The sequence below is a fragment of the Bacillus rossius genome, assembly GCF_032445375.1.
Source record: "Bacillus rossius redtenbacheri isolate Brsri chromosome 4 unlocalized genomic scaffold, Brsri_v3 Brsri_v3_scf4_2, whole genome shotgun sequence".
Lineage (NCBI taxonomy): Eukaryota > Metazoa > Arthropoda > Insecta > Phasmatodea > Bacillidae > Bacillus > Bacillus rossius.
Genome location: NW_026962011.1, coordinates 15552858 through 15624946, shown reverse-complemented (window position 1 = coordinate 15624946; position 72089 = coordinate 15552858). Strand labels below are relative to the sequence as shown.

Below are 72089 nucleotides of genomic sequence, written 5' to 3'. Positions count from 1 at the left end.
AAAGAGACTATGTATCTACAAAAACTCATATGCATATTGACAGACTGTCTTTAAATGTACAGATGCTTATGGTTTATATAACATTTATTGAACACATTGTTATTATAGCGATATTTCCATTAATTCGTAACTTGTTATTGTGCAGGATGTACAAGAAATAAATATGTTATACTAACTATCAATACCTAAGTCATAGTAACGATATTCTGATACTCCTTCCGTTCACTTAGTTTAATTTTTAATAGTTATAAAATAAGGGAAAAAAACAAACAAATATCTTAATCTAAAAAAATGTAATTTAATAGCCATTAGTTACAAAAAAATTGTATAACTTATGAAAGAAATGCAAATTCATGAAGACCTATTCATAGTGGGTTTAAATATGGCTACTAAAATTTTTAGTAACATTATTGTCATTATCTGGTAACTTTACATACCACGTTGTAAAAATGCGTTAATAAATGTAGAACATCTACTAAAACATACAGAATATATTTCCTGAGCCAGTGAGAATAAATACACAAAAAATGTAGATGTACAATTAAAGTAATATCGGTGGAGACATACTGCTACATTAATGTTGTGTAAAATCAAACAAACTTATTTACAATGGCTTTAAAAATTGGATTTGGTTTGACGCCTTTAAGAATGTAGTATGTTAATTTATTCATGTTATGTGTTCGTTGTGTAGCGGGGCAGCCGACTAATATTTAGTCAGCCAGAGAATTGAATCTACGGCCTGAGCAAGCTTAGGAAGTCTGCCGTGCGATCACAGCCTCCATCCTCCCTCCGTCACTCTTGTTTGGCTCAGAACACAACGTTCGTCCTGATTGGCGTGTCAACAGCAAACTCGCCTTCAGCGCTCTACCTGCTACGGCGAGCAGAGCAAGGTAGTCCAGGCGAGCAAATGCATGCACATTTTGATCTCAATTTTACGTCATTAAGTGTCGAGACTTGCAATTTTTATGGAAATAGGTGAAACGTTGTACAGGCACAGATATCGCTTAGTTAATTTTATTTATTTAAATCCATTTTTTACGTATAATCATGTCCAAATTATTCTTTGTTCTGAAATTCTCAGATTAATACTATGTTGCTGTTTATAATATGAGAAAGTTTACCGAAATTTTGTATATGTTAAATGAATTATGGAATTTGTTTTATGAAGTTGCTGTTTGGTACACTAGTAATCATATTAAAAAGAACATAAAAGAATATTCGTAGAGCTTGGAAGAAGTACGATACGTTTATTTAAGTCTCCTTATAATTTGATAAATTTTTATGCTGACGAAGTGTAGCCGTATTTAATAAATAACAAATATTTATAATGAGAGGAATATACATCGATCGAAAAAAGTAGTGTCCAAAATTATTTATTTGAAGATTATCTGGCTTAACAGATTTTTACGTTTAGAATAAACTTCTAGAATTTGTGTTATTTTGTTTGATGAATTAATTAATTCAAGACTTTATGAACTGTTTTAACACCAAGTTATCGGTGTCACAGAAATGTGCATGTATGGTCGGGACTCATTTAAGCGTTGCGTGTAGAAACTTGACACGAAGATACGAAACGGGCACTATCTGTTATCTCTCGGTCTTTCGCCGTCACATCAGAGGAAGTTACGGCTCGGCGAAAGAACAAGTGTAGACGAGTGGCGTGTCCATCCTCCATTTTTCGGCCCAGTTGAACGCAGCAAAAATTCGAATTCCGTCTGGGTGTATTCTTGTAAAGTTCTGGTACAGTCCACTCACTGCCCGAAACTTCAAATCGGACAACCAAGTCGAACCACTGCACAGCTCCCTACTTGTAAATACTTTTGACGTCCACCAACGAGGTGACTTTCCCTTCTATCTTCTTCCCAGTGTGAAGTGTATAAAAATGTAGGCGGTCGCTGCAAGTTAACCTGCGCTTATGGCGACTGAAGAACTGCCCTTCTTTTATATCTACGAGACGCAACATTTGTTTTTCGGATATCTGTAACGGATGAATGACAGAGTGGAAATTCCAAAATCCTTTCACTGTATCGTGTCATAAAGTTATACGTAACGAAGACACGCAACGGATAACACGCAACATATTGATACCCGACTCAAAACCATAATGGTCGCGTGGCTTAGGTTTATACATTGAATTTAGTCAACCGGGACTTCAAGTTTGCCAGTTCGCAAAGAGTTATACAACCAGCTCCAGTTCTACCAGAATTGTTGTCGAGTTTGCGAAATAAGAAGATAGTGTGATTCCTACTCTGGCAACGAACTGATATCCTATCTGGTATTTGAAATTGATTCTTCGTATGATGGTATTTGTAATTTGACGGACGATTGATTAATTTATCTAATTCAAGTTTAAGTTAGCAATTATAGTATACGTGTTTTAAGTTTTAGTGATTTTTTTAGTTATAGATATTTTATCAGCAATTTGAATCTGTCTGAACATTTTAAAGTATCTGATATTTTGAAGCTAGTATTCACCAATAAATTTGCCATTTTTAAAATTCAGTTTCATGATTTGTTAGCTAACCAGAGTTCCTGTCTAGTAAAATTATGTTACAATAAGAGAGCCTTGTGTTTCCAAACTACCTTGTTTTGATGATACTATTTAATTGTAATGTTTTGATTTAAACAGATATTTTTGACATTATAGTTTCTCATCAATAATTTCAGAATTCAAATTGGTCAATAATTTATTTAGGACTATAATTAATTTTAAATACATAGATAATTTAGAGGATGTGTGTTTATGGCGTAATATGAATACACCATTATAGTCAATCTGAATGAAACAATGAAATTTCAGACAGTATTGATATGACTTCACTTTGGTATTCGTATAAGGTATTGCTCAATATTCTGGAATACAAATATAATATTCTTTTTAAATTCAGAATTCAAAGTGTGATAATATTTTGGTTGTCGTTAGTTATTTCAGTTTAGGGCAATAGAAACCCTGATATATTAACATTATTAGGTTCGTAAGTGATAACACAAATTTTTAAACGAAAATGTAATGTTTTTTTGGCTAAGTCTTAAACTAAAATAGATAACCTAAAAAGCAATGTTAATATTTTACGTTTGTACAGACACAATACAAATATATAATTTTCTGAACCTACTTCGAAACCACTAATTGTCTGGGAGAATGAGATATATACTTTCATTATGGTATGGAAAAACTTATAAAGTAGTATAAATAATTAAATTTGGTTTACGGGAAAGCAACTCTTAGCAGAAGAATGTGCAAGATATATAACGTCCCACGCAATCCATCTGAACTTTACGTTCTCAGTGATGAAAGTAGGTCGTTCTTGTTTAGTTACAAGTAACGTAAATTTAGATTAGTAATAGTTTTGTAGTAGGTTTACAGGTATTAAATATATTACATTGATATTTGTACGTATTTTCATATAAATTTGTGTGTGTATATATATATCCTCCGTACGCAAAAAAAAATGTTTTCAATAAGGAACTGAATGAACAATAATTTGGTGTGTTATGGCAATGAAAAGAACTGAAATTAAAAATCCTATATGGCATACATATTATATAAAGCATTAGTTTTTTTAGACTAAAGCATCAAAAACGTATTATACTTTTTATGTTATACAGACCAATATAATACTAATTGGTATTTTATATTAAAAATTTACAATCTGTTATGGATAACTAATGAAAACTCAGCGTTAAATAATAGTCTTTATTTTTAACTATAATTACTGATACAATACAAATAGACAGTTAAGCACAAGTTTAAAAATAATTTTGTATCGATGGCCGTCTAGGCAAAACTTAAATAAACTGACTTGGGCTGGAGGTGTAGACAATTTACAGGGAATACATAAAAAAGTAAATAAACGAAAACTTGCAAAGTACCTGTGTTCAAAAACTCCATTTCTAGAGATGTTATATTTCTGAGCTCCTTTTATAACCTATTTTCCTCCTTCTATTCTCGTAACGGTCTTCAGACAAGTCTCTTTTATAATGATGAACATATAAGTTTCTCTGTTTGCGTGCAGTATTCTTTTGCTTAATATAACTTGAGATATTCTTTCCTTTGTCTTCTCCACACGTTACTTAACGTCAGCCTCAAACGACTTACGGAAACGAATAATCTGAAATTATGCGAAAACTTTCTACTTCTCAAGGTGCTCCAAGTACAAGGAGTATGTAAAGAATGGTCGGAAAATTTGGGAAATTCTTGGCTGGGAACTTAAATGTTGCCAAATGATTGCCGTGAAATTTAACGTTTTTAATCTATATACTTGAATGATATAAATATAAATATTTGTATGTGGTATATCAAACGAATAAAGTACTATTAAGTAAATTACGACTTCAATTGTAACATCAATATTTATCAAGATGTAAGAGCGTTTCTCAGAATATCATGTTATAACATCACCTTACATCATATTATGTGTAGGCCTTATTCATCAATTTACCGGTTGCATAAGCAATCTTATTTGCAAGAATAACGTGTCAATCAACAAATAGATAGTAAATGCTACAGGAACAGAGGAAAGAAAAAAAAATATTATTAGAGCCTTTTCTCTTAACATCTACTTTATCTGTACAAAAATTATCAAACAATTCTACAGTGTCAATTATGCTACTTTCATGTAATAAAATCTAAAATGATATTTTTTTTTCTGTAAATTATAATTTTCCAAATTATTTGTGGTTTGTTATTCTTACTTAAACTAAAACAACTAATTAGATACAATATTGAAATTGAGTCTATTTACAAAATTTGGGTTTATGAATAATTTGAGAACTATGGATGCTATATAGACGATTTGTTTTTTTAATTTTTATCTTAATATTGATTTATCTAATGTACCCTTTGGTTAGAGATAACGATTTATCGAGAAAATCGGTTGGATCGAATTAGCTGTAACTTCATCGAAGTAATTTGGTTGTAATAAACATTTTTCCACAGGACGCACCTATTTACAGACGCATTACAAACGTAACGTAATGAATCCGCTGCGTTCTCTTTGGACCATTTAAAAATCATATAAGCTTCTCTTATTTGAAAAAGCTAATAAAGTTACACATTTTACACACATTAAAAAATTGTGTTAAAGCCTATAAACCAGTAAAATAGTTTCGCTTAAATATCATCGTCCCTATCTACGGTTCTAGTCATTGCCACAAATAATCTGAAATATAAAGTTATGCTTGAATTTTGATGATGTAATTGTAAACTATGTAAACATTTATATTAATTTACTTTCTGAGTGAAAACATTTTTTTCATTGAATTCTTTGAAAGTTACGCAGGTTGATTCCACATGCTGAATATTTACGAAACCACTCAAAGATTATGCATTGAGCTTTGTTACAGTCTTTCTGAAGATAAAAGCACAGGATCGAAATTTCAAGTCCCATATTTGCACTCAGCTCGACGGAAACACTGCACGTTCACTCACATTCTTACTCGTAGAGGTGACTGCGCACATGATGTGAATGGCAGTGTCGTCCTTAGCGTTTTTTTGTTTCTGTCCGAAAATAAGTTAAATAATAACTTGACAACCCGCCAGTAAATTAGAATTTTTTTTTCATTACGCCTTAAGTAGAAGGTGTTATGAATATAACTTTTATATACGTGGTGGGATCTAGCTTAAAGGATATAAAATAATACTTGAATTAGTGTAAATAATTATTAGAGCATACGTTGGTCTTTTTACTCATATTATTACTTTGCTAATTTAATTTACTATGACAAAAAAAATTATAGTTTAGAATATAGAATTGGAACGATTACAAACTTTTACAAGTATACAAATTTTAATTGTTCATAGTAATATGTCAAATTCTTTTCAAATGATTTTATTTTTATTTTCTAATGTCATATTATTTTTAGTATCTAATACATAACGTAAACAAATGTGATTTTACTTGTTAGTTATTAGTTTATTTAGTTTATTTAATACTGTAGAAATGAAAATGTTTTCAAATTCTTGGTATTTGCTTTAATTTAGGTTATCTTTGTTGTATACGTTTTACTTTTTGTTGTATACTTTTGTGATATTTGCGTGGTTAAGAAGTAATAAAGTTGGCACCCTTAAGCTTATGTCCCCCATTAATATAAATCAATTAAATAAATTTTATTCGTTTGCTTTATTTGAAGAAAATAATTCGCGGGCTTCCTGTGACAGTGAAACCATGTTATAGCTGGTGTTATGTGACGTATCTGAAATTTGAAGGTTTTTAAAAATGTTACTAGTTGAAATCATTTACCACACGTTACTTGCAAAGCAGCACATGAAGTTTGATCACAAGAAATGGCAACCACGTGAAGTTGTTAACAAACACTGTTGACGTAGTCCGTTGGGTACTCCAGGATGTCCATAAAGATTTTCCCAGTTTCAATGGTATGTTCGAACATTTTAATTGAGACTATTTACAACAAATCAAACATCAAATTAAAGGTAAACTAACCTGATTTTTCTTACATATTTCTAGTATGCGCACCTTCAGATGTACGGCACACATCCAACCTAAAGTCCAATTCTTCCCACACTTTGGTTAACAAGTACGGAGTAATAAAAGCAATAGCCTCTTCAATTCTGTGTCTCAATGATGGAAACTCATTATGTAGCGGCGGAACACAGACACGATCTTTTATAAAGCTCCAAAGAAAAAAACAGTCTCATGGTATTATGTCAGGTGAACGTGGAGGCCAGCGAAAAAGTTTAGTCCAACGGTCAGGGGCTTCGGCGTTCAACCACTCTCGTACAAAGAAATTACAATGGAGAGGAGCTCCATCCTGTTACCAAATAATGTTTGGAGGTTCACTCTCTACTTATTGTGGAAAGAGCAATTCTTTCGCACGGGTTTATCTAAAACTTTTTGAGTTACTCTTTAATTGTAACCTTGAACCAACACTCTACAACGCTCACAGTTGATACTGTACTTTTGAGGAATGTAACATTTGAGACATGTTACGTGGCGCATACTACAGGTTCCAGCGCCAGATAGAAGATAAGTCCTAACACCGACTGGAAAATTTTCCCAAGTCACGGCGAAACTACAAGTCGATTCCGGGCGCATTGTACCCGTGACCTTACGCTCAAACTTTTCCTGAATTTATCTTGCTCTCCATGAACCACGTCCACCCGTCACACGTACCCGAAGGATGGTACATTCCGCCCGCCCCACCAGGGCTTCCTTTACGACTTCCGGGACGGCCGGGGTAGACTTCCTGGCACCGCGTCCCCAGGGGAGCAGACTCGTTCCTTCCTCCCCCCTCACCCCGGCCAACCCCCTTCCAGAAAACGCACCCCAGCATAGTACTGCTGGAGAAAGTTACACAATATAACTCGACCTGTTCCTGTTCACCCCCTTGCTTCTGGCCTGCTTGTATTCATTATGTCCTTTCGGAGAAATTACTGTGGGAAGGTTAGCCACGCTTGTTGTATCGACATGTTCTTGGAAACACTGGAAAAGGAAAAAAAAAAAGGCATTATTAAAAAAATCATATCTTAAATACCAAGTATTTCTATGGAAGAGAAAATGAGATTAGAAAGCCTGTTAGATATAAAATGATTAACATTAAAGTTTTATCTTACTAATTGCATCAAATCATCGTAATATAATTTTTCTTTATCCTCCGTGATTTTGGGGGAAAACATAATGAACAACTTTCAATTTAACGCAACTTCAAGAGCAAAAAAAAGAAGGAAATCATATATTAGTTAAAAAATAGTTCTGTGAATCCTTCATCTATTAATGCAATGAACTAATTAGTTGGTCTGTTATACAGCAAAAACACAAAACATTAGCGGTCTTTTATTTAATATTAATCGGTTAATAAATAGGAATATTGTTAACAAGAAAACCACCATATTTGTTTCACTTTTTTGTCATAGCTGAACTTGTTGCAAGAAGCATATGCCAATTATTTTAAAAATTTGTTTGTTTTGGTCTATGTTTAGCTGTTAAGAGTGGACATGATTAAGTTGTAAATGTAGATTGTGGGTTTTCGTGGCCGAAGTCGCTCACTGCCACTTGTCTTATGCGTTGAGAACACGTCTATTGAAATTTAGTTGTGCCTAGATGTTTCGGCATGCTTTGTTGCAATTATCTTTAGGAGCAATTAATATCTGGCACCGTATTTATATGGGGCCATTTACATCCGAGCTGTGATTGGTCCTATAGGACACCTTCTTTTACGTATAACATCTGGGGTTTTATATCATACATAAAATTATAAAGTGTATAAAGCTCTGTCTATTATTTCTCTGCAGAAAGTTTTTTTTATTTAACAGCCAGATATAATATAAAATTTAAAATGTAAGCCTTGTTAGTTTTACATAAACTAGGTCGGTGGCTTGAAAAACATATTATTGGTCACTAAAGATTTTTCACAGTATAGTCTGTTTATAAAAAAAAGTTTGTTTTGTAGAAAATTTCCATTGAAACTCAAGCTAGTAATATTTTAGGAAATGTCCGGAGTTGAAATATGCTCATTTGAAATGGTTTTTGCTGATTGATCTTTAGTCGTTAAATGACCACGATTGCTGCGCCACGTCAGATTACACCCTGGTTTCAGAGAAAGAGTGGGCGGAGTTTACGACACGGCGCGATGGCTGGGACGCGCGAGATGCCCTGCTGGTTTCTGCGAGCTACCTATACTCTCTCAGGTTCACTTCTATAGCTCCCATCTTCCTGCCGTGGTACAAACTGCCCCATTACACTCTCTCCCCCATTTCCCCCTACCCCACCCCCCACCCCCAAAAAACTGGTGAAACACCGAGGGGGTCGTTGCCCCTGGCGTGCGGTGCGGCTCCCACCGCCCCCCCTCTCACCAAAAGGAACATCCCGGGCGAGGGTGCCCGACGAGGCCACACCCCTCCGGAGCAGACGTTACGACCTTCGGCCATCGCTGCTTGGAGGGAATCCCCCCCCTCCCTTAGCGAACCCTATTCGTTCGGTGGTGGAGATATCCGGTGGAAACTGCCTCTTCCCCGGTCCGCCATCTGCGGACACGCGAGGGTCCAACGAGAACACTGGCGTCCACGCCGCACAGTTTCTGGCATTCGGACGCCTGCTTCCAAAGAAATGCCATTTTCCTAAGTTCCAAAAATAATTTTCCAAGTTCAACGCGAGTATTTTTTTTTTTATTAGTTTGTAACATCTTAGCTCTCATGACTTGATGTAATCTTTTGGACATACGCCATTGCTAAGCACTTTTTCTGTTGATGAAAACTAAAAAATACCCAAAAGAAAAAAAAAAACTTTTTTAGTTTTCTTCAACAGAAAAAGTGCTTAGCAATGGCGTATGTCCAAAAGATTACATCAAGTCATGCACACCCATTGCACAAATCTTTCAAAGATAATATCTTCGCTCTCGGTATACGGTATTTGGTGGGAGTAATTTCGTTAATGCGACCTAAGTCGGATGGAACGGAAATGAGTAACCACGGTGCCGCGAACGGCGCGAACCAAAGTTCACAAAGACAAAACGGAAACTTTAAATATTAACTTTTTAATGAGTTTTAACAAGATAAATAGTATTTTAGCAAAATTCCTTGGGAAAAAAAACAATTTTCAAAGCCGGGATTTAGTAATTTTTCAAGTCTATTCGCTCTTATCAGAGCTATTTCATTATATTGTGTAAAATTCGGTATGATAATTAAATGGTTCGACAGTCATCGTAGCTGCTTTGGCAGCGAATTCTAGCGGCGGGTGCGGAAACTACGTGTGATTCGCGTGAATAAATTTAGTTTAAAACACAATTTGCCTATATTTATGTCACGTTCGGCATGATTTTAAAGAATTGTAATTTCAATTTTGTGTTCGTGTTTCTTATTATAATTATATTTGCAAAATGACAACACTTTAATTTGTTCGTTACCGAGGTTAGATGTCACATATCTCTGGCGAGTACTGAAACTCAAATTTTTTTTACCATACCTACTACTTCCCAATTTGTGGTACCTATATTATTAATTTGTCCAACGATATATTTTCTAGTATTATTATTTTTGATTTTGTGCACCTGTCATGACAACTATTGACTTTTGCTATCATATATTATATACATATGAGTACATTTTGTTACTAACATTTCTCAAGCAAAACTTTTCTTTTCTATTAAGTGTTCTTTTCTTTCAAGTGCTTTAGCAGGTTACTGTCCGAGTTTAGGAATATAATCTGAAATGTTGGAAATAAGAAATCATACTTTACAATATTTCGCAACTAACCAAAACATTTTTTTGGATAATAATAATATTATTTCATTTATAACACCTAGTTTTTAAATGAAATCGGCTCAAAATTTGTGAAAGGAACGTTTGGGTTGTTAAAATCTTGGAACAACTGATATTCGTTAATTTAAATATTAAAATGTAACTATATTGCAATTTACAGCTTATCTACTAGCACCAACTGTCTTTTTCTAGTCTGTCATATTTATTAGTACATTAAAGGAAGTGATTTATATTTTAAGTCTAGCGAAAATGTAACAGTTACAAATAAGTTCTTCCACGGTATTTATTTATAATCTTGTTCTTCATTACCACTCTGTAAACTTAATTTAAAGTTCAGTCAGACAAAGCATTATGTATTTCTTGTTATTATGCGATAAAACTAACATACATATAATAACTACCGCCTATGCACCTCACTGGAATATATCTGACAACCTCAGACGCGAAGAAGGAAAATATTAATCTGGGAATGTAAATGCTGGTGGGAAATGTAGTTGGGGGAGGGAGGGATGTCTTATCCGGGAAATGAAAACGAGCCCACGGTAGGCTTATTTCTCATCCTGAGAGTGGTCGCTTGCATTTAAAAAATTCTACGTCCACGGGAGAGAAGGGAACTTTGTAATAATAAGTCCGCCTCGATTGTTTGTTGAAAGAAACGCTTCGCGACGCTTCTGAAGGCTTCTTCTTGCCCGAAAGAAAGAAGCACGAATCTGTTGTGCACGGTAATGACGAACAGAAGACGTATTCAAACTCTGCAACATTTCTTAATGATCGCTGTCGGCTATTTGCTGCGTGCAAGGGAAAGTACGTGTTACTGACACCTGGCACGAAGATTTAAGTATTTATTATCTCATCCTATAGGTCTCTCTCTATTTGAATTATTTTACTATGTTATTCACTAAAAACTTATATTAATTAGTAGCAAAAATTATTAAAAACGAATACAAGTAGGACTATAATATGTGATTTATGTAAAAATTAACAATTAGTATTTGAATAAATTGAGTTTATCGTCTCATAAACACCAAGGACAGTAGTGACGATGGAAGATGTTGAAATGCTGATGGAGCATTGAAGAAATGAACTGATGGGGAAAACGGAAGTACCGCGAGGAAACCCCACCGGAAACTGAACCCGCATCACCTTCATGAAGAAATTTCACAATAGGTTAATGACTAGAATATTCCATCGATAACTGTAACTGGTACTTTTGAACGCCATCTCCATAGAAAAAAAATCTGTCGCAATGGTTCTGCTTGCCTACGCTACTTTTGCGTTTCAAAGAACAATCATGCAATTTCTTGACGTAGGTACGCTTCGAACGTCTGGTTGAAATGCAGGTGGGGCGATCCATACTTATTTTGTCAACTACAAAAACATTATTTATGTTTTACTTCTCGTGGCAGATAGCTACAAAATCAGGTGCATTAAGAATGCACTACAAAAGCCATACGTATGTTTTGTGCTGCATATTATGGGAAAATAAGTACGTTAAATCACATATAAAGTTGTTAAATATGATTGAACGTGTTTTTGTAAAACCAAAATGTGAGCGAGTATTTTATTTTCTCGCCAGTGAAGTGTAACATCTAACATTGATAACGAACAAATTCGTGTGTTCTAATGTTGAAAATACACTAATAATACGAAACTCAGACACGAAATTCAACGTAGTATTCTGTAAAATAATGTCGAGCGTGATAAATATACGTAACTTGTGTTTTCAACTAATTTTCTTGGCGCAAATCACACGTAGTTTCCACACAGATAGAATTCACTGTCAGAGGCAGATACGTAGACTTTCGAATCATTCGATTTGCACAGCAAAATTTTAAGCTTTATATTGAAACGGCTTCGATAAAAACGAAAATTACTAAAAAAAGTACTTAACACTGGCTTTAAACCTGAGTAATCATTTATCATTGGTTATATTTGTATCCAAAAGTAAACAGTATAAAAGTGTCCTCTGAATGAAACGGAACTTCAATAAAGATAAATAAATAACGTGTTAAAGTATATCGCAGGATATAGGTATAACTACTATATATATATATATTTTTATTTGTGTAAACAAGTACTCGAAACTGTTGTAAACTATTATACCAAATAAAAAAATAGAGGCGAAAAAGAAAAAAAAAATAGTTTTTTTTTATTTTTTCAAAATAAAAAAAAATATATATATTTTTATCGTGTAAACACGCTTTTGTGCTGTGAAATTCCGTTTATTCTGTGAACGTTCCCCTACCTAGGCGTGTTTGATAAATATGCGAAATGATTCACGGAAACAAAAGGAAGTAAGAACGCCGATAACGGCCGTGGATGGATAAACAAACCGTTATAAACGGTTGACAGACCCTCCAATCAAGCCAGGATGGACCACTTTGCTGGAGAGAACAAGATTTGTTTATACACACAAACTGTTCAGCTGTTCGGAAAATGTTTGATTGCCCGTTATTAAATTTGTCTACCCACCTCTCTAAAAATTTCGTTTCCTCGTCCGCCCTTGTTTCGAAAATGAAAAAGTTGGATGGACTCGCAATAACTAAAAATATAAATTCGTGCAGAATAAGCAATCGCATGAAAGCAATGTAAAATTAATAATAATATATTACTGCAAAACCAAAAATTCCTTAATATCGTAAATAATCTAATAATGCATTTTTATATGTTACTATTTATATAAAAGAATATTTGGCCCTATGTATAAGAATTTAATATGTAAATTTTCGAATGCACTAAGTTACTTATGTAGTGAAATAATTTTTAAATAATTTACATTAATTTTAACCCATATGTGATTAGTTACAAATATATTTTTCATTAATTTAAAATGATAATTTTTAAAAGATGCAGATTGAAATGGTTGCAAATAGTTTGCGTTTCTTAATCTTTCAGGTAAAGGATAAACTGACTTTTATATTTTACCATCGGGAATATTATTGACACTTAAGTTCTAAGAAAATAAAATACAAAGTTATAACAGTATTGGAAAATAATTAACTTTTAAATTTTCTAAAAAAATTCACAAAACATGCATTTATTCCATTAAAGTTATAGCATATTTTAAAGTTTACATATATTCTTTAACCAACCAAAAATTTTAAGTCCACAATTGAAAAAAATTTTTATAAACATATTATCTAGTAATTAAGTTACAACAAGAATTTTGTCTGCAGTGAACCAAATTTCCCAAAATAATTTACTGGTAGCATATATTCTAAACTATAAGTTCCAAAATTGGATTGTCTACTTTGCGCGTTTTATCATAACCCTACAGATTTTTAGAAATTGTGCGTTATCTCAGTAACGCCTTTTCGGCGAATAACTTGAAAGCCAAAATATTAATCATGAATTTGTATTCAGAGGGCTTTAGTGTTAACACTAGTGCAGCATAATAACTTGTCACGTGTAAGTTTTATTTGTAATTTGCAACTGACCTATCCGCACCCACAAGACCTAATCATACCCAATTGCTCGATGTCATTTGCTAGTGGAACAAACATGGCACCAAATAGCAATGCAGCTACACCACTCTTCCTGATCGTTACACGTTAACGTAATGCTCCCCATAGAACACTTATTTTTCGTTACGCTACTTTCACTTACCGTCTCATCACGTTATCGTCTCGACTTGCAATACAAGTTGTTAAGGAAGTATCGCTGGAGAAGTAATAAACGTTCACGAGTTAAGTCACAGCCAACAAGCATCCACACAACACAAACCACCGGCGCAACACAGAGGCAAGAGTAAAACATGGCGCTCCTGCGGGGGAAATCCTACCCCCCCCCCCTTCACCATATACGAGCCTAGCTCGAGAGCGACTTTATCGCCCCCGTGGAGCGGGGCATGGAGAGAGGCAGACCTCGGGTCGCATTAACTCGCGTTTGTCACCTGCAGTCGTAACTTTGCCTCGCACGCTCTGCGGCATCGAACGGCCGGGCAGGCAATTACGCTCGCCACCTCTACCGTTAACCACACTCGCCCCTCCCCTACCCTCTTACAAACAATACCGTCTCCACGACCTCGCCCGCAGAACCGCCGAGCCGTCCAATCCCGTGCGAGAGGATTCTGCCCACGCACGCCTGAGACGACACCGGATTCACTGTAGAGCGTAATGACTAGGGGCTGGAAAAATTCGCGTATTCAATGACCTCCAGGATAGACTCCAAGATCCTGTGCATACTCGGGCAAACGTCACCTGTTCATTGGCTACTGACGTGTGAGGCGTCTCAATTGGGAGACTCGTGATTCGACACTGCTTTGACTAAGGGGCTGTAATTGGCCCACAGTCCTCCAGGTTAACAGTGAATCAAAAACAGATGTTGCATAAAAATACAATTATTTGCATTTTAGCGCGTCGTGAAATGAATCTGCGAATTTTTCTGGTCTCTAGTAATGACTTGTTATGTGTAAGTTTTATGTTAACCTGAAAATTCAGTTTCTTGCAGTAGAAGCTTCACATGAGCAAGCCACAAGACCTGACCACACCCAATTGTCTGACGTCACCATGCATGTTCTGGTGGAACAAACACGGCACCATTTCTACGACAAAGAATAACATTGCGTGAGTTTAAATTCGTCTCCATTTATAATGATCGCTACTTCGTTAATTTTTGGTGCGTTATATTGTCTTTCGTGTTGCCAGAAAGCTGCTTTGTCTGCTCTAGTTACAACTTTGTAGTCAACGGTTGTCATTTGATCAATGGCAGCATTGAACAATTTGAATTAATTTGTTATATTGATCAAATAATCTTTGTAAATCAACGACAATTTATCTTTTAGTTTTGAGTCGTTTAGGTTTGAATCTACAACGTTGAAATATTTATTTATAAGTGTTTCCCATGAAATAAATTGGAAGAAATTTGTAATCATCGTTTGGCATTGGAAATGGAGATCCAGCCCGATGATAGATTTGTACTTGTATTTTGAATTTTAGCGTGTATTACAATATTTGTTGCACCGAACGGTGTAATTCGGAAACATTTATTGTATTTATACATGTTGTCCAAGAAATGTTTCGATTGGCTTTATCACCTGATCCCAATGTTGATAATGGTTCGACTGGTGAATGCAATTCTGGCAATTTCACATTTCCAGTTGCGCAGCACATTCCTTGTGATTCATTCTTAAATTTAAGTGAACTTCAATATACGCATATGCCCTAATTCATCAATTTTTTTCAATAACCACACTTAGATTACTACTAAAATGATAATTAGGATCGTAATTGAACACACTGAGATTTAAATCAATATACAGCATTTGTCTAGATCGACCAGTTCGTAATCAAGCGGCTTCCAGTCTTGCTTGAGTTTTTCGTACTCGAGTGATTTCCAGTCTTAATTCTCGTTGCTTGTCTGTTTCTGAATCTCGTGATGTTTTTTCCCTTTTTGCTTGTGCGCTAGATCGTCTAATAGCTTTTAGTTTAGGTGGCATAATTAATTCGACAGGAAAGTATATTATATTTTATCACAATTACAAATTAACAATCAACTCCATTAAGTTTGCTACACATTTGAAGTCAGATACTATAAGTACGTAATTTAAATGTTAAAGAACCATAGAAAAGATAAACTGTCATAAAATGCTTACTTGTAAATATAAGATATGACTCACGCGCAACCTATTGAACGTTATCTCACATGGACAGTAAACCTCCTCGTGTATTAATGTCCAAATGAGCAAAATTTCATAGAGGTCTGAAGGAACAATGGGTCAACAATGAAATGGCGAAATATAAAAATAAACAAACTATCTTTTAAGAATTGCTGTACCCAGCATGTTTTTTTATGAATCCTTGAGGGCTTATATGTAACACGCACATAACTTTCAGTTCACGCAATTTCAGGTCTCACCAGGGAGGATAGTAAGTTCTCAAACCTTACTGTATGACCGTTTTGCGGGCATAGAGAAATGATACTCATTCACCTTTTTTTAAGTATATGACCTATGATTGTTTCTGTTATGAAAATAAACTTACCCATGGCGATTGATTAAAAGGTATATAATTCTGATGTGCTGCTGATGTGGCGAGTTACAAAAAAAAAAGGACCGTAAAAATTAGAATCTTTCTCCATGAAAAACACTTCGATGTGAAAAATTTCATTGCAATCGGACGAATGGTTTAGGAGCGCATAGAGAACATATAAACATACAAATCATTTATTCATATATATATAATACATTTTTAACTCAATCTTCCACATTGCCAAAATCATTAAAAGATATGACATAAAAACTGTTGACATGAATGTAGCTTGTTTCAATATCTGTTTCTCCCTATCAAAAAGTAAAATCGTGTTAAACAGCAGTAATCAAGACTTAAGTTTGCACATCTTTGTAAGTGTGTGTTTATTCGAGGAGCGAGGAGTGTTGACGTCACGCCAGGGACGGACACACGCAGTCTCCCCGGACCTGGTGCTCGATCCACGGCAGGTAGTTGGCGACCCTGGTGTAGACGCCCGGCAGGTAGGGCCTGGCGCAGCCGCGACCCCACGACACGATACCTGCGGGCACACGGCGAAGCTCTAGAGCCTCGTCGACGAACTGACAGTCGCTCGCACCTGCTTCTCAAAGCTCCAGTGCTTCTTTGCGAATACTTAACAACTCCGTAAGGCTGTAGCTTAGTTATCTTCCTCCATTATTTTTAACATGATTCAAAATAATTTCACACTGTAACCTCATTTTATTTTTTATAAAAATATTTTCTTTAATAGTTTTTTTTTTCATGTACTTAAAGCCAATTTTTATGTCAGTCCCGGTATTTACTTAAAACATGAAATCCCTCGGAATACAATTTTGAATTATCCGTTAGTATGTATCCTTCGCACTTAAAACTATTTTATTTTTGGGATAACATTCATAAGTAAAAAAATAGATTTAGCTTAAACCATAAAAAAACCTTAAGTTTTTATGGTTTCAGGAAAGCTTTAGTTTTTGTTGATTTACGAATGATGCAATAAAAATAGTTTCAAGGCGTAGGCTACATATGAACGGTTATATTTCATTATTTCAGTACATGCTAGGACTGATATTAATTTTTTTTTCATTTAGTTCATTAAGCCCATAAAATTAGGACTTGTTTGTTATAAATACACTTACATGATAATTATTATATGTTAATCCGTAATCAGAAAAAATATAATGTTTAATATTACAGGTGTGTAATTCAGAACTTCATTGCACGTATTATTAATATGTGACGTACAAATTATCACACCATTAAAAACCATTATCTTAATCTGAAATTCAATGAATTCAAACTATGAGCGTATAATAAAAACTGAATTGTTGTTAAATTAATTTATAATCTAGATGGATTTAGGTTAGGAATGAATTATTTTGTTTTAGTTTAGACCTTAAATCTAGCCGATATAATGTTAATATAAATAGTAAAACTCATTCGCTACCGTAGAGTGTCATTTTTATTTCATGTACGTGAACTAGAGGAAAGCTCCTTTGGAATCCATTTGATACATTTTATTAAACATACGCCATTGCTTATTTACACTGCATGCAATAGAGAAATCTCAAGAATGGACAAATAAAGATTAATACACAAACACAAAGAAAAAAAATCCACAGATGTTAAATTATACAAAATTTCGTGCGCGGAAATCAATGTTTTTCTGTCTATACATCTAATGTTTGTCATCGACTAATTTTGGCTATTTTCTGTGTGTTTGTGAATTAATTTTTGTCAGTATTTCATGTTTTTTTCCCCTCTGGCATACAGTAAAAGCCAGCAATGTATGTCCAAAATAGTGTTTCAAAACAAACTACTCGGTTTGCATTCCATTCATAATTTTTACTTTAGGTCATATCAATTATTTTTTTCGTTTTTTTTTCGTGGCATAAGCAGTTCAAAAAGTTCAGATGCAAAAAATTTATGAAAACTTTTATGTTTAAATATTTCATGTATTCCTTTTTTTTTCTGAGTTCATTCAGTAACGAAATTACAATTCTAACCATTTGTGACTTATGAAGCCGCAAGTAAATTATTCATAATCTGCGGTGTTCAGGAAAGCCATTTGCATTTTGATGTACACTATTTCGTCTAGAAACAATTTTTAAAGATTTTTTTTACAGAGAGGGTCTCAAAGTGAAGTTAAACCATTTATTACATGTTCGCTGCGCTCTGGCAGGTGGGACGGAACTAATTGTCACATTTCCGCTTATCCGCTCAAGTAGAATGAGAAACGCTAAATCTTCTTTAAGAAACTTTGATGAGTGCCGAAATTAAATTCACTTGAGCGACTTTCTTGTCTTAAAAGTGAGCGTGAAAGGTGCCGTTCATAAATGGGGAACTAGCAAAGCTTCTTTACGTGTTTTTAAGTCGATGCGGCATTTTACAGAGAAATAGATCAGACGTGCAGCGAAAAGCTTTCAAAAATTTAGTGTCGCTTGGCTGAACGAAGGGATGTCACGTGCTGTGCAAACTAGCAAAGCGTGATGTTTATAATAGTTGTCAGTACAAGACCTAAACGTTTGCGTTCGCGCTTCTGTAGGTCCTAAGATTTTTATGGGATACAATACTCTTTATGGGAAACTGTTTTCTCAGAATCAACTTTTTTTTTCTAAATTTCTTCGTTATTGATAATGCTATAAAACGTTAAAATAGAAAAAAAAATTGCGCTATAATTGTTGGCAATGAATAAATGTCACTATTTTACTAATGAGAGAAGGGTTGAGAGCAAAAGAAGTATCAAAAGAAATGCAAGTTTTGAGTTTAATTAGGACGTGTTTTCGTTACGCTGCAAAAAGTAGTTACTTCAGAATCATATTTTATCTAACAGCATTACTTTCATAAATTAGTGTTTGCAACTTATTTTAGTTCCTTGGCTAGGACTATCCAAAGCAATCAACGTACAACAGATTTCTCATTCTCTTTACATTGAAGAACATGCGCTGCATTTTTAGTTGATAACAAATAAAATTTTTAAAACCAATTTTCTCAACGAACATAATTGCAAATAAGTTCTGTTAGTTCTAAAATAATAAGTAATAATATGTAAAATTACTTTTGGACTTATGTCTGTTTTAATTGATTTTTTTTGTTTTCACCAGAGTAGCATTTTGTAACAATTGTATTATTGTTAAAATGGATAACTTTTGTACCATAAAAATTATTATTCCTATGTAAATAACTGAAAGTAATAATATTTTATTCCCAACCAATTGAACAGTGTAGTTTTATAAGATTTTCCAGCATTCAAATTCGTGTCTTATGTGCCACTATTTAGTTGTTTATTTAGTTATTAAATTAATTAATTATTACAGTTAAAATAAGTTTATTCACAGATAGGGAAAGTTATTTTTAATTGGATTTAAAATGTGTTTCAAGGCATTGGAATCTGCTTTGAATTTAATTAAAAGCAAAAATTAGTCCTTATATCGAAAATAAATAAGTGAATAGTGTCTCTTTAATATTTAAGCATTGTATCCTATGCAACAGTATATTCACATGCGTGACATTTCAACAAGCTACTTTTAGAGTTTCAAATTTGAGTTTTTTTTTTGGCGGGTTCTGTATATTTGTTTCAGCATCAACGCAGGGATTTTTTTTTTAAAGTCGAACATCGATCAACCAAAATTCGCCAGAGGGAAGCCAGTTGTCACATAACCGGACGCAGTTTTTTTTGGTCAGGAGAGGGGGGAGGGTCGCAAGGGAGGGGACAGGAGTTGGTGAGGAGAGTGGGCTGGAAATTTGATACGCGAGCCCATGCGTCACAGGGACACAAGAGTAACTGCAGTCCACCGTTAATTCGCAATCGTGCGAAAACACGGGGCAAAAAAAATATTAAAAAAATACGAGCGAATCTTTTCGTACTCGCCAGTGATGTGTAACATCTAAACTCGGTAACAAGCTAATTTGTGTGTTATCGTTATGCAAATACACTTATAAATCTAAACTCGGGCTTCGGATAAGATATTGGTGTATAATACTTTAAAATAATGCCGTGAGTCATAAATATGCACAAATTGTGTTTTAAACTACATATATTAACGCGAATCACACGTAGTTTTCGCTCTCGCCACTAGCAGACAGAAATTTTAAACTATATAATGAAACGGCTCCGAAAGACTTAAACAAAATACTCATTAAACAGTTAACACTATAAATTTTCCATTTGGCTTTGCGAACTTTGGTTCGCGTCATCCTCCACAGATGGGAGCACAGTAGTTATACATTCACGAAATCACTCCTACCAAATGCCGTATACCGAGAGCTAAGATGTAACACATCAAAACATTTGTCGCCTGCTTACCAATAACCTGCAAGCTGCCTTGCCCGTCGCCGATGTGCAATGGACCGCCACTGTCTCCCTGAAACAGTCCCGTCATTCACGTGAGAACACACTTTTTTTTCTTCTCTCGTGCTAGCGTGTGTTCGTGTATTACGCTCCAAGCCTCGAAACCGATATTGCATAGTCAGCTGTGTGCTTCTCCCTGCAAACGCAGGCAAAGCAATCAACGAGGTTTATATGTCTGGACAAAGATGAATGGCCGAGGCTGTGGATTCATCATCAGATCCTCGGAGTTATTATTCCTGGAGTGGCGTCTGTTCTAAAGTTGAAGTTAGCAAAAAAATAACTATGTAAAGTCTACTACTAGAAGTTTGTTCAATACCTTGAAATTAACTCGCTAGGAATGTTCGTAAAAATGCCAACATGAAATGAGTGCTGTAAAACAAAACATTTTAACAACCCTTTATCTAGAAAATAGCGATAAACTTCATTGAAACCATTTAAAGGTTTCTTATCCAAATGAGAAAGGTGAATTGAGGGGTCAATATTTAATTTACGTAAAAACATGGTGATGATTACGCTAACCAACTTTCTAACGTCTTACCATTATGAGTATCATTTGTTGTTTCAACAATTATTGGTACATTACTTCAATGCTATATGTAACTAAATGCTGCAAAGTATTTGTTTTCATTTCGTAGCTCAACGTGGCATAGGTAAGATACTTATTCCTACAGTTTATAGGGATCGTTCGAGGATCAATAAAACCTTTATTAAGTTTTAAATTTGCTTTAATATCAAACTTATTTATTACTATTTTGCAGCCACGAATAAAAAAAATAAAAACTACATAAAATAAATAAAAATGTTTCCAAACAATATTTATGCTCTAATATATAAACAAGCAGTACAAAATATAAATTATTACAAAAATTGTCAAAAATTAAAAAAAAAAACACAAGTGATAAAACATTGCTCTTAAGTTTGTTGCTTACCTCTTTCATCAAACTGTGAAGCGTTGTTAATTGAGAGTAACATTGTCTAGATAATGAGTAAATACACATTTATTACGAGCACGCGCGTGTGTGTATGTGTGAGGGGGGTGGGGAGGGTCATGTATAAACAATGTATTATTTTTGCGAATTATATTCTGTGATATGTAACATGTCATAAATTAATTTGTAAATTATAAAGGGTGTACGCCTCCAACAAGTTACACTTACTTTATCGTGACGTACGAGGTGTGTTTCGTGGCATATATGAAAAGACGCAACCCGTTGCACTTCCCAGTGTGAAGGCAGCTCAGCTAGCCTGTGGGTTAGGCAACCCACGAAGCTTGGGCGAGGGTATATTAGATAATTCTCATTCATTGACTGTTACTTGGCGCCGGAAGTTCCGCCCGGTGCTTATGCATTCCACGCAGCTTCGGCGAGCGGAATAAATAGTATTCTGGCACGCAGTTATCGTTGCCCCTGGAGGGGTATGTAAACTCCAGATTTTAGAAAGGCTCCGCCACTACGAGAGACCCAGGAAGCTCTGCCAGCCCATCCGCGCCGACCCAAGGACGTCATCGTCGGGGTAAGACCCGTCGCAAGGTGTTGGCATTACGTCCGCAGTAACGGAGGTCCGGGTTGAAGTCCTGAATCATCAAGTGAATACTCGCTCGGCGAGCAACGAGTAAAATTCGTCACAGAAAGTAGCAAACACCGAGTTACAGTAAGGCGTCGACAGGGGCGCGGAGGGGAAGTGGCTGGTTTGAATCTCGGACGAGCGAGGGACACTCGTTCAGCGAGCACGAGTAACCCAACGAGTAGGAGCAAGCGGTCGAGTCGGCGAAGGACCGAGGGTTCAAAAACCGAAGACGAGGACCTAGTGGCAAGCGAGTGGCGGGACAACGATGAGGCGGGGGTTGATCCGACGTCACAGTGCGACTAACTGCGGCCCGTTCAGCTGGGAGGAATACGGCAAGTGTGTCTGGCGCTGACGAGACGTGGGGGTCAGCGACCACAGCAGCGTCGAGAGAGAGATAGAGAGAGAGAGAGAGAGAGATATATATATATAAGAGAGTTGCTCGCTCCTCGGAGAAGCCACACGTCCCGCCAAGAGAGCTGGCGAGCGACCACGGGGCGAGGCGAGTAGCGACAGCGACAGTTTCTGCATACTCGGCGGTATTAACGGTATTCACCGTGACATCCGAGTCAAACAATAAATACGGTGGCCAATAATTTTAATGTAGTTATTTAAAACGATTTCAGAGCTACGTTTAATCAGAGTTGTAAATAGTATCATGCATTTAAATGGAGAGTTATTCCGTGTTTGCCATTAATACTTAAATCATCTAATAATGCATAATTCGTACAAACGTATGTACTGAAGCAAATACCCAGTAAGAATTTGACGCGTGTCTCATAGGCCCTATCCCGTTTTCAGATCGCGAATAAAATGGTTTTCTAAAGTAGTAACAATTGTCTACGTATTCTTCTGCTACTGTTGTCCCTGTCGATAGTGGTTGCAGAAAACTTCACGTGGTGATAGTTGTTTGTAGATACACCTCGTGTGATGATTTTCAAGAGACGTTCGGGAAATGAGCGCCGCTGGCACTACAAGTGATGTATATCATGTTGGTACCGTTTTGAAATTCGGCCGCTGCATCGCTGCAGTCGGCATTCCGCCAATGCGGGCTGTGTACCTACATCTGTTGGCAAGCCACGGACGCCATCATGGAAACATTCGACCGTGGTTACGATTGTATTTAAAATGTTCTCGCAGATTCTTTATGACCAATGGAATGGCGCGTAAATGGGTTAGAGCTTTTAAAAATGGCTTTACGAATGTTCATGATGAGGATTATTGAAGATTAGGTGCAGCAAGTTGACGAAAAAGTGAAACAGAACAGACGTTTTACGATTTCGTCTTCATCTGACGAGTTTAAATCAGGCGGCAGATTGTATGAGGATAAGATTCAAAAGCTGGTTGTACGGTACAATGAGTGCTTTAATATTGGTGGAAATTATGTAGAAATTTAGACTAAGGTACAGGGTTTCATGTAAAAATAAAATTGTTAGGACATAAACTTTTTTTAAAATTATGTACTTATTTAAAAAAAATTGGCGTGTGTACTTATGTAAGCGCGTTAGAAGCTATACTTACTTCACATAATAAAACACTAACTTTAATTTTGCAGGTAAGTGGAGTGATATTATAAATACAGTTTGTAAAGTATAAGTATAATCAGATTCAAAAATTAAAATAAAACTTATTATTCAGTATTATAAACAGGTGTAATAAATAAATAAAGTTAATAAAATAATATATACATTTAAATTAATAATAAAATTAATTATTCTGATGATGTTTACTCTAATATATTAATTATCATTGTTAATAAAATAATAAGGCAATAATTATCAATTATATATATAAGAGAACATAAACTAAATTATGTTAATACTTGAAAATGCTCTTGAAAAAGTTTCTAAATACAATTTATATAACTAATATTCACAAGATATTTTTATTTTATTTAATATAGATCACTAAAGTATATGATTTAAGGGGACATAAGTAAGTTTTATTTGTATATAGCCTTTTTTTCATGATGCAAAAATTACGTTTCATGGTGCACGCACATCGTAAAAATACACGCTCGCGCGTGCGCACGCGCGCATATGTGTATGTATGTATGTATGTATGTATGTATGTATGTATGTATGTATGTATGTATATGCATATATATATGTATATATAATGCGCCTAAAGTTGTATTACTTCCAAACACGCCTCGTACTCGGGAGAGCTGTCGGGGCCGAGACAAGCTGCAGGACAAGGACTTGCTGGTCGGGCCACCGCAAGGACCTCCCGAGCCGGCTGTATGTCGGGGCGAGTTGCGGCTTCCGACCGCCGCGGTCACGGCGGCCGCTCCCAGCACGGGCGGGGACACGGGGGCTCAAGTCTTTCCTCAACTTACCCGAGACCCACTAGTTGGGATGTAACTGATGCTTGGAGACAGGAAGAAAAAAATCTTGGGTTCATTGACCTCCAGGATAGATTCCACGATTCTCTGCTACATTCGGGCAAATGTCACCTGTTCATTGGCTGCTGACTAGTAAGTCCTCTCGACTGGGTAGCCTGTGATTCGATACTTCTATGATTGCTGGTCTCTCAACTGGCCCACAGTAGAGACCGGAAAAATTCGCGATTTGAATTACCAATAGTATAGACTCCATGAGCCTCTATGCAATCGGGAAAATTACACATGCTCATTGGCTGCTGACTCGTGACACCTGTTAACTGGGATGCTCGTGATTCGTTACTTATTTTTTTAAAGGTTTTTAATTGGCCCAGCAGGATTTTAATTGGTCAAGCAGCAAAATGGTAGACGTAATTGGATTCTAGTCTATCGCGAAATGAATCCGCGAATTTTTCCGGTCTCTAGCCCACAGTCTTCAACATTAACAGCGAACCGGTGGCACAAGCAGAACAAAGGTATAATTATTTGAATTTTGGCTCATCACGAAATGGATCTGCCATTTTTTTTTTATTTTCGGTCTCTACTGATGCTTAGGGGCATGCAGTTTTTCGGGAAACGATTTTTCAGACAGATGTTTCGTGATTGGCTGAGTTTCTTTCAGGTCCGTGTTTACTGTCTTGGAACACGAATCACAATTATCCACGGCGGAAGTAAAAACCATCCTGAATGGCTTGGTCAAATGAGGCAATGGCTTCTCTTGCAGGCAGCCACCAACAATTAAGAGGAAGAGACCGCTGGCGGGAATATACTTTATTGCAGTCTAATGTGCTTTCCGATGTTTCCGAGATGGCCTACAGTGATGCTATTCTCTTTTGTGTTAACCCTTTCAGCCAAACTTTGTCATTTCGCAAAATATCCGTGTAATTTTTTATTTTACCAAAACAGTAATAATCTTCGTTTTAATTATAATACACATTAATGTATATTGTTATATAATAAAATATCACTTAACGTAACGTTTATTTCATAAAGACCTTAAATATGATGATGTTAACTAGAATGTAGGCTACACCACGACCCACACATAAAAGTTCAATTCATCCATTTATCATTATTAGAGACCTGCAAAATTCGCGGATTCATTTCGTGATATGCTACAATACAAATAATTATACCTTAGCGCTGCTTCTGCAATTGGTTCACTGTTCATCTGGAGTAATGAGGGCCAATTAGAGACCCTCGCTCAAAGAAGTGTCGAATCACAGGCACTCGGTCGAGACGACTCACAAGTCAGCAGCCAATGAACAGGTGGCATTTGCCCGAGTGTGTAGAGTGTAGTGGAGTCTATGCTGGAGGTCATTGAATCCGCGAATTTTGCAGGTCTCTAATCATTATAATATAAACTGTCTACTTCGAATGACGAATGAACGGAGACGTCAGCAGTTACAGCGTCGCCAGCGCGAAGCAGCGACACAGCGCTTCGTCGAGAGGCCGGCTGCAGTTCCGAAAGGAATTTAGGGAAAAAAATGGGAGGGGAGGAAGTCGTAGGAACGAGGATTTTCAACACTGGTTTTAAATATGGCAGCCACGCCTAAAAAAAAAGGGTGCTTTTTTTGGTTGGGGGGGGGGGGGGGGGGGGTAGACCGAGCCGACGGAGCCCCGTTGCCCTGCGGTGACTCTACCCGCCGCATTCCGCCTCGTCAGGTCAGCCGCGACCGCGAGACAAGAACAGCGAAGGCGGGGAAGAATTAGAGACGGTGTGATAGCCAGGCGCTCAGGTACTTCCAAGCATATGCGCCAGGCTATAACTGGACGGGTGACGACTTCAGCTCGCGCATTTACTGTTAGTCTGAACCTGGCAGTAAACTCCATGTCGAGCCTTTATTGAACAGTCTCTGCTTCCCCCTCGAGACCCCCCGAGTAGGAAGAGGGGGTGGTACAGGCTGGGTTTTGAGTCAGCGACATCAACAACGGCATTTGCACGGGACCGCATTTACAGTCGAGCTGATTGGTTCCTGCGGGTGGCCGTGGTTTGGCTGAGGTCCTGACAATGGCACACCAACATCCCTACGCAAGTGTCTTCGACCCTCAGGGCCGTCGAGAGAAACTAAGGTTTCGCCCATTACTTGGTGCAAAAATATTTGAAACCACGTGATTAAAAAGATATTTATCTTAAGACTAAAATATAATGTGGCCATAATTATAAACATGATCTGCAAAATTTGTGTAATCGGTAAGGTTTTCAAATGCGAATTTCTAACTAGAATTGTAATTTTTATTCTATCAGGGTAAACACAAGCATAAAAAAATTTGCATATCATTATGAACATGCGTTAGAAGTAATATATTTTTTGTTTACTTGTAGTCTATGAATTGGACTGAAATTTTTAATTTGAAAAATACATAGAAACAGCGCCCCGCTTAGTACATCTCCCGATGTTCACAAAAGTTTGTGTGTTGTGTGTATATATTGTCGCGGGTTGAAATTTTGCAGGGTTGTTGAAATCAAATTTAGGGACTTTACTGACGGGACTCTGGGCTGGCTGCTCTGTTCACTCGTCAGCGCAAGTGGCGTGACCATGTAATTGGGGCACGGGGCCGGCGCGGCGCGCTGCGGGCTTGCAGAATTTTGTTTGTTTGTTTGGCCGCGCGCTGGCGCAGCCACGGGCCGCAGTTACTGGGGCGCGCTGTCGTAACAAGCCGCGCGGTGTGGCCTGCACATTGGGGTAGAGGGGGGGTAGTCTTCCCAGATGTTCTAGTTAGTTGTTTAGTAAATTTGACTTCAATAACGAGCTTTTGTTATGGTAGGCGCGGCAGGGCGCGCGAATTTAAGCGCAAGTGAGTGGTGACTCGGGGCTCACTCAGGCGGAGGCTATGCGTCTCACCTGTGGTCACGAGTTGTTAGTTCGTTCGTGATGTAGGAATTCAGGCTCACTCAGGCGGAGGCTATGCGTCTCACCTGTGGTCACGAGTTGTTAGTTCGTTCGTGATGTAGGAATTCAGGCTCACTCAGGCGGAGGCTATGCGTCTCACCTGTGGTCACGAGTTGTTAGTTCGTTCGTGATGTAGGAATTCAAGCTTTCGGGCGGAAGCTATGGCCGACGCCAGAGGCCACGAGTCGTTTAATTTAAGTTAGGTCATAATGTAGTCATCTTCAAGCTTTCGGGCGGAGGCAATGGCCCTTGTCACTAGTCGTTTAGTTATAATTTTTTAAAATGTAATGTTCGTTCGGATTTTAAGGGCAGGAGAGGCCCCTACGTTAGTTTTAAGTAATCGATCAAGAAAGGCTTTTCGGAAAATGTGAGTATGGACTTATCTTTGTTTTAATTTTAAGTATTAATTATGATTTGAGGTATTCGGAAGGACTAGGGAAGTGTTTAGTGAAGTTCTCTCATTCTCTCTCTTGTAAGGTCGTTCAATCGTTAAGGAAGTAAAGAGATTATTGTTTTAAATTGTAATCCTGCTATTTAAATGTTCTTTAAAATGATGTTGAGTATTTGACTTTAAGAATAAAATAATTTTAATTAAGTATTATGTTATTTTGCAAAATCTCCTTAGTTCAGCTCTCACCAGACATCCTGTACGGGATGACGAACCTATGATCCTAGGTACAGTAAAGTATTTTATGAAGTTAAGACTAGTTGATGCCAAGCGAGTTGTTTCTATGTAAAGAGCTACGATTCTCGCCCCCCCCTCTGAAGGTGGCACGTGACAGAAATGGCGGTGGCACCGGCTAGGTGTTCGTGACAGAAATGGTAGAGTTCGCCGGATAGGTTCTATTTCTGGAGAGAGAGAGAGGTAGATTTTTATGTTTATTATTAAGTTAGTTTCAGCTTCTGATAGCAGGTTATTAAGAGTTTACTTGAGGAGAGGATTACGGAATTTTAGTCTATAGTGGAGGAAGTCTTTGAGATTTTTTTTTTGACGTAACAGATGATTATTTGAGTATACTTGTAAGGATAAAGTTTATAGTGATAAGTTGTTTTAAGTCGTTGAGTTTATCGGGGATTTTTACGTGAGGAGAATACGTTATAATTTAAATACTTAATAAAGATAATGCAAGTGGTTTAGTTTTATTAAAGTTAATTTAAGATTGTAGGTTAAGAGAATTATAATTTAAAATAAAAAATTTTTGTCGTAAATAGGAATTATTTTCAAGTGAAGTTTGTTTTGTTGTCGTGCGCGTAGGAGACGAGACGTACGAATTAAATCAGTCGAGGGAAGGATAAACGTTAGAAAGGAATTAAAGAGAAAACGAGAGTTTATGTAAAAGAGAGTTATAGAATTTATAGTGATGTTTTGTTTTAATTAGAAAAATGTTGAGAGTTGTTTCAGAACGACACGTCAGTGGACGTGGCAGAGTGAACACGTGACGGGGAGGTGCTGAGACCTAGCGGAGAACGGAGGAACCGCAAGCGAGGGTTGGCGCACCTGATGGAATTCGGTGACGTCACGGGCTCATACGGAGACGTGGACGGCCGTGACCTTGTTTTGATCAGCTGTACGGTAACTTAGCGATAAGAAAATAGACTATTGGTTAAATAAATTTAAATTTAAGTGTGTTTTAGGAGAAGAGGAACTTTCAGTATGTAAGTAATTTATTTTAAGAAGTGTATGATGTATAGGCTAGAAGTGTTTCGTTGTAAGTTGTTTATGTTTTTGTTAGTTAAATTCTACCTCGGTTTTAAAAATATTTTTTTGGGATTTGTAAACAGTAATAAGGAGGTACACTATAAAATCAATAAGCATTGATAAAAGTGGAAGGATAGTTTTTGTGTGTAGAGGGAATTTACTCCAAGGGAACAGAGAAAATTAATGTTTTCTTTAAGGCGAGGGACCCTAAGGTGAGGCGTTGTGTCCCTGGGAAGAAAGGGAATTGTAGCGCAGACCATAGGAGATGGGCTGACTACGGAATTAAGGGTCAGGAGAATCCTGAGAGTTGTGAGTAGTTTGGGGCAGGAGTTCCCCATGGTAGTACCGAAGTGGCTATCCTGTATGGGATAGGGTACCATTTCAATGAAGTTTGTTGGTGGGGTTAGAATCCCTTGTTGTGTAGTGGGCCTATAGCAGATAGGCACTACAGTGAAATTTTTGGTTATTTTGTGAGGTAAATTCCCTGGAGGTTAAGTAAGATTGGATTCAGTTAGGAAGGAGGGAAATGAGAAACATTGCTGTAGAGAGTTAGTGTACTTGCCTAATGTGAAATTGAATTTTAATAAATTAATTAATGAGAAAGTTTTTTCTGGTCAAATAATAATGGAAGGGAATTAATTAATTTTTTTGAGTAAGGTGTTTTAAGTAATGAAATAAAATAAGGTGAAGTAATTTGAATAATTGGGGAGGAATTTCTTTAAGAGTGTAGATAATTGTTTTTGAATTTATTGAGATATTCAGCCAGTGGAGTTTGAGTATGAGAGATACAGTGAGATTTCAAGGAAATCGGTTGTTTATTAATTAGGACAAATGAGATTTTTTGATTAAGAGTCAGTAAGCATAGTTAAAATTTACGACATGATATTTGTTGACAGTTTACAGTTATTAAGGAGAAAACAGAGTAATCTATTTATTTTTATTTTAAGGGTTTGAAGATAAGATTATGAATTTTTTTTTTGAAAGTTTCTTGGGCATGTTTGAATAATTTTTATTTGGATTTTAAGAAATTACAGAGAAAATTTAATTGATTTACATTAGTTTGGAAGTATGGAGGTTTAGTGTTCGATTAGCCCTAACTTGATGGTCGGATCCCAAAAGAATGCCGTAAAACCGATAGCCAATTGAGAGGAATGCGGTAGGCGCTTGTGTAGAGAGGGGTTGTGGGAAAACTCCTTGGGACTGATGGCAGATCAGGGGCCCTAAATAGTGTGTGATGCTGTAAAACCAGTGCAGGGAAAGCCTGGTATGCTTAAATTTTTGGGCACAGGTTATGTAAACCTGGGGTTCCATGGGATTTAGTCATGTTAGCTGCTGTGGGACATTGAGATTTCCAGGCTCCATAGTAAAGTCAATGTAAATTTTTGTTTTCTTAAAATAATAAATTTGTTTTTAATTTTTTTGAGATATTTGATTTGTAACAGTGAATACAGACCCCGAGGAATAAGAGTTGTCATGCTGTGAGAGGAGAAGGTGGTAGGCCTAAAAGGGTACAGGCACCACAGAGGTTATGTGCATTGCATAATTTAAATATAAGGAAACTTGAGAATTTGAAATTTTGTTGTTGGTTTGTACACCCATAAGAAGAGTATAGGCAGAATTTTTATTGTTATGAGATGTCTAATTTAATTGAAAAGAAGAAAGTTTAAAGATGCAAGGTAACATTATTATTGTAATAATTGAAAGAGATTAAGAGGTAGAGAGAAATAGGCAGTTTTTGTTTGTAAGTACTAAAGTTTACATATAGAAATTTAGTAACTAAGAATGAATAATAAGTTAAGTCTAGTGTAAAAGTTTTTTTTAAGTTTGTTAAGTTAAGAGTCACAAGTAATTTTTTTTTTAGAGAGAATGTCTTTGATAGGAAGTATTAGAAACTTATGGGAATTTTAGGGTAACATAAATAATGTAGGTAATGAATAATAAATAGATGGTAGGTCTTAAGTTAGGATTAACATTTGAAGCAGAATTTAATTAAGAAGAAGGAAAATAAATAGGCCTAATGAAAAGAACAAAAAAGGATTTTATGGTAAAGCATTTTTTTTAAGTAATAAACAATGAATAATAATGTTGTTTCAGGGTAATGTGTACTAATAATACAATTTTTTTTAGGACCAAAGAACAGGAATTATGTAATTTAAATTAACATGTATTTTTGAAACTGTTACAGATTCCTTAAGATGAGCTGAGCAGCAGTCCAGTTTACAAGATGACAAGAGTTCGAGAGACAAGATACAAGATCACTGAAACAAGAGCCAAGACTGAAGATTCAAGAGAAGAGAAAGCTGGCAGCCATGGACTTACAAGTGGAGATTAATAAGGTCATGTAAAGTTTTATTTTTTTTTATGGAAGACAGTAACTGGAGTTTTTTTTTGTTATAAACATTATTTACAGAACTTTTTAGGTTATAGTAATGTAATGGAACTAGTGAGTTGTGGTAGCTGTCAAAAAGAACTAATACCTTAAGTTTAATTTTTAAAGTTAATTTTCTTAATTTACAGAGGGATTAGTAGTTTTTTTTAAAACCTTTTTAAGGTTGGAATTTAAATACAATAGCTTATTATAAATGTGTACGAACAGTTCAAGTTCACAGTACTGATAGGTAGGTCAGATGATCTTATTGATTTTGATGATTTGTTGTTTTGAGTTGATTTTTAAGTGTTGTGAATTAGACAATGAAATAGTTCTGAAAACTTAAATTATTTCAAGCTAAGAAATAGTAAAGTTAATTGTAACTCAAAGGACACCAGAATTTAATTTTTTTTTGAATTAGTAATGTTTGAAAATTTTATACTTTACAAGAAAGGTTATAAACAAACAGATCGGATGGAACAAGGATGCAGTAAATCACAATTTCATTTAGAATTATTGATTAGCTTTTGAGGTTATGAAGTAAAAGTAATTATAGTTTAAAAGTTTGAATAAAAAAAAAAATGTTTTTTTTTTTATTTGTTTGAAATAGAAAGTTTAAAAGTTAATTAGTCATGATCTAGGTGGGTGATGGGGTGGGAATTGGCCACTCTTTTTCCCTATAACCTCCCTAACATGGCCTTCTATTACATCTAACAGAAGAAAAAAAAAGAAGAAAAAGAAGACTTAGTATTAGTTAGAATGTTTTTTCATGAAGATACCTGATGAACTTTTTTTTTTATTGTTGGGAAGAATAGTAGCAAGATTAATCAGATGTTTTACTCAGAAGAAGAAGAAGAAGAAGATAAAGCAGTTTTATGACTCGACAAGCCAGAGATTGGTGTTTCCCCTCTGCGCTTCTATTGACTACGTTGTTTACTCTCATGGGATAGCTGGTTCGGCACCATGGAGAGAGATTGGTGGGCATTGTGGTTGCCCCCAGAAGAAAAGAAGAGTAGAAGAGGTTATGGGTGGGTCATGTGAACTGACCTTCAACCCAGTTACTTCGTGGGGACTATTTGCTGTATAGAGAAGATCAAGACTCAAGAGTTATGGAAAATCATTGGAGGTCATGTTTCCCTTCCTTAAGTTTTTCCTATCAAATTATTTGCCTGATTAGATTATGCTAAGGGTGGGATACTTTATGTTAGCAGTTGAATTAATTAATTTTATTTTTTTGTGTGTTTGCATCCTTGCCCATCGATTGCAGTTTAGTAGTTAGTTTTGTATTTGTCAGGCGTGATGGTAATGCCTGTTGATGATGTTTCAGAATTGTAATCTGTTCGTGATGAGGATGGCACAACTCCGAAGCAGATGTGGGGAGAAGTTGTGAGCTGCCCTGGAAGCCAGTCCAGTAGCTGTTGGAGTTGAGTGGTGTTTGCTGATGGCCAGCCCAGGGAGCTACTCTTCTCGACAACACTGACTTCGAGGAGTTGCACCAACCTTCACGAGATAAGAGTTTAATTAATTGAAACACTGTAAGGACACTTAATTTTTTTTGAAGAACGAAAGAAGTATGGTAATAAACGGAAACCGAAAAAAAAAAAAATAATAATAATTATCAAGAATTTGCACATTGTTTAACGAATACTGAGAAACTAAGAACAGTAATTTAATTTGTAAAGAGAGCTTCACTAACAGAACAATTTTTTTAGAATTGAGAACTCGAGCCTCTGAAGGTTCCTGTGAGAACAAACCAGATAAAAGTTTTACATTTAATTTTATGAATACTTGTTGTTTTAAAATAAATCTTATGCAGAATCTAGATGTATGTTCAGACAGCAAGGAACTAAGAAAATTATTATTTTTGTGAAATGAGGAATTTATAGTTATGGTTTAATGGAAAAAGACAATTTGTAATTTTGAGGTAGCTCGATGGGGCTCGAGCTCTGTGAGGGGAGGGTTATGTCGCGGGTTGAAATTTTGCAGGGTTGTTGAAATCAAATTTAGGGACTTTACTGACGGGACTCTGGGCTGGCTGCTCTGTTCACTCGTCAGCGCAAGTGGCGTGACCATGTAATTGGGGCACGGGGCCGGCGCGGCGCGCTGCGGGCTTGCAGAATTTTGTTTGTTTGTTTGGCCGCGCGCTGGCGCAGCCACGGGCCGCAGTTACTGGGGCGCGCTGTCGTAACAAGCCGCGCGGTGTGGCCTGCACATTGGGGTAGAGGGGGGGTAGTCTTCCCAGATGTTCTAGTTAGTTGTTTAGTAAATTTGACTTCAATAACGAGCTTTTGTTATGGTAGGCGCGGCAGGGCGCGCGAATTTAAGCGCAAGTGAGTGGTGACTCGGGGCTCACTCAGGCGGAGGCTATGCGTCTCACCTGTGGTCACGAGTTGTTAGTTCGTTCGTGATGTAGGAATTCAGGCTCACTCAGGCGGAGGCTATGCGTCTCACCTGTGGTCACGAGTTGTTAGTTCGTTCGTGATGTAGGAATTCAGGCTCACTCAGGCGGAGGCTATGCGTCTCACCTGTGGTCACGAGTTGTTAGTTCGTTCGTGATGTAGGAATTCAAGCTTTCGGGCGGAAGCTATGGCCGACGCCAGAGGCCACGAGTCGTTTAATTTAAGTTAGGTCATAATGTAGTCATCTTCAAGCTTTCGGGCGGAGGCAATGGCCCTTGTCACTAGTCGTTTAGTTATAATTTTTTAAAATGTAATGTTCGTTCGGATTTTAAGGGCAGGAGAGGCCCCTACGTTAGTTTTAAGTAATCGATCAAGAAAGGCTTTTCGGAAAATGTGAGTATGGACTTATCTTTGTTTTAATTTTAAGTATTAATTATGATTTGAGGTATTCGGAAGGACTAGGGAAGTGTTTAGTGAAGTTCTCTCATTCTCTCTCTTGTAAGGTCGTTCAATCGTTAAGGAAGTAAAGAGATTATTGTTTTAAATTGTAATCCTGCTATTTAAATGTTCTTTAAAATGATGTTGAGTATTTGACTTTAAGAATAAAATAATTTTAATTAAGTATTATGTTATTTTGCAAAATCTCCTTAGTTCAGCTCTCACCAGACATCCTGTACGGGATGACGAACCTATGATCCTAGGTACAGTAAAGTATTTTATGAAGTTAAGACTAGTTGATGCCAAGCGAGTTGTTTCTATGTAAAGAGCTACGATTCTCGCCCCCCCCTCTGAAGGTGGCACGTGACAATATAGAGGTATATATACCTGTATATATATGTACGGGTGCATGTTACAACATGAGTCTGCAATCTTGATGACTTTGACTCGTGGCTGTAGCAGAAACATCAATGTGCACTGGACTTTTAACCTGTTAAATTTCCTTCGTGTAATGCGCGCTCATACTAAATTTTTCCTCTCAAAACGCCTTCACAGAAGAAAAAAAAAACTGTACTTTTACTAAATAGTCCTTTGGAAACACCTGGTGGAAAAAAAAATATTTTGTAATACTACAAGAAAGATATTGTAAATTTGGACACCACATAGATATATTATTTTTTTGCATATATGAAACATGTTTTTCTAGATAATACTGTGTGTTTATTACAAAAAATGGCTTATAAATATATGTAGATATTAATTTATGTTTCATTACAGCATACATAATGTTTTTAAACCATGAAATTGCAATAATTGGACCTTATTTTGTTTCATCATGCTTATTAACGTGCGCAGTTAATACTTGGAAGCTATTCGGGTAACGGGTTACAAAATAACTTCAACTATTGGAGGTACCGGGACAACACAAGGCTTAACCCAGTAGTTTGTAGTGGTACAGTTTTTGACGTGACAATGTCTAATAAATCGATGAACGCCGGCTGCACGCACGAAAAAGTGTCCCGTTTCGCACATTGTTCCGTTACGATCATTGTTCCGTTACGCTGCGTCCCGTTACGCTTACTGTTCCGTTAGGCTGTGTTCCGTTACGCTTTCGGCGAGTGCAGTAATAATAGGTTATGTTACAATTGACTAAAAAATTATGGTGATTCATATAATTGATGATAGGTATTTAATTATAGTTTATTTATATGGAAACTTTTTCATAATTATATTAAAAATTTAAAGCTAAACGCCAGTTTTTAAAATTAATTACAAGTCATCTACACGTGAACTGTTTCGTCGACTGTTTATAAAGTGAAGTAAAAAGTTAATCTGGTTTTCATTGCGTATCACAAACAACATTTCGGCAATAAAGGTTAATTATTCTCGCATTATAAAAATATCTGATTACTAGTAAAATTTCAAATATTTATTATTTTATTATTACAATAAAAATGATTCAATTTTATTCATAAAAGTATGCAATCATTTCATCAATGTTTTGTTATGACGTCACGTCAAACTATCGTCCGTAAACCGACTTTACAGACAACCAATTTTTTTTTCGTGTAAATGTAAGGATTTACAAACATCTGTGATTTCTCGTGAATATTTCTGTTCCACGTACAAAAAAAAAAGGAAGAAATGATCGTGAGTGCAGCAGAAGTAAAGAGTACGCTAAGGGGCTAAGGGGCGACTCACCAGGCACGCGTCCTTCCGGCCGCGCAGGTAGCCGGCGCAGATGACGTCGTCGGTGATGCTGCGGGGCGGGTAGTCGCTGCGCAGGCACTGCTGGCGCGTCATGACTGGCACGCTCACCTTGTGCGGCAGCGCCGACGTGTGCGACTGCTCGCTCGTCTTGCCCCAGCCCGCCGCCACGGCCACCAGCCCCGAGTAGTCCTCGTCGCCTGCGTCACCAGCATGTTCGCCTGTTCTCGCGGCGCAAACACACACTCGGACACCGGCATTTCACGCACAATTCTTTAAAAATAAATCCTAACGCAAATCACATTTAGTTACCACACCCGCCGCTAGGATTCGCTTGCTGGGGGCCTGCTACGAAAACTGTTGAATCATTGGATTAGTTAAACCGTAATTTTTAACTAAGTAAAACGCCTCCGATAAAAGTGGAAAAGACTGAAAAAAAAATCTCTAAAATGGAATTTTACTAAAATACTGCCCACCATTTTAAAATTTACTTATTGTTTAATAATATAAAGTTTCCCTTTTTTTTTTTGTGAATTTTGGTGTCGCGCCATACGTCACATATGGCAGCACAGTGGTTACAGAAATTCTCGTTCCTTCACTTCCGTCGCATTCACCGAAATTTCTACTTTCAAATGCCGTATACAATTAAAATTAAAAAAATTAACTTAACTTTTGATTTTATATCTTTGAGTAAAAGTTATGTATATAATCATATATTCAACAAACAAACGCACGAGTTGTAGTTTACATGAGCTGCTTTTGATTGTTTGTAAAACGTCAATGATGCTCTGGTGCGCAAAGAACGGTACGCGCCTGCATCCGTCACTACATTAGCATTTTTTGTTTCTAAAACTGTAATAAAAATTACTAATCAACAATACTATTATATGACATACTATATAATAATCTGTGGCTTTGCCTTGTATAGAAAATGATGCGATTAATTCTGAAAATGTTTGCTAAATAAATAGACATAATAAACTGTTAGACATATAAAATATTTCATTCACAGCAAAATCGTTTAAGAATGATATTTTCTGACGAGGTTATGCGTTATCCTTCTTAAAATTTGGAATAGATCGAGTATGTGATTTTAAAACTCCCGTTTCAGAGTGTTCGAGAATTTATTTTATCTTGATGAAATCAGACTTATTTTTTATTTCATAGGTAACCAATCAACAAATTTTTTAATATGGGCCTATTTAATTTTAATTATGTCTATACCATTTCATTTATTTCGGTTATTGCGGTAGATACAATAATTAAATAATTTTACCCTATTAAACAAACCTACATTATTTAAGATTTTCAAAACAACCGTATTATTATTTTTAATGTAGAGTAGAGAAATGAAATTTAATTTATAATTTTTTAAAATTCTTCTTTAAGCTTAATATTACACACATAAAAATTCAAATATTTTTTACCCCTTTCCTTTTTTCCCCACAAGGATGCCAATGTGAAAATTCAGACCTAGAGATTTTTGTAAATATGGAAATATTCGTTAACCAAATAAAACCAAACTATCTACATGTATCCTTATTTAAAATTTATTTTGTTAATACTGATTTGGTGTATCCATAAACATTTATTTTATTTTATTTTTTAAAACTAATGTTCACTAGTTGTTACAACTTCAAATAATACATTATATTCCAGAGGACGTTGAATGAGACAAGGTAGTTAAATGTGTGTTTATTAATCATTGCCAACATGTTAAATTATTTTATTTGATCAGAATATATTACTTTTAATGTTAAAACGATATTCTGAAGTATGCATACTTTTAAAACTAAAGTTACCCCTTTTACACCTCTTAGGGGCGGAATCTCGCAAAGTGTGTCATTAATGATGTATGGTTTACTATTTCTGTTATTCTAACGAAGCAAATCACGTCGTTTTTAATTAGTTTCCGAGGACAAATTTCTTGAAATAAACAAAACATTTCTACCCATTTAAGGCCCTTACACAACGAAATTATATGAATAAAATAAAATATGATATTGAACTCTATTTGCATGTTGTATTTAGTTTTTAACATCCAGTTTTAATTGAACTGGAAGTGTTGATTTTCGTTTTAAAACCATACTTACTCATTTTACACCCCTTTAAGATGAATTTCCCAAAATGGTAAAATTATGGTTGGTAGTTATAATATTTTTATTATTGCCACCCAATATACTTTCTAATGCTTTATTAGATTCGAAAATATAATAAATTATACTAAAACCATATTTACCCCTGTTTCACTCCTTGTTAGATGGTAAAACTGTAGTTAGTTGTTTTGGTTTTCTACACATTTGTCTATCCCATAAGCAAATTTGTGGAGGTACCCATAGTTTAATTGGAAATTTTCAAATTGCTTTATGTTCTAACAACTATACTTATATTAAGTGGGTGTATGTTATAAATTTGACGTCACGATGGTTGGTGATCGTTTAGAAAATGCTAGAAGATCGTTTAATACCTGATAAGGTGTTCACTGGGAAGAGTCGCAAAAAGACCTCCACTAAGTGAGTATTGTTAAAAACAAAGATTTTACTTATTACATTAGTAAAAAATTAGACTTCAATTATTTTTTTTTGGAAAAGAGTGCCATAAGTTCGTTTTCATTTTCAAAATTCAATTATTAATATGGGTGGGATTGTTCAGCCAAAATTTACAGCTTATAACCTCCGAAAACAATTTTGATTTTCGAGGCTAAACTGCGTTGGAGTGGTGGATTGGCACGAAGTCTCACTCTGCAGTACAGCGTGAACTTTAAGGGTTGAGAAATACATCGGTCAGTGTTGTGGTTGCCTGCTGCAACACGGAACGAAACGTCGGGACGATATGCCAACCACGACGCAGCTCAAACTCCAAAGCAAAAAGTGTTTACTTAGACAACCGGGCGCGAAAGCCTGCAATCTTCTCACCTCTGTGTAGACAACTTCCACTGCATGTTTAAGAAAGGGGCGCGGTGGTTGAGTGACGTCTGCCTACGTAGCGAGTCGGCAGCGCACCAGGTTTCGTTGCGGGGCTCTGGATTCGAATCCCGGGTAAGACATGGATGTATTATGTGTTGTCTTAATCGTCTCTTGGCGCTTACCCATACAAAAACCATTTCACAAATATTTGGATTTGCATAAAAAAATTCAACATAAAAAAAGGTTTGGCTCAATGGTGACTGTCAAACTTGCTGGTGTGTTACTCTTCTATTAAAAATATATATTGTTACGATCGCGCTTGGCTGCAGTGCTTGGCGTCGCCGCGCTCGTTCGGCCTGTCTGCGCCCCCTTCCACCCGCATCCTCTCCCTGGTATCTCGTGTCATACTATCTCGCGACATCCTGACCGTCGCAGCGCGCACATGCCTCAGATCGGGTTACTTAAAAGAGGCCGCACTGCGGCATAAAAGGACTAACATGTTTATCGGCGCGTTTTGTGGGAACCCGATGCTTGTTGCTTTTATCGGCGTTCTTTGAGCAGCCGCCGCGTCCTTCGACAGGACTCACGACGCGTTTCTGGACATTTCGACGGAGAAGGTCGCGCGATGTCTTGGAGACATGCCCGATTGTTCTGGACGGGAACCCAAGGGCTATATAAGGAGGTGGGGCCGACCTTCGAGTCAGTCTGAGCAGAGAGTTCAGAGTGAAGTCGGGAGTTTTCCCGCGGCGGAGTTTCCGGGCGATAGAGTGGCGAAGTCCCTGGACGAAGGTTCCAGGGCGAAGAGTTCAGTACCGGGCGATAGTGTCGCGGGCGCGGCGAAGTTCTGAGCGAGGCGTCGAGTGGAATCTTGGCGAAAGGGTAGTGTGACGGTGGTGGCGGAGTGCGGCGACGGAGTCCTGCGACGGAGGACCACGAGGGGTGCTGCGGCGAGAGTTGCGCCAGAGGTGCGACCAGTGAGGTGTGTGGAACGAGTGACTGGGGAATAGACCTTTCTTTAAGTGTAATTAATTATTTGCCATTTTAGAAGATTTTTGTAAGTGACATAAGTAGTGGCAATAAATAAAAATGTGTGTGATAAAATTTTTAATTGGGCTATCCTTTACGAACCCGCGGTAAACCGTAACAATATATATAAAAAAAACTATATGAGAGCGCTAGCTTTTCACCAAGGCGAACTGGGATGCTTCGATGCCATATATGTATAGTAAATCTAAACTAAAACAAAACTATTAGAGGGAAAAAAAGTATGCAGGCTACTTTAGACGAAATTTTAATATATATATATATTTTTTGTCTGCTTGTCTGTCTGTGTGTCTGTTCCGGCATAACTCGAAAATTTCTTGAAGTATTTCCATAAATGCTTTTTTATTATTTAGGTCTTTATATAACTTGAACACAAGGCTATAAATGAAGTATGACACCCCTAAGAGAGTGAAAAAGAGGCAATTGGGACCGCGGGCTCTGGGGCCGCCCGGGAGGAGCGGGCGTGCTACCCACCGCGGCGAGGCAGGCAGGCCGTGCGCACGCCGGCGCCCAGCCGCGCGGGGCGGTCCAGCTCCAGCACCGCCACGTCGTGCGCGTAGGAGCGCGGGTCGAAGCGCGGGTGCTGCGTGCCTCGCGCCAGCCCGCGCTGCTGGCTCGCCGCCTCCCAGGGGCTGCTGCGGTCGTGGTCTCCCAGCACCGCGCGCACGTCCTCCAGCCTCACCCTGCAGACACGTCCCGTCTCTTTCTGTACCTGCTCGCCAGAGATGCACAACATGTAACCTCGATAACCAGCAAATAGACGTGTTCTCATGTTGCAAATACATAGGGACCGGAAAAATTCGCGGATTCATTTCGTGATAGGCTGAAATTCAAACACGTGTGCAATTCTGCTGGTTCTGCTATTGGCTCGCGGTTTAACTGGAGCTCTCTGGGCCAATGAGAGACTATCGACCAAAGAAGCGTCGAATCACAAGCTACCCAGCGGAGACGACTCACAATTTAGTACCCAAATGAACACGCGTGTTTACTTGAGAAGTTCATAGGATAATGGAGGCTGTCCTAGAGGTCATTGAATCCGCGAATTTTTCCGGTCCCTACAAATACACTAATAATTAGAGACTTGCAAAATATCGCGGATTCATTTCGTGATACGCTACAATTCAAACAATTATACCTTAGCGCTGCTTCTGCAATTGGTTCACTGTTAATCTGGAGTAACCAGGGCCAATAATATGGACCCACTCTCGCTCAAAGAAGTGTCGGATCACAGACACTCGGTCGAGACGACTCACGAATCGGCAGCCAGTGAACAGGTGGCATTTGCCCGAGTGTGTAGAGTGTAGTAGAGTCTATCCCGGAGGTCATTGAATCCGCGAATTTCGCAGGTCTCCACTAATAATACAACACACGGAAACAAAAATTTAATTTAATTAAATTAATTTTTTTAAATAATTCCGAGCGTGATAAATATAGGTACGCGAATTTTGTTTTCGACTACATTTCTTAACGTGAATTACACATAGTTTCCGTACCCACCGCTAGTATTCGCTGCCGGAACAGCTACGTCGACTATTGAATCATTCCATTTGCAGACCGAAATATTAAACTACATAATGAAAACATCTCCGATGAAAGTGAATAGGACAAAAAAAAAATTAACCGTGGCTTTGGTCCTGAACTTTTTACAAGGAATGTTTTTTAAGTACTGCCGATATTGTTTTGAATTCATAAAAAAACAGTCCATACTTTAAAAATATTCCCTTTCCCTTTGTGAACTTTGGTTCGCGTCAGTCACCGCAGACGGCAGCACCGTATGGTCGTTACACATTTCCGTTCCGAGCGGCTTCCGCCGGAGAGCTGAGATGTCGCACACCCGGGCAGGGGGCAGCGGTGCTCACTTCTCGAGACAGTGGCCGGCTGTGAGCACGTGGCGCCTGGTGATGAGGCTGCCGGCGCAGTAGAACTTCTCGCCGCTGTACAAGGCGACCAGCCAGGGGAACTCGTTCACCTTCGTCACCTTGCCGCCGACGATCCTCTTGCCGCGGTTCGGCACGCCGCACACTGCAAAGCCGTCCATGCCCACCTACCCTCTCGTTATACCAACAACACATCGTCCTCAACACATGCCATTCTTTGTTCAAAACCCACCTCATTCAAAGAAAACTTTCTCAAGCTGTACTAACTTTATTCTTCTCTCATTCAGGCCGCGTCTTAGAGATAGTAACTACTGACGTTTCGCTCTGCGAAGGGCATCATCAGGGTTGCCTCTGAATATGCCTGCTGCAATGCAGAGCGAAACGTTGGTAATATTACCGCCACGTAGGCGCGGCTAAACCACAAAGCTGGCTTATCACATAATGGCCGCGGAAACCTACAGTCTATTTTAAACATCATTTAGTTTATCATGACGTGAACGGCAGAGATAGTGTATCTACTTAAATATAATTTCATGAGTTGCATTATTTCGTTCACAGTGTAATAAATTTTATTCTGTGCTATTTCAAGAACCCAGGTAAAACATTTCCTTGTAACGGTTTAAATTAATTTGTCTGTAACATTTTATTTCATGTTGTAGTGTTTAAGTCAATTAATAAAGGACATTTTTTGTTTTAATTAAAAGAATCACACACTAATTTCATTTACGTTCATAATTGGGAATGGACAAGTATTCATATGAATACAAAATCGAACTGATTGCAGAATTTACGTTTAGAGTGATGATTATGTTTCGTAAATTAGGGAAAGGGGTAAAAACATTTTTAAGTTTCAGAAATAACGTTTAAAACCTAATGAGCACGAAGTTTACAAATTTTTAGTGAAATATAATTCGACAATCGCTGACATAGTTTTTTGACGATCTAATGCTTTCCTTGGGAAATAATATGCCTACATGACTTGTTTAGTTTATTAAGAACAAATTTCAATAAATAAATACAGTCAAACCAAGTGTTGGTTAGGTCTAATACTTCTTTGAATTGGTTTATGAGTTTTTTCGAATATTGGAATATCACATTATATAAATCTGTTTTATTGTGAGTATAATGGACCTTTCTCATTAAAAAAGAGTAATGACACATTTTCTAGTCTTATCAGTTATGTTATTTGTGAAATAAAGATTAACTGAATAAGGTAGCAGAAATTTGTATTTGTACGAAATATCAGGGCAACGACTGTCACTGAAATGATTTTTTTTTTTGGTTAAATATGCGTCGGCAAAATGGCCCTCGCTCTGCTGCCCATTGGTGGGACATTTTCGGCCTTCTGACCGCGGCCCCGCGCAGAAAAGCCCGTGCTCGAACCAACGGCAGGTTGTCGTAGAGCAGCGGAGTTCGCGAAACTCCTGCCGCGTGGACGCCTCGAGTCCCCGTCGAGTGAGCGAGTTGGCGCTGAGACTCTCGCGACCTCGCTCTCAGAGCTGCAGGACCCTCTCGTACCCTTCCCGACCGACTAACTGGTCCACGTGAGAGAGGATAAAAGTTCCAGCCCCCCCCCCCCCCACCACGTGAAACGAAGGGTCCTCGCCAACGAGGAGGGGGGAATAATGTGGTAGCTACGTCGCAGGCACTCACAACCCCCCAAACCCCACCAACAAGAGGTCTATGCGACTGATTCCGTGCTCAACGAGTGACGGGCTGAACAAGTGGTTCTCTCTCTCTATTCGAGGACAGCGATGCTGCGTTTTCGTACTGATCGAAGCCTTTGCATCCGTAAAACTCCCTTTCTTAACAAATTCTACCCGGATTCGTTTCCTAATATATGTTCTATCATTCCGGAAAAAAAGGTGGACGATTCTAAATTTTGGTTTTCTCCGCGTGTTTCAGTTCCGTGTTTCAGCGTTTCAGAAATCCTCAGGTTATACGATTTGAGGTTCCATCAGAAGAAAGTCGTACACACGTCCCCGAAAGTTTCTCTTATTTTGGTGTGTCGCATCTTTATCCCACAGTGTATATTTCATACAATATTCTACACCATAATATTCCATGAGCACTTTAAAGGGCGCGAATGAGATATAATCGGGCAAAGAAACACATGCAAGCCAATCTGACCTTTAAAGCCGTGTATTATGTTTCCACAAGATTCCTTTTTTTCCCTCTGCAATAGTTAAATTTTGATATAATTTTTGAGTACATGGTAAAATATTCATTGCAAATTTCTTCTACAAATCAATACGTATGAAACTACCTTTCGCGATACACTGAGGAATAGGGTAAATCCAGGAGAGATGGACCACCGGGTGAGATGGACCGGTGGCATAGTTCACGAACCTGCTAATAGAAAGCGCCATGGTTGGTAGGGATGTGTCGTGGCAACTGTATTGCGCGTGCTGTGTTGTTTTAGTTCCTTTGTATGAGTAAATTGAGAAGATATTAAAGAAAATAGAAAACAGGTAGGTCAAAATTTTTGTTAATGTGAACGCAGTTGTGTCGTAGAGACAGTATTTTGCAATATTTTTTAACCATCATTCCTTACAACATGTAAACAAGCTAAACGTATCTTTGTAGTGTTCTGTAGCTACGCTGGGCACAATAGGGACGTAATGGCGGCCTGGTCCATCTCTCCCTAACGAACGGGAGAGATGGACCAAAATAAAGTGGGAGAGATGGACCATCGTTTTAAATGGGCCTACGTATTATTAATGAGTAGGCTGTAGATTTGAAATGTCGTTCCTACAAAAAAATTAGTCACAAAACATATTAAGTTATTTGTAGGTTAATTTCCAAACTTTTAAGGTAAATTATTCTCTCCATTAAGCTTACTTAAAATACAAAAATACAATATAGGCTGTATGCGGTAAAGTGAGTACTTTTGAGGCCATAGTTACTTTTATCATTCGATCAAATTACTATCTTTCGGCCACTTTTAAATAGGATATAAATAATCGCAACTACATTCCTCCCTATTGCATTTTTAAAGGAAAGAATAAGAAACAGAAGTTCAGTGATGGCATGCCTCCGGGTTCCATGATTGCAATGAACGTGAAATCTGCTTACATAACCTCTGAATTATTTTTCGACTGGTTGAAACATCACTTTTTGCAAAGAAAGCCTGCTGGAAAAGTACTGTTGATTCTTGACGGACACTCCTCCCATTGCAGCAGTGTGGAAATGCTTGAATTCGCTGATGAAAATGATTTAATTTTGCTTAGCCTTCCTAGTCACACGACCCATTTCTTGCAGCCACTTGACAGAAGCTTTTTTAAATCTTCGAAGTTTAAATACAACAAAGAATGTAATGTGTTTATGAGGAACAACCCATTGCGGCAGATTACGAGACTGCAATTTGGCAAGTTGCTAGGATGTGCTTGGTCCAAATCAGCGACTGTAAAAAAATGCAGTTTCCGGCTTCAAGGCATGTGGAATTATTCCTCTAAATATGTCTGCAATACCAGACTACGTTTACCTGACACCTAGCGAAGATTCAACTCATCACCCCTGACACAAGAGGTTCTAGTGAAACGTCACTTTCTGAAGCTACTGAAACGAACTTAGTTCAACTACACTCTCCAGACATTGGTTTGACATCAAACCAAGAAGCAACCATAGTCACCGATAGGTCTACCCCTCCACTCGAATCTGCTGTGCCTACAAAACATTTAGAACATCCTATCAGTAATGAATGCCTGGCGACTCCTGGAACTTCGTCAGGGCCCACCAGTGTCTTCGGGGTCAAAGAGGTCGACAACCCCACGCCAACAAAAATTTTGAACAACATCTCACCTATTCCAATCTTAACAAAAAAACTACAGCCCGTGGTAAGAGGGCAAGTGTTTCGAAAGTACTAAATTCTAAGGATAATGTACAACGTATTACCCAAGGAAAACATGACAAACTGAAGAAAATAAAAGAACAAGAAAGAAAAAGACGGAGAGAAGAAGCTATCCTAACTAGGACTGTAAGGCCTACCAAACATAAAAAACCAAACACCAAATGATTGTCTCAGCCAATTTTGTATAAGTGATGATGGTGACTGGGACGAAGATGAATGTCTTGGGTGTTATGAGGACTAAAATACTACAAAAAGTACAGTAGACTGGATTAAATGCACAGTGTGTTCCCGTTGGTTGTATGAGAACTGCACAAAGTACGAAAATAAGTGCGATGTATGTGGAAAAAAAGAACTAAAATCTGTACGGGTTTTAAAAAACTACATCTGAAAGATTTAAGACCTTGTAAATCATGTTAATGTATAGGCACTGTAGACTTGTACGTCAGAAACGACTTTTGTTTAATTGAGTGCTTAAATCTGAATTTAAAGTTAGTCATAACTGATAAAATAGCTTTCTCAATGCTGGTCCATCTAACCCTAGGTATATGGTATAGATGGACCAGTACTGCAAAATTTTTCAAAATTTTTCTTCACTTTGTTAACGTAAATTTTCTACATATACCTTTGCTTTTCATATACATAGTTCACCAGAGTATCATAGCGAAATTTACTTCACTAATATCTTGACAAATAACAAAATTATAAGAGTTTCAAAAAAGGTGGTCCATCTCTCCTGGATTTACCCTATTTTTGTATCGCAACAAATTTTAGTTTCCACATCAAAATAATTTTATTTCAAACCACAAAATATATATATATATATTGCATCAAAATTTAAATATTTGTGGTAAGAAAAATGGGCGTTTTTTCGATATCTTACCGCACCCGCAGGAGTTGTTTATGATCTTTGGCTGCGAGTAGACGACCTTGACTCTAGGGACACCTTCCTTGCTAGCAACAGAGCTGTTGCTGAACTGCATTTCCTGGATGTTGAAGTTGTCTGCAATGTTCAGCACCTGTTCCGAAAACAAATGAAACCGTTATCCGCTTCAAAATAGTAATCACTCTCCTATGGGGTGAACGTTGATTCAGGTGCTAGCTTTGCGTCCGCTTAGACACAGCTGTTATTACTTCAAAAACGCAAACAAATCTTCAGACTGTGATTAAAAAAAGCACTAATTACACACTGCAATTTTGCAAGATTTCGTTTTCTTGAATTTCCCAGCAGCACATATGTGTACCCATTTGCTGCAAAACAAATGTAATCGTGCAATGCAATCATGTTGAACCGCAAACTCTCCGCTGTCTTTGGTACAGTGAGTAAATTTAATGACAAGTTTACTTTTAATGGAAATGGCTTGCCAGTTCAGAGGTTTAAGTTTTGTTACATACATTCTAGAAGCAACATTTAAGAAATAAATAGTAGCTGTTTAGGTGTATGAAGGATGTGTCGTTTACCGATGCAAGCTTTACCAAAATATGTTTAGTTCCAAGTCTACATTCAGTGAGAAACTATCCGTGAAAATATAATTATTTTAAAGGTAACACAATTGGCGTTTCAAAATGTACGTTTTGTCAAATTTGATGTGTAACATTTAACTCTCGTAATATGAAATTTTAAGGGGGAAATTTTGTCAATGCGATGAAAGTCAAGGAACGGAAGTAAGTAACAACCACGGTACAGCCATCTGTGGAGGAAGGCACAAAGCAAAGTAAAAAAACAGACTAAGGGAAACTGTATATTACTAACAAGTTGGGCATTATTTTAATAAAATTCCTTGTCGAAAATCAGGTCCAAGAGCCGGCATTTAGAATCTTTTAAAGTCTTTTTATCTGTTATTAGAGCGTTTTATTACATACACTAAACTTTCACTTGCAAATTGAATAACTCGATAGCCAACGTAGCTGTTCCAGCAGCAAATTCTAGTAGTGAGTTCGGAAACTACGTTTGATACGCAACTGCGCACCAAAGTTCACAAATACAAAGGAAAACATTATAATATCAACAGTTTCGACAATTTTAACAAAATTAGCAGTAACTTAAACAAATACATTCTGGCGGCAGTTGCGGAAACTACGTGTGATTCGCGTACCGAAATACTGTTGATAACACAATTTGCGTATATATTATCAGGCTCGGCATTACTTTAAAGAATTTTACGTTAAATTTCGTGTCCGAATTAAATATCATACGTTTATTTGCAACTTGAGATCACATGAATTTGCTCGTTACCGTGGCAAGATGTTACACATCACTAGCGAGTACTGCAAGACCAGCTTACTTATTTTTTGAAATTTCGCACTTAATTTGAAAGCAATTTTCATATTTTATACATTAAAATAAGTCATTTGACAGTTATTAGTAAATATGAAACACTGCAGACAACAGTTTGTTGGCTAAGCAAAAAATATCGTTACATTTATACTAAAATATATCTCTTCAAGGATGCATAAACAAACATAAGCGATTAGTAGAGACCGGAAAAATTCGCGATTTGAATTACCTATAGGATAGACTCCATGAGCCTCTATGCACTCGGGAAAATTACACAGTCATGCTCATTGGCTGCTGACTTGTGACATCTGTTAACTGGGATGCTCATGATTCGTTACTTATTTTTTTACAGGTTTTTAATTGGCCGAGAAAACTGTGGCCTAATCAGTCAAGCAGCAAAAAGGCAGACGTATTTGGATTCTAGTCTATCGCGAAATGAATCCGCGAATTTTTCCGGTCTCTAGCGATTAGTCCTTTCACGAAAGGCAAATGAGTGATTCTGTATTAATCTCTGCAACTATTCTGAAAGTCATATAATTGCTAACATCCTTTGGGAAAAATGGCTTTTAAAGAAGTATTAGGAAATATATATATATTGGTGTGGTTTAGTTTTAATTGAAGTTAAAACAAAACATTATAAAAGTTACAAAGTAATGTGATTAAGATATTACAATATCACCTAACGACAAAATTTTTTCGAGCCAGTGAATGAGTTTCAATGTTTTTTTTGTAATCATAACAAACTGATTTAAAGAAGTCACACTAAAAAATCCAGACGTTTCTTTAAGAGACGAAATGCTAGTAAACTTGTACTTGGTTTTCGACCCTTGAAAAGCCTTAAACAAATATCTAGGTAATAGTTTATTTGAATCAATGATTGTAACGCCAGTAAACAAACAAGACCACACGCTGTTGCATCAATGGGACCTTAATTTTCACAAGTTAAAGTTCCATGTCGTAACTGTAGAACCTACAAACCTATCGTTATTTTCTGATGCTATGTTTTGCTCCTACACAGTTGCACAAAGGTCTATGTTTTTCATTTATTGATAAGAAATTTTACCTTATGCCCGGATCACATATCACCCTGGAACTAAGAATAACCTCATTGAGGGGGGTCCACATGTCCTTGCAAGATCTTAACTGTTAAACAGGGATGATAAACTTAAACGTCATAACTATGTATTATGGGAAGTTTAAAGTTTTCTGCTTATTGTGTGCCTGTAGGCCCAAATATGGACAGTGTACAACATACAAGCACCGTGTCCAGAGCGAAACATCCCCTCCCGCCCCCTTGGAAATCTCCGCGGGCCATTCCTTGAGAATCCTACAGATTGGCGCAACTGGTTTCTTGTTTATTGCACCGTATGTTAAAGCATTGTTACATCGTTAGTGTTACGTGATTGGTTAAGTTTCTCTCAGTTACGTGTTTACTATCGTTGCACGGATTGCAGCAACTTTGTGCACAAGAAAACTCGTCTTGATTGGCCTGGCCAAAGTTTGCGACAACTTCTCTTACAGACGGCCACCAATCACAAACGAAGAAACTGTCGGCATGGCCAAGCTTCACTGCAGTCTAACAACTGGGAAATGGATGCCCCTCCTCATGACTCAATGAAAACACCGTTAAAACCTATAATGGAATTCATATTGACCCCCCAAAAAAAACTACGCTAATTCTTTTGCTCTCTACTCATAGAGGCCAAAACAAATTGCGGTTTCATTTCGTGATACGCCAAAATTCCAATAATTATATCTTTGTTCTGCTTCTGCCACTGGTTCGCTGTTAATGTGGAGGACTGTGGGCCAGTTGAGAGACCATCAACCATAGAAGAATCGAATCACAGGCCAACCAGTCGAGACAACTCACAAGTCAGCAGCCAATGGTACGGTGACATTTGCCCGAGTGTAGCTGAGAATCGTGGAATCTATCCTGGAGGTCAATATTTTTTTTTTCCTGTCTCTGCTCACGTTGGAAAACCAAAGTCATGGTCGGTAAGATTATGAAACTTTTCTGTTTGACAAACGTTTATTTTGAACGGCCAGGTTATTGGAATGCCTGGAACTTGTGGGCTAGACCTTACCTCTCCGCCGCTGGGGGAAACAGGCGGGAAGGACGCCCACCCGACGACGGCAAACAACAGAACTCTCAGCATCGCGGCTAGCTCCAACAGCGCGAGAGGTCTCTGACTCTCTGTGACCTGGTCTGTGCGGCCGGTCGCCGATTGCAAGCGGGGGTGTGAGCGCTCACTTATATGTACACGCGCACTCGCCCGCCGATCGTCGCTCGTCGCGTCAGGCGTTCGGGCTGGAGGTTCGAGGCGGAAAGTCATTTCCCCTCCCCCCCCTCTCTGTCACCAAACACTTTTCGACGAACGTCGTTCCCCCGCGCACTGCCGGGAGAATCATTCGAATTACAGGCTCGTTGTTTGTCTCCTCTCGGATGGGGAAATAGTCGATGCGGTCTGGGTCTTCTCGATGTGGGATGGATGGGGGATGCAAACTTTTAAACCTTATGTATTCAACTTTTCAACCCGAACTTGTACATGAATCCTCTTCTCATGAAGAGAATATCAACAAATAACTATGAACGTACTTAAATTTAACACGTCCCACTACCTCACCAAGCAAACGAAACGGTAACTTTCCCCCCAGTAGCCAATCCGAATAGGATAACCTAGTACTGGTACAAATACATAGGAACAAAAAAACCACGGTGAGGTGATTTGAAAGTGTTATTTGATAAAAGTATGAATTTATTCAAAGACACGTCATTGCTTGGACTTGCTTAAGCAATGAGGCATGAAACTCCACTTTAGTCAACTTCGCAAAGACGAGTTGGAGTCCTTATGATTAGTGTCCTGTTTAGTGATAAAGCACTGTGCAGCCATTGGGAACAACCGCTGGGAAAAAGTTTTAGTCAATTTTTTGTGTATAGTTGACAACGAGAGCATTAAAACTCGTAAAACACTTTTAAACTAACAAGACAAACTATAATTTTGCATTTAAATACACCGTCAGGGTTTATTTAAAACAGTTATAAATATTTTTCATGTGTGTGGTTGATAAATGTAAACGTCAAAACTATGCTTTATGGAAAACTTTCTACATATTTTAAGGTTTTCTGATTATTGCATGCATATAGCCAAGAAAGGGACAGTATGCAACATACAATCACCCTATCCAGAGATGACTTGTGTCAACTAAAACCCACGCGCAAAACTCTGACCGTCCCCTCCCCCTTGACACGTTCCACGCCATGGAAGACACTACTCTAATGGACAAGTCCCTTGTTGCTGATTCTATAGAGTCTGACTGAGGAAGTTCCATTACAATTAAAATATAATCATTTCTCCAGAACTTGTAATTAACGAGGAATGTATAGCCTGTTGGTTAAACATACTGCCACATAGTAAGATCTTTAATAATGAAGAATGCATACAAGTTGAGGATAACTCAACATAACAGCTCACTCTTTAGAAAGTCTATTTCATTCTGGTCTGAAAATGTACAACAATTTACCTAAACAAGTTACTTCTGAAACTGATATACATAAATTTAACAATAAAATAAAATACATTTTTGAAAACTAGTATCCATATAGTGTACAAGAAATTGAAGAATATATATTGAGCCTTTGCAAGTACAACATTAAATTTTCTACTTAAATTAATGTGTTTAGGTCGTAACCATTACCCTAGTCTGCTCTATGAAGTGTCATCTGAACAATAATCACATGAATGTAAAGCTCAATAATTGTGACTGTATACATAGTTAATAGTGAATAAAATAATGCAAGTGAGTGAATTTTAACTATGATGTGAACTACGGTGATTAATGTGAATAGGACTAGCAATAGACAGATTGACCTAATTGATCTAATGTTCAACCAACTCTGCTCATTAATACTTATTTTAATTGTTTAACATTGTATCCATTATTAGAAATTTGTAATATAATTTTAATGCTAGCTAATGTATATATTGTACATACATTATAAATAGTGTATGTAATCATAACCTACATGTATTTTATAAATTTTTTAACCATGTTGACAAGCCCTATATTCAGAGAGCCACTGCTCATCAACTGAGTCTATTGGGTGCTAAGAAAATAAATAAATAAATATTGAATGACATCTCAGCCATGATGATGATTAAGAAACCATTCTCACAGCTTTTCTGGGGTGAATTGTTCTCGGGGAAACAAAAATCAGGATGGCCGTACTGGGATTCTAACTCGAGTTCTCCAGATAGTGAGCCAAGTATGATACCACTGTTATACGTAGCTTCGTGCCGCTAAATTCGCAGCAGGTAAGCACCGCATGGGCACAATTATCATATAATACTGAAAACATTTAATAGAAATTAAAAAAACCAAAATTGAAACACAATATATTTAACACGTTAGATATTCAGCACTAGGCCACTTCACAATTTTCGGTGTTTTATAATAATAAATGAAATATAAGACACGTGATTTAATGCTCAAAAAATAGACAGAAAAATATTACGGAGAGATATAAAATAGAAATGAAAAAACCATAAATTCAAAAATTAAGCCAGTATTATGAAACATAGTTTGATAAATACGTTCTCGTAGTTTATAGTTTGTGACATAAAGCATCTTATAAAAACAGATGGTCAAATCGACTGGGTACCTGTTAGAGCAGGGAACAATAAAAAATTCAAAATTTCAACACAATTAATGCAGCATATATTTCGCTGTAGGTAACCAAATCTTGATCATGAAACAAAAAATAATTATCGATGCAGTAATACACAAACGTATAATAGAATTTATAAATAATGTCAGTTTACATTGTAAACTGAAAACGTCACAAATTTTTAAAACAAAATGCATCGGAAATTTTAGTAATCACCAAAATATTGACTATTCACTGGATCTCAAGTACCTAGAGGATAAAACAAATTGTTACATGTTCGCGTGACTTCAGTAAGAGATCGTTTACATACTGATAAAAATAATAAAATAAAAATATTTGTAGATTTTTCTGTTGCCTAAACATTATCTTTTAAAATCAATGTGCATTAATAATAACACTTTTGAGAAGGCTGCGTATTTTCTTTCCTGTTTGTTCGTTGGCTGTAATTAAATTTACTAAGCTTAAAGTTCATACCTTCGTAACCGCGTTGATAAACTATTCTTCAAATCTCTCGTGGCTACAACCATCAAGCCCACCATATTCTGTAATGACGCTGTTAAAAATTATTTTAACTGAGAGTCGTATGTGTAACTTTAGTTTTAGGCATCAGTGATTATTTAAGAAATTGCTTCCTGTTAATTTGTCTTGTACATGCGGGTATGTATGTAAAGGGATTTCTGTAAAAAAAAGCCGAGGATGACTGTGGGTATTTTTTTTAAACTCGTGTGTAAAATAAACCCTGTGCTCTTTTGCTTAATGAGAATTATAACCACGGGAACAAACAGTCCCATCTAACCCATCAAGAACTTCAGTGAAATATGCTAATGAACCACGGCCTTTATATAACGATTTTCTGACCGCGTTCACGAAAGCCATTTCTACCTCGTTTTAATATTCCTGACCCCTCAAACCTCCCCTCCTTTTCCCCCAAATTTACGATAGCGTGTTAGTTTTGGAAGGCGTCACCGCTCACTGTGGCATTCGTCACGCCACACTTAGATTAACACACGCCCCTATAATTTCTTTAAGGAAAATATTTCAGGTGCAAAGGTGAGGGGTGAGTCTTTATCCACTCCCTTCCTCAGAGTTCATGCACGAACAGCACGAACAGTATAGACCACTTCGTTGGATCTGGGATGTAACTTTTGATGAAAATTGAAATCACGATGCTACATCTGCCTTAAAAAGCTAAGAACGTGGTGGAAAAGTGCTATTCAAGATTATTTTTGTTTACGAAATGAAACGTTGTAAATATAACAACCACAAACTGAACTTCAAAATGGGAAGATTATAAAACTACAGTTGATTTATTTACCCGCCAATTCTCATAAAAGGGGGTCATTAAAAAGAAACAATCACAAAGTTATTTTTCTTAACTTTTCGTTGTATTTTTCTTAACTTTCGGTTGAGATGACTCATGGTTGCGATTAACGATGGCCTGTTAACATTTGCTATTATTTTTCCCAACTAAATTTATATGAACTTTATAGTAAATTTTCAAAAGAGGTGAAAACATGGAAACGTTTTAAAATTAACATTCTTAGTGATCATCACTTTTTATATCTACAATATACTCGTTAAAACGATTTATTCAAGCTAAGAGAGACAATAAAACAAAATCTTGACAATTGTTAACGGTTGCCATCAACATGTTTTTCAGTAATTTTTTCTCTCTAAATTGAGATAAAAATAACTTGTTCCATCAACTTCTGTACAAAACCTACAAGTTATTGACGGAATTGCAGCACAAAAGTTGTGAGGAAAAATAATAATTTCTTCTAAGATAACGCATTTAATTAAAAGTTTTTAATACTATTTTTTATAATTAAAAATGTTCTAGCAATGTTGACGAACCAATATTTGTTTTCCTCGTTTTTATGAATGATTTGCTATTACTATATTAGGAGAACTAGGTCTGTTGATTTTTCATATATTTACCTAAATCGGAACCTATTGGTTTTTATCATCACTTAATTGAAAAGTTATCAATTAATTGGGAAATGTCTCCAAACTTTAAATAAACTATTTAAAAACGGTTTGTTTACTTCTAATTTAATTTCACTGATATCATTATTCTAAAAATACCAAATGCTTCTGACTGAATATTAATGTAACTATGTTCTTTATGATTCATTGGACCTTGTTAAAAAAATAACATAATACATACCAAAATAATATGGAAAAATAATCTTACTTATGCAGTTTTCAAAAGTAACGCACCATGTTTGTTTACGTACACCTATTATAACAAAAACAGTTCTAGAGGCTAGGTCTGCATGATTAGGTACGTGGTAATTGTGTGAAGCCATTTTTTTCTCCTTTCAGCTCATTGTTGTGACATATTGATTAGACGCTCAAAACATAGGGAGGAGTGCAATGTTTGCATAGTGGAAACAGATTGAAATGACTTTATAAAAAAAAAATTTTAATTGACTGTTTTTGAAAATGGAGATTTTAATTCATACTTATTAACTATCATCAAACGTCATAAAGCACAATTTCCGCAATGTTTTGATTGGATAGAAGGGTTAAAAAAATGGGATCAAGTCTTTCAGTACTCGTTAGTGATGTGTAAAACCACGGTAACGATAAAAGCCATGTATACTCATGTTGCAAATACACTTATTATACGAAACTCAGGCACGAAATGTAACGTAAAATTCTTAAAAAAAAAAAAAAAATGGTTGTCTGTAAAGTCGGTTTACAGACGATAGTTTAACGTGACAACGTCATAACAAAACATTGATGAAATGATTGCATACTTTTATGAATAAAATTAAATCATCACAATTTTGTATGGATACAAAGTAGGAGTGAAATGAAATCTACAATTTAATTGATAAATTTACTTTTTTTTGCATTCTTTAATTCAAGTATGTTTATTACTTTAACGAAGAGATTATTTCAACTATAACTTTTATACATGTTTGCTATTTAACTTCTTCCAATCTGTGTTATTCTGTTAAGGATAGGACGATGATAGGAAAAGTAGGAAACGAATGGGAGTGTTTCAAGTTTAATGTGCCTCTATGTCAAGTCAAATCAATGGTTGTTCCAATCGAGTGGAAGAGAGATAGATGCGGCGCAAGCGTATAATGAGCGTACGGGACACAGCGTAACGGGACAATGCGCGTTACTGGACACTTTTCGTGCGTGCAGCCGGCGCTCATCGATTTATTAGACGTTGTCACGTCAAAACGAAAAGGAAAGTTACGTCTCAGACACGCCACGTGGCAGTCGGGAAGCCGCAACTCCAAAAAACAAGAAAAGTGGGTCGCGCCGATGACGTCGTTGCCGCGGGAACGAGAACAACTCCAGTTAAACGGAGACGAGCGCGCCTAAGGTTTGAAATAGTCGCAGCGCCAGCGCAAGGTCGTTCGGGAGACGTGATTGTTTTGTTTTTGTTGAGTGTGACCCGATTGGGCGTGAACCCGCCGAGGAGGTGCCACGTGGCTAGGCGACCGTGGGGTGTTCCACGTGTCGGGGGCGCGCGTGTCGCCTTGGCGACGGGCACGAACCACGTGGTTGTTGGGCGGGGGTCGGTTGGGCGGTCCACGCGAACTGGGCAAACAGCTCGCGTGTTCCAAACGTCGCGACACTCCGCGAGGGAACCCTCGGACCCGCTACCTGCTCCGCACGGCTCCTTACTGGCGGCCGCGACCAGCACTTCATTAATGGCATTTCACGTTTCAAACCCCTTGTAGCCGATCCTAGCGGTTTTTTTCCCCCTCTGCCAGGCAAACAAAATTGTTAATTTATAGAGACCGAAAAATTCGCGGATTCATTTCGCGATGGACTAGAATCCATATACGTCTGCCTTTTTTGCTGCTTGACTGATTGGGCCACAGTTTTCTGGGCCAATTAAAAACATTAAAAAAAAATAAGTAACGAATCACGAGCATCCCAGCTAACAGGTGTCACGAGTCAGCAGTCAATGAAATTGTGTAATTTTTCCGAGTGCATAGAGGCTCATGGAGTCTATCCTATAGGTAATTCAAATCGCGAATTTTTTCGGTCTCTATTAATTTAGTATGCATTAACTTTGCACTTGAGTTGGTTTGCAAACGGGGACAGATAGCCAGCTACATACAGAAATGTTCAAGATTTCGTGGCTACACAGGATGAGTTGTAGAGGGTTAGGCAAACTGAACGGGCCACGTTGATGGACCCGTTCAAACAAATACACATTGAGCAAAAAGACCCCTGATGAATGTATTTAATTTTTGTTAAAAAAGGAAATTTTTTTTGTAGAATCGATAAATGTAATGTTTGTTCTGATAATATATATTATAGTAGATAATTACTTGCTATAATTTTCGTGAATGATTATTTTATTCGATAGCTCACCTGGTTATGTAATTTAAATGTTTAAATATATTTAACTTCTATAATTAATAGTTTAATTTTGCGATATATATTAAAATGAAAATGCGAAGAAGAGAGACCCTAGCGGGTATCGAACTCAAGCCTTCAGATAATCAGCCCATGCACTTTAACACTACACCACGCCGCTGACATAATAATAAAGAAAAAAAAATATTTATTAAAAAGTATTTTTGTTAGATAAAATATTTAACTGCCAATTGTGGTAAAGTTACATGTTATTATTGTGTACTCAAACCCTACAAAGCTTCCAAATAAATTAAAAACCCTAAAATTTACCCAAAGTTTAAAAGGTAACAGTTTTTTTTTTAAAATATACCTACTTTTATGTGAAACTCCCTTTTAACACATTGTTAACAATGGTTTCAAATACTATTAGCGTCGTTAGTTCGCAGGCCGCCGCAAGCTTCACTAGGTTGAGTCACGTCAAGCAAAGAATAGGAAGTTGCCAGATCTATCTGTATGTCAGGGCATATAACTAACAAATGTTCATAAATGTAAGTTCCTTTTTCAGTATAGTATTATAAAAAAATTCAGTGGTACTCAAGGTGAGTACTACTGAAAATTTTTATGATTAAAACCTTGCGTGAGTTACGACACTGTAATTTTGATTTATCACGTTCATGTACGATGAAAATTCAACACACGCACAAAAAGTGGCGATAACTGGACACAAAAAAAATGAAGGGCCAACTAGATGACAGAAATGAATTTTTTTTTCTCTCGGAGCAAATACCCTGCCATTCGTCATGGTCCTGCAGACAATAACGAAAGATACGCACTGTTAGTAACATACATGTACGAGTCCCGCCCCTGATAATGAGGCGCCCGGTCTCTGCGGGTCTGGTAATGGATTGTCGAGTGGACGAGATGGCGCGCAGAGATGGAGGACGAAGTTGCGGTATTAAAGCAGAATTTAAAAAAAAAAATGAACATGGTTTTCCTGCGATAACTGGTAATCCGCGGTACAGTCTCGTATATTGTACAATTCTCAAACCTAAATCCTCAAAAAAATTTTTAATGCATATTATTTTATTTCTAAAATATAATATGAATATCCCAAGGAAATAAACCAATGATATGTTTATTACTTTTATATTTTAAAACACCGTTAAAAATTGAAAAAAAAAACAGTAATCTAGAATTATCAGTATGTTTACACACAGGTACAGCTAAATGTAGTTCAATAATTATTGCATTTTAAAATGAGTAACTGATATGTATTTATTTTAATATTTTGATAACTATATGAATTTATAAATGCATAAACCTTAAGGCTATAAAAGCATGAAAATCAGTTTAAAAATGTTACCTATATATTGTTTTCCTTTTAAATTAAAAAAATATATATCATCTTTACACGACTACAAAAGGGTTACAAAGTTTGGCTCTGTAATGTACTTTTTGGATACATACACACACACACACACACACACACACATATATATATATATATATATATATATATATATATATATATATATATATATATATAGCGATTTTATTTCTGTGTTTAAACCGTTTTTATAGGAAGTTGGTTTCGTGATCGTGATAGTTTGAATATTTGTTTAATTATGTATCTTAGGGCACTTTAAGTTATTAAAAAGTACTGTAACTTATAAAGTCTCCCAAGTCATTAGTTTAATGGTTTAATGGGGTAGAGAGAAAATATTTCACCCATTCCTTTTCCCACTTTTTTAGACTGTTAAATAATCGAATCAACACGGTCGAGAGTTTTGTACAAGGTTAAGCTAAAATCTACATTTGCAGGCCCTGTATACCTACTTGTTGCGACCACATATTTACTAAAAGGCTTTAGTCTGTAAGCACCACGAGAAAATATTTTATTATTTCACGCGGGCGACTACAACTATCGTGATAATCACACCAGTTCAAAAGTGTTTACTCCAACAAGTAGCCAAAGGTAAGTCCAATGCCATTTTGACTGAAAAAAATTAGCATGGAAGCTTTATTGCAAGCTGCATCAAAATATTTGAAATTGTAAGATGGCAAGGCCTAATCTCCCTTAAACGGCAAACTCGGACCATGATAGTGAAAATGGGAAAAGTTAAAAAAAATAACAATTCGTTTGAATCCCTGAGTAAAAAAAAATATTGCATTAATTCAAATTTATTTGAACACGCAAATTTCAAATAAAACCAAAGATAGTCAACAAGCCGAGCGAGGTGACACAATGAATCCCGGATAATCCAAGTTCAAAATCATGCTCCGACTCCTACAAAATCCTCCCAGGCAAGTTCTGAGATGTTGCTTTATCAAATGTCGTGGATTGTTCCTTGTGCAGTTGCGTTGATTGCACAGTGGTCTTTTGTATCCTTCTGCAGTTTCGTCACTAGGGACGAGGTGAATAGATGAAGTAAATAAATAAACGAATTCAACCTTGTTTACATGAAGAAGCTGGAACCGGTTTTAGCAAACAAAAGAGATCCATTGCCCATTTACCGTTTTAATTCTCCCCTGTTTGTTCAAGTTTGGAACGACATCTATGTCTGTGTAACTTTCATCAACAATTGTATGTTTTTGCGACACTCCGTTTTATTTTTTCGGAATATGTACGTGGTCACGTCCAACAAGTTTTTGTTTTCTGCTATCGTGATATAGAGCAGCGGCCATTACTTCAATTTTTCTCGAAGGTATGTGGTAAATGAGATAATACTTACATTATCACAATGGGACTTGAAAGACGCTATATATTTCATTCTAAACTTGATCAGACAAAGAAAACTAAAATTGAGTTACGAAAACATATAAAAAAATCAAATGAAACAATTCTAGGAAGCAACGGTTCGAACAATAGGGCATCTGAAGCAGAAAAATCAGACATTAAAAAGAAAACATAATTTTCGTTTCAAATATTTTGAATTTTTATTCACGCGCAAGGTGGGCTGGTACCTTAATATTTGTTGGATGACATACTTAGAAGATAGTATTGTTTGTGATCATCCAGAAAAAAAGTCTTAGCCACTGCTTTAATTTAACCACGGCATTCGTAAGGCAAAGTCTCTGGCGAGACCTCGCTCTTTATATCTCCCCTCTTTGCGTTGGCAGCAGTGTCACCCTCTTCGCGGGCTCTTCTTTTGTTTCTGTTATTCATCCTCGCGGCTGCAGGAGCGCTCGTTAATCCTCCATCTTCCGGCACTTTATCCGCGACTAATTGAGGCGCGTGCCGTCCGAGGGCGAGGGTTGGAGCGTTGGCAGCACTGCAAGGGGTTGGCCGCCTGCTCACTGGCTGTACAGGAAGGGAAGGGAAAGAAGGAAGAAGAAATTGCGTTGTTAAAAAACTAACGGCGTTTTGACTGCGGAGCTTAAGCCCTACTGCCTTCATCTGTAAATACGGTCTTTCCGCAAGCTGGCGACAAGCCGTGTAAAAAAAAAAAAAAGCCAGAACAAATATTCTGCGGGACGGAATTTTGTTTCTTCGCATAATATCAGGGATACAGGTTTTCTGAGCGATTACATGTCTGAAAAAATATAAAATTTTTACAATCTCATTTCACGAAGGATTATTTTTTTTAGCATTGTCTGCAAAAATTGTCAATTCTCTTTAATGTTTTGATTTGGGAAATTTGATTTTCAGTTAATATTCCAAAGAGGTCTGCTTTACGCACAAGTAATCTAAGACAACAAAAAAATACAAAAGCGAAGTATTTTACGTATGTATATCACAACAAAAGTTTCGTTCTTTGTAAACTGCGTTTGACAGTTATAACGATATATTGCTTGTATAATTGTTACAGCTTCAAGAAAGTTCTTAGAATCGTTTGCATTTACAAGGAACGCCACAATGATAGAACTTTTTGGTTGATTCATTTGCATACTTTTATATGTAATAATTAAAGTACACGACTCCACCTATAAGATAAATATTCAGACCTGTGAAGTTCCTATTCTATCAGGTTTTGAGAAGAGGCATTTAACCTACTAAAAACATAGCTTGATTGTTTTCCTGAAAGTTTCAGAAAACGTTCATTAATTAGATAAAACAATAGTAAACTACTTAAAAATAATGTTTTTAGAAAAAAGAAACACGAATCCTTACTGCAGTAAAGATTAAAATAAAATTACTTTTATTTTGACATTTGATAATCATTAGAATGTCTAAAATTTTTAAAATCTGTATATTACTTTCTGGCTAAACACAAACAAAATAACCTACTAAAATAAATCATATGTAGAAGAGGGGATAGAAACCATGATTGAAATTTACTTTTGTGATGCTATATATAAATGAATAAACTTTGATTTGCTTAGTTTCTTAGTAAATACAAATATTTGCAATTCAATAAATTTGGAAGGCTCCAAGAAAGCCAATTAAGTAAAAATTATGTGGATGAAAACTTATCGTTTCTTTACATTCGCTTATGTATTTAAGCCACTTAGCAGCTTTAAATCGAACAACCAATCCGTGCGCTATTATACAGCGCATTCACTGGAAAAAAAGTTTTATATTATTTCTTTCATACAAAATTTCTAAGAAGATGATATTACTATCAATTTAATGTGCTATAATGTTAAATAGCTCCAGGAAATCATATTTTTATTACAAAAGTAAACATTTTCAAAATAATGTATGCTTTGGCTTCAAAATAATCCAAAATCATTTATTACGTTTAGTTAAATTCGGAGACATAATTATTAAACTTAAACTTTCTTCACCCCTGAGAGATTGATTTTTGCAAAATATAAAATTTTTTTTGGTAGTTTTTCTATATTTATTATTGGTACCCATTATTTATATTTTTAAATGTGCTTAGTTAGTTTTAGACATATAATTAATTATCCTACAATTATATTTACCCCCCTTTCAACCCCTTAGGAATGTAATTCCATAATTATATATATATCATAGTTTTTAAGTTAGCGAATGACCATTCTAATACAAAAATCATCAAAAGTCGATGATTAGTTTTCGATTAATGCTCGAACAAACAGAAAAACAAAAATAGACAATTAGACAAAAGTTTTTAAACTAAATTTTTGAGTTGTCAGTAATGTAAGTAGCTATTTCCAATATGTTTTCATAATTCCATCCAATGTACAAACCTTTTTACCTCGAAAAATGTTATTATACATGTATACATATATTTATACGAATCTATACTAATATTATAAAGCTGAAGAGTTTGTTTGTTTGTTTGAACGCGCTAATCTCAGGAACCACTGATCCGATTTGAAAAATTCTTTCAGTGTTGGATATAACATTTATCGAGGAAGGCTATAGTATATATATTATATTATCAATAACATTAGGGATCCTTACTAAAAGTCAAATTTAGAATCAAATGCTTTGGAGGGGGTTAGATACAACATGCAGTACACGTACGAAGTGTGTGTTGACAATGCCGCAGGTGCTAGAAATTTATTTCCTATTGCCTATTAACATTGTTGCCTTGCACTCGATGCCTTATCATTCTTAATTTTCCTTTACAAGTAAAAAACACCCGTGTGATATTAACAACGAAGCCATCAGTACCCTCATAAGAGTTGAATTAGTATTTAAATACTTTTTATCACTTTAAATCGTAAACCTTAACTATTGTTTTTTTTCCTCTCTCTGTGTTCAATTAGTTTTTTTTCTTTTACTAGAATTATTTTTATTTTTTAAAATTAATTTTCATTTTTCGGACCATCAATAATAATCCTCTCCCGTTACAATTCTGACAAGGTCTTGTGTGTGTGTGTGTGTGTGTATATATATATATATATATATATATATATATATATAAGCGAAATACCACTCACTGACTCACTCATCACGAGATCTCTAAAACTATACACCCGATTGACTTGAAATTTAGCATAGTTACTCATTTTGTGATGTAGACGCTCACTAAGAACGGATTCTGCGGAAATCCGATCCCAAGGGGAGTTTTGGGGGCGTAATATATCAAAATTTCCAGTTTTTGGTAGGAAATCACCATGGCAACGGCTGTTGCTTTGTTGATGCTTCATTCGTCTCTATGGCAACGACTATTTCATTGTTAGTTCAGTCCTCATCAGTGATGAGTCATCACCGTTGAAATTTTGCGGGTACCTTAAGTATCAAAAATTGCCCTTTTTTTTAAGTATTTATATTTTACTAACTTGAAACTTCACAGTAATGTTCCTAATGTTACGCAGGATGACATTTTCCAAAAATTAGATACCATGGGTGGTTAAAACCAGGCAACAGTGGGTACTTTGTCTGCATGAGAACAGGATTTTGCATTGTTCATGCCTTCTGCGTCTCCATGGCAACGGGAATCGCGCGGCAATGGCGTACTCACAAGGAGGGGCATGTATAATGAGCGGCGCAAGAGTGATCTGCCTGTATACTGCCGTAGCGAAGTACGGGTGCATCAGTTGTACGTTGCGTGCACGAGTCGGGAAACCATCGATGCTATTCATTTTCTCTCCGGTACATTATACAGCATTGTAATAAAATTTCACTGAATTTTTTTTATTTACCATTACTGTAAATGGGAGATGTGGCTTAATTTTTTTTCCATTAGTATAGCCGTGCGAAGCCGGGTCGGGTAGCTAGTGTATATATATTTTTTTCACACAACCTACGACATACAATTGCAACACGTATACGTATGTGCTTCTGAATATTTACCCTCTACCCTTCCAACAATGTTTAACAACCCTAAATACCTTTGATGTCTGAGATACAAGTCACATTCATATTATTTTTGTTTCTAATACATTGATTTAAAGAACGTTACTACTAAAGTATTTAGCGCCTATAATTCCTAAGTAACTTTAAAGTTAACAGTGTAGCTTTATATGTTCTCTTAATTTGGAATGATTTCACTCGCTTTGTCATTTAAAAGATCCAAAAATTCTTCAGTTGATTTTGTCAAACCTATTTTCCCTGTATCTCTTCTTATACATTAACGTATACCTAAAATGAGTTTTTTGTATATATTTTACGCATGAATAGCCAACATGCATTAATCATAACCATAGTGTCCTCTTCGAAGTATTTCATGTAGCTACATTTTAAGTCAGTTATTTCCTTATCCCCTAAAAAAACACACAAACTAAACAACGGATATCACTTAAGAGTCTTCATGGCAAAGGTTATGCTTTTGTGTATATTAAATATTTATGAATGCGCTGCCTCAGTTCCTTGATCTTTTTAACCAACACACCCTTTTTAAACAGTTACGTAGTTAGTTTTTGAAACGAAATGTGCTTGGTGTGTTTTCAATATATCTTTTCTTTTGTATATCATCAAATAAAATTTTCCTCCCATGTTCATTTTCACGGCCAAGACGGTTCAGAAGTCAGATAAACTACCTTTCACAAAAGTGACGCTGGTTTGATTCATGACGAAACTGAACTAGGTTCTTTTTCGCAAGCGTAAAACGTAACGGACGTTGCCATCAGTTTTCAGGGATTCTTCTGTTCCCCACTCCCATCTACTCTTCTCAATGCTACACTCTCATATCATCACCCCACATATTCTCTAATGACCTCTTTATCGACGAGACTTTAAGCCCGTTCATTCATAATAACAATTGTAATAACAACTTCATCTTTAGTAGATAATTAATAAGCCAATGAATTACGAATTAAAAATAATTTTTTTAAAGTTCTTACATCATTGACAAATTTGAGCCAGTCATTTTGTTTTGAATTTTCTGAGGAAAATTTCTTCAACATAGTTTAAATAATTATATCAAAAAATTATTATAATCCGTTTACATATTTCTTTCTTGGTGGGATATGTTAATTTACAGCACTATATTTTTCCATATTTTGTTGTTTTATTTTTTACTTTCCATTTTCTTTTGAAGCGATTAGCTTACTTTGTTTTTAGCTGGCAAACATGGAGCAAACCTTTTTTTGTTGCTTTTTTTTTGCTTGTTTGTTTTTCGGGTGTATGCATCTGTTATTAATGTTCGTTTAGAATTCTGCGTGTGGTTATTCTCATAAATCCATTTACTATCGATATAAAGCAAATATTTGTATTAAACAGTGGAGCTTTTAAAATTGACTTAATATATTTCGCTGAGAGGCACATATTTCAATTTTTATGTATGGCAAACACTTACTTCACGTATATTTTAATGAACAGCGTGTATGCTAGAGCACAAACATTTGAATAGAACCTCAAAAAAAAACTAATTGAATTTTTAAAATGTTTATTTTTTCTTTCGGGACCGATCAAATAACGTTTCCCAGCTGTGATGTTCTAATAGAATGCTGGGGCGCCTTTTGAGTACGCCACCTTATGTACTCATGGTTTCTTATACACCCAATATTTAAAACTATTTGTTTATTCATTACAGTAATTCAAATTTTGAAACAGTAATTGTTTTAGTTTTTTGACTAACTTACAATGTTTTAATAACATTACAAGAATATTTTTTAAAGCATTGCTTAATAATTTAATACTTCACTACCACTCAATTTGACTCTCATCTGAATTGAACATTTAAATTAATATGATATGGATGATACAATAAGATAAATAAACATTTTAAAAAAAATTGGTTGTCTGTAAAGTCGGTTTACGGACGATAGTTTAACGTGACGTCATAAAAAAGCATTGATGAAATGATTGCATACATTTAAGATACTTAACTCATCGATGATGTGAAGGAAAATGGCTTACCCAGGACCAAGATGCAGTCAAAAAACGTTGGTTGTCCGTAAAGTCGGCTTACGGACGATAGTTCAACGTGACAACGTCATAACAAAACATTGATAAAATGATTGCATACTTTTATGAATAAAATTAAATATTTTTTATTGAATTATCACTATTTTTATGGATACAAAGAAGGAGTAAAATTAAATCTACAATTTAACTGATAAATTTACTTTTATTTGCACTCATTAATTCAAATATTTTTTTACTTTAACGAAGAGATTATTTTAACTATAACTATTATACATGTTCGCTATTTAACTTTTTCCAATCTGTGTTATTCTGTTAAGGATAGGACGATGATAGGAAAAGTAGGAAACGAATGGGAGTGTTTCAAGTTTAATGTGCCTCGAAAAAGTCAAATCGATGGTTGTTCCAATCGAGTGGAAGAGAGATAGATGCGGCGCAAGGGTACAATGAGCGTAACGGGACACAGCGTAACGGGACAATGTGCGTAACGGGGCACTTTTTGGTGCGTGCAGCCGGCGTTCATATATTTATTAGACGTTGTCACGTCAAAAAAAGGAAAGAATATTCATCTACCTTATGACATTAATCATTCAAACACAGAACGACGTAAGGGAAGATAATGGTCATACATATGGAAAGATAATGGCCATGTATGTGGGAAGATAATGGACAAACACATTATCATTCACACGCAGAATTATAAAAATCATATAACACACAGAATCATACATTTAAGAAACCTAACTCACCGATGATGTGCAGGAAAATGGCTTACCCAACACCGAGATGTCAACATATTTTCTTTGCCCCACGGACTCTGCAGCAATGATAGGAGGAAGAGGTTAGCAAAGAGCAATGAAAATGTTACATTGAACTGCATGAAAACGGAATTACGCCACGGACTCTGTTGCAATGCTAGGAAGTTCAGGTTAGCAAAGAGCAATATAAAATGATTGTAACGGGACACAGCATAACGGGACAATATGCGCAACGGGACACTTATTCGTGCGTGCAGCCGGCGTTCGTCGATTTATTAGACGTTATCACGTCAAAATAGAAGAGAATATACAAACTAAAACTTTATTCCTTGATCACACTGGTATTTTTTTTAATATTTGATTCCATATGAATCGTTTGGGAGAAACAGAACATATATATTCTTGCAACTAATATGTGAAACATAAATTAAATACTGAAAGTTCCTTAGATCAATCGTGTCTTGTATTCTAAAATAAAATTATCCCTTTTCTTGTTGTTTTTACTTTATGTAGAACGTGTTACTGTTTTCATATATTCCTTTGAAATTTCAAATAAATTTTCTCACCACTGTTATTAATTCAGTAACGTCAATGAAAACAATATTTTATGTTTAGAAATATTTATGCTATTTAATTGAAATTTTGACTTGTATATTTATTAATCTTGCTTTAAAAATAGATAGATAAATAATTTTCGATCGCGCAGATTTTTTTTTTTTACCTAATGATTCCCGTAACTTTATTCCGAGCAGAGTATTAGTTTTTGGAACCAACTTTCGTCGTTTGTTCACGAGACACGTGGCTATCCACATCGAATCACTGGCCGAGGCGCTGCGTAAACATATATAACTTTCCGTGTAGGCACGCGTCGCGTGCAGAACGGCCGTGTGTCGGGACTCAGCGGGCACGTGAGGGCACGTGACCGCAGCGCTGCCGGCGGGGATATCGGGCAGCTGTAATCCTCCGCGGTCGGGCGAGAGCCGGGACAGCAGGGGCATTACGTGACGGTGTCGACCGAACTGAACCTCACCTGTGTTCGCCGGTCGCAAGCGTGGGATACAGGAGCCGAGCCGCCGAGATACTGGCTCAGTAGGCCGAAGATTCAGGGTGGTCATAAAAAAAAATATGTGCGGGATTTTAATGAAGCAGGTATCTTATTTTCATAAGCAAATTAAAAACTTGATATGATATTTTCTAGCTCTTGTACTATTTAAAGTAGAAGCTTGATTTTAATGAGGCAGGTATCTTATTTTCATAAGCAAATTAAAAACTTTAAATGATATTTTCTAGCTCTTGTACTATTTAATGTAGAAGCTTGATTTTTAATGAGGCAGGTATCTTATTTCCATAAGCGCGACAGAAGTGAATCTTCTTGCTTATTAGATATAGATAGAGATAAATTATCAGTATTATTTTTTTTTATTTAACAAGATATGATCATTGAGATTAGTAAGGATGCGTGACAAATATTGCGATTGGATTCGCATGAAGAACATACTTTACGTCTTTGTCTAGTAAAATGACATTTAATGAGACGTGAATTGGAGATATGTAAGAATACGAGTAAATGTGTATACCGCACATTAGTTGCAACCCCTCCCCCCTTCCGAGAGGAACAGCAAGGAGTTTAAACCGAGCGAAAATTAAAACTTGGTTGAGAATGACCCGTTTATTCATACTTAATTATAACACATAAAGTACACAAAAAATGTTGAAAAAAAACACATGTTCTCTTGTTTGCATAGACACTCTTCCACCTAGCACCAGGACTCGCTCGCTTGTCATAACTGACAACAGAAAAAAAAAGATACACAATTACAAATCACCATAATCTACCATTAAAACATTATTAACTTTAAAAACGTTGGCATACCAAACTTTGACAAGAATTTGAAATTATTTACTGGAGTTACTTGAAAATATTATTATAGCACTCGACCCACACAAACATCAGGCTTTCTTTGCTTCACGAGCATTAATAGCTAACAAGAGTTACTCGTAAAATCAACTTCATGCCATATTTATAATTTTATGCTAGGAACTTTCCGTATTCAAACAACTCCGTCTATTCGTTATACCATAATATGTTACTATTAAATATTTATAAATAAATATGAGACACAAACGAACATGTAACTTTAGTCCTAAACCTAGTATATATTAACTCAAAATAAACGTTATTCAGAAATATGTACTAAAGTACAAACTACGATGACCAATAATCCCCCTATGAATGTAGGGAACTACCAATGTGGTCACTCGCCTCAGATTACTCAAGATGACGTCCAGTCCACGGCCCGCGGCGAGTCGTTCCACGCCGTCCACTCACCTGCCGAGTAGCACTCTCCAACTCCTACAGTACTCCACCCGGACTTCGCTGGCGTCGACGGCTGATAGGAATTCCACGAAGTCCCTGGGACGACTCGAGCACTTGGAAGAAAGACTGGCCTCGTTTCACCTTTCACGACTCGTCAGAACTGTTCCTTGACTCCACCTGGTACACTCGTTCAAAGCCGTTTCACTGGAATGTCGTAACATACACACGGAAACTGCTCCAGTGACATAGCGATGACATAAAAAGTCATTCGCTCTGAGCACCACACACGCAACTCGTCGATAAATGTTTACAGTCACTTTTTCATAATACTGCCTTTGACCAGCCTCCCTTATCGCCTCCTTACTGCTTCCTTCTTGGTTGATGCGCCCTTCTTACCCCTAACTACCTCGGCTTACTACTCCCTCTTCACTCGCTCGGCGAGTAAAATTGGTTACATCGCAGGCGAGTCTTTTCTAATTCTAAGTGGTACTCTGACCACTGAACAGTACCCCTAGTTAGACGAGCGAGTTTTCACAAAACACTCGCTCGGCGAGTTATAACTCGAACTCGTAGGGCGAGTTGCGTATACCAGTCTTCGGGCGAGCTACCCTCCTTCGCTGCTGCACTACCTCCCCGATGGCTGCCACTGCATCCTAGTCGGCGATCGCGCCAAGTCCGAGCTCAAAACATATGTAGAGTGCTCCTTACCCATTCGTGAGGCTAAGCCCGACTTCTTGTTCAGGCGCAGAGTCGGGCAGCATGACGGCGTGTAGACTAGCGGCGGTTAGGCGGTGGCATGGTGACGATCTTCTTCAAGAGCTTCTCTCACTCTGTCTTTAGCGTGCCCGAGGGGCCCTATTTACAACCCCTGGCGCCAACCGACTTAACCTTCCAGAACGGGACAGAAAGGTTAGCGGACGAACTCTCGCCACAACTACTTCCTGGTCACGTGGTAGCTCCTAGTTAAGTGACTAGCTCCGCGGGGCGTTTTCAGGAGGATAGGCAACCTGCGAAACTTCGGTGTGTGGTGGTTTGTCTGCTTTCAGGGTTAAACATAGTACAAAATCGTTAGTGAAGGGATGACGTTGCGGGCGGCAAAATTACACCCGCAAAACATTTGTATGATACCATAAACGTACACCTGATAACATTTGTCCTTTTATTTTCGATATAATAAATTTTTTAAGGAATTTTTTCGGGATTTATGGGGAATATATGCCCCTTCCCCATCACCCTCTCCTTGTGTATACTGCTGTATTCTAAAAATAAATAACATGCTTAATATTCGAAATAAATATTTAGATTTCAAATTGTCATTAAATAATATTAACATATTGTTTGATAAGAATCAGGAATAAAATAAAAGATATAATGTTCAAACGGGACCATATAAATGGTTGCTACTAAATCCTAAAGGTATACAAAACGCTAAAAACGCTCATAATCATTGCTAGTAAATTAAATATGATTGTCACAGATTTATTTGTTAGTAATATATTGCAAGGTTTACATATTTTAAGGAAAAAAAAAGTTAGCTGAGATAAAATTATTTTAAATAGTGTTTTTATAATAATTGTTTACCTACGGACGGTCGCAGCTGCATAAGCAATGGAGTGTGCATGACCGAATTCCTCTAGTACGCAGCATGAAGTGAATCAAGGACGACAAAACGTGCCTACTTCCAAAGTTTAAATTAAAATTTTCAATTTTTTGATTTGTGAAATAGGTGAGACTTCCTAGTCAATACGGATATCGAAAAATAACAATCTTCAAACTAATTGGATTGATCAAAGGAGTCGGTCTATTTTAACCACTCTACTTCTTGATAGAATCCACGCCCGTGCTGAAATTTTAATACCCAACGTTGAAACCATAAGGCTTGAACCTAAAGGACGTAAAACATCAGTCAGAATTATACCGTTAGAAGCGAAATAAAAAAAACACTGGAAATTTTTAACATTTGTGCATGTGGGTGATGCAGAAACCAAGTTATACACGAAGAAACTGAAAAAATAATTTTGAAAATTATTGATTTCTTTTTTTCCCAACGTATTGCAATTGCAGATGCTATTTCAAAACCGAAATCTAACCTGCAATAAATTTATGAAACGAAAATAGCTATTTTTTTAAAAGGTGATTTTGTATCGCTCAATGGGTACATTCTAAACGATATATTTTTCTTCTTTTTTCTGTTATCTTCGTGCGGAATTGGAGGTTCGTTGCTCCAGGAAAGAAAGCGGTGGTTCGCGGGGTTTTGGCCGAGGGGAGAAGGGGAGGGGAAACAAACGCCTATCGAGGGAATGCCTCTGGCGCACTTCTTCTGTTTCCGTCAGCAGCCCGGGTGTTTTATAGCGTTCCCGCCCAGAAAAGAAGGGGGGGGGGGGTATTGGACAGCGGAGGAGGGGGGGAGACCCTGCGGCGTCGTTTCCTGTCGATGACATTGCGATACTAGGGGCGCCCCCGGTCAGAGAACTATTACTCCCCGCGAGGGACGTCGCTGGCACAGAACAAATAATAAAAGGCTAGGGTGAAAAAAAAAAAGTGCCAGGACACGTTGTTCGACGAGGTCGCTTCGCTGTTTCGCCGTCGCTGACAAAGCGAACGGAACGAACCGCTCAAACAGCTTCATTCACTTCGAAAAACTTATTTTTTTTTATATCGACGAGTTTCCAAAACGAAAAGAAATCGCGCGAAAAGTTTACCGACACGCCAATTTACGGGTAACTGGGGCGGAATTTTTTCTCCACGCGAAACAAGTGAAAAGTGGCACTTTTCTACAGTCATGCCAAGATAAAAATCAGTTCTGGATTTACACGATGTTATTCTATTACGGTACAAAAAAAATACAAAATATCTCACTGCGAAAAAAAAAGTATTGTAATATTTTTCATATTGCTCAGTCAGAATATTTTCCCACACTGAATATCGGTTTCTTTGCAATCGATGTCAAAGTTGAAACTACTCAGTGTTTCATCCCAGAATTTTTTTTAAGTTATAATTCATTAGGCGCTTTGTGGAAAAATGATGACATAGAATTTTTTTATGATAGAAAAAAATCTCCATACAAATGAAAATTAAATATGTACTTTTAAATCCTATATTTTAGTAATTGATATTAAATACTGGTAAATATAATTTAAAACATTTTTATTGTGAATATTTGTGATAGAAATAGTGTTTCTAAACTTTTTCACACATATTTGCTTGTGTTTTTATATAATTGAGGTTAGGTTATGCTTCTTTAAGCGCTTTATGAAAAAATTATTATAATTAATTTTTACGATACGCGCGCAGCATGCAAAAAAATTGACAGGATGAAAGGAGGCTACATACATATAAACATTATATACGTATGTGCTTTTAAATCATAAACTTTGTTTATTGATATTGAATTCGGGTACAT

At 36.8% G+C, this 72089-nt stretch overlaps 1 protein-coding gene across 1 annotated transcript; it reads right to left on the bottom strand.

Annotated features, from left to right (window-relative positions):
• Positions 1-16595: 16595 nt before the first annotated feature.
• LOC134542317 (trypsin-like) lies at positions 16596-67367 on the bottom strand. Its single transcript, XM_063386467.1, has 8 exons — positions 67220-67367; positions 56012-56262; positions 46536-46671; positions 41788-41950; positions 40403-40611; positions 35973-36199; positions 20486-20543; positions 16596-16723 (listed from the first exon to the last, which is right to left on the bottom strand). The coding sequence occupies exons 1-8, from the start codon at positions 67365-67367 to the stop codon at positions 16596-16598; spliced, it is 1320 nt and encodes a 439-aa protein (XP_063242537.1).
• Between the last annotated feature and the right edge of the window lie 4722 nt (positions 67368-72089).

Bases quoted from the DNA above. Each gene is read 5' to 3' on its own strand.
- LOC134542317 (XM_063386467.1), bottom strand. From the start codon at position 67,367: ATGCCCCTGCTGTCCCGGCTCTCGCCCGACCGCGGAGGATTACAGCTG. The intron at 56,263-67,219 runs GTTATATATGTT...CCATTAATGAAG, and splicing joins GACGCGTGCCTACACGGAAA to TGCTGGTCGCGGCCGCCAGT. The intron at 16,724-20,485 runs GTAAGCAGGCGA...GTGTGCCCGCAG, and splicing joins AGGCAGCTTGCAGGTTATTG to GTATCGTGTCGTGGGGTCGC.